Here is a 71,593-nt window from a genome sequence, read left to right as displayed (position 1 = left end):
CCTTCTTCCTTCCTTCTCTCCTTTCCTCTACCCCTCCCCCATTTTTGAGGCAAGCTCTGGCTGCCCTGCCACTTGTTCTGTAGACCAGGCTAGCCTTCAACTCAGAGACCCACCTGCCTCTGTCACCTGAGTGCTGGGATTAAAAGCAAATGCCATCACTACCTGGTTGATAAACTCTCTTTCAAAGCTTGTGTCTCATCACTGGCTTAATGCCCCGGGCCTGGACTCTGAGTGTACTGGCTGGTTTTGTGTCAACTTGACACAAGCTGGAGTTATCACAGAGAAAGGAGCCTCAGTTGGGGAAATGCCTCCTTGAAATCCAGCTGTAAGGCATTTTCTCAACTAGTGATCAAGAGGGGAGGGCCCAGCCCATTGGGGGTGGTGCCATCCCTGGGCTGGTAGACCTGGGTTCTATAAGAAAGAAGGCTGAGCAAGCCAGGGGAAGCAAGCTAGTAAGTAACATCCCTCCATGGCCTCTGCATCAGCTCCTGCTTCCTGACCTGCTTGAGTTCCAGTCCTGAGTTCCTCTGGTGATGAACAGCAATGTGGAAATGTAAGCTGAATAAACCTTTTCCTCCCCAACTTGCTTCTTGGTCATGATGTTTGTGCAGGAATAGAAACCCTGACTATGACTCTGAGCTAGCAAAGGGTACCTGAGGCTGTGACCACAGTACCTTGCTGATAAGTTCCTGCAGGCTGCTGGCCATCACCCCACGCCGGCTGCTTCGGTCATGGTTTGAAACTCGAAAAGGACGAGATGGATGTATGAGGGGTGTGAGCAGGACCTTCTTAGTCTGCAATCCCATGAACGTCAGGGGCCTGTGAGGGAGGCACAGAGGAGAACCAATTTTCAGACAAGGGTTTGGTTTTTGCTCCCCGCACCCCCTCACCTCCAGGATTTCTCTGTGTAACAGCCCTGGCTGTCCTGGAACTCGATCTGAAGACCAGGCTGTGTGACTCTGCATGCCACCACCTCTGGGATTTTAAAGAAGAGGTTTGAGACACACACACACAAATGATGCAGTTCTAATGTTCGTGTCTAAAAGAAACACACCACATAGGAATTACTAAAGGTTACATATATCCACACCTCCGAAGAGCAAGCTAGTAGCTGATTAGCTTAGCACATCCAAGGGCTGGCCTCAGTTTGGTTCCCAGCCCCTTTCCAAACTATATTCATCAAATATTGATTGAAAAATGTTAGATTTATTTATTTTATGCACATGAATTTTTGCTTGTACTATATACGCATACCACACATGTGCCTGGTACCTGTGGAGCTTAGAAGAGAGCATCGAATTCCCTGGAACTTACGGGAGTTACAGGTGGCTGTGAGGCACCGTGTGGGTGCTGAGACTAGAACCTGAGTCTCTGCAAGAACAGTATGTGCTCTCAACCTCCGGCCCATCTCTGCAGCCCCCAAATATAAACATATTTATTGTCATTATTCTTGTGCACATCTGCATGTATATGATGTGTACCTGTAAGCACACATGCAGACGTGCATGAGCGGTAGTCAGAGAATCAGTTTGTGGGGGATGGTCCTCACCTTTTATGTGGGTTTGGGGGGTCAAGCACAGGTTGTCAGTCTTGTGAATCAAGAGCCTTTACCCACTGAGCCACTTCCACTAAAGCTAAACATTTAAGGGGATGATTTCTAGTGACTACAAATTTAGAGAGTTGGTGTATCTAGATAGGTAAATAGGTGCATATTTATACAATTCTGGTGCAGGAATCATTTCAAAGCCAAATGCTGTTCAATATATGAGTCAGTTCACGGCTGTTTTATTTTAGTGTAGGGTTAGAACTCAGGGTTCTGTGCCTGCAAGGCCAGTACTCTGTTGCTGAGCTGATTCCCAGCCAAGGTTCTAAGATTAGCCTAGAAGGGTATTTGAGTATAGTTAAAAATCTGTAACACCTATAACAAAAAGTTGCCTTAAAGCAAGTAATATTGAAGTTAAAGCCATTCTGGACAACAACACAAGACATGAGCTGACCAAAGAAACAGGCCTCTAATACTTCTGAACTGGAATATGCAAATTTTGTCCTGTCTTAAAACCATACTTGAAAAGATAGGGTTTAAAACAATGTTGCTTTAACGGGGTATTAAGATTACACCTCCATATATTTTTTTAAATATATATTTTTAAAGATTTTATTTATTTATTATATGTGAGTACACTGCAGCTGTCTTCAGACACACCAGAAGAGGGCATCAGATCTCATTACAGATGGTTGTGAACCACCATGTGGTTGCTGAGAATTGAACTCAGAACCTCTGGAAGAGCAGTCGGTGCTCTTAACCACTGAGCCATCTCTCCAGCCTACCTCCATATATTTGTATACGAAAACTTTTCTTGTTGACAACCAGATTTTGTAACATGAAAATAAACCACTCGATATAGATTTTGCACTGTTAAGACTTGGTTTTGCCTTCTAAAAATTTTGGAAGTGTACATTAAAGAGGTTAAAATCACTGGCTCTTGGAATTTCCCCCATTCCACCCCACCCCCCTTTCAGTCTTCCTGAGCTCTGGCAAAAGGTTCTCTCAGCTAAGGTCTGGACAATCCCTAGTCTCTGTAAAATATGTTTATAGGTTAAAAAGTTTTATTTTGATACTAAAAGAGCTTCAATTCAAAACTGTAATTTTTAAGGCTCAAATTTAATAGGAATTGATAGTGAATAACCCTGTAAATGATCAGATACCTTAAACATGATAAAAACTCATTTAAAGTCAGGGTGAAAACTGATGCAGTTAATTATAAGATTAAAGCTTTATTTAGCCTCCTATTGTATGTTTGCAAGGTACACCTTAAAACAGATAACTAAAAACAGACGAAGATTGTTTAACTCAGATATACTAGGTAAATACTGGCCCTCAAACCTGTCAGAGATCAGCTGAATATGGCATTTAACATGTTTAAACGTACCATGACAGTGACTTCCAATTCCTGATAGTGACCCCCTCAAGGTCTCCAAGAAGATATGAGCACAAAAGACGCTACCTGGAGTGTGGCACAATAACCACAGGACATAAATGCCCCAGTGTCTCCAGGGCCTGGCCTGTGGACAAACAGAGGACACTACCTGGAGTGTGGCACAATAACCACAGGACATAAACGCCCCAGTGTCTCCAGGGCCTGGCCTGTGGACAAACAGAGGACGCTGGAGAATTGATTGCCACCTTTTACCAAGACAAGGTGAGGTCAGTCTCTCCCATGTTTCTCCTCCTCCACTGGACAAAGCCTCTTCATCTTCTGGGCCTGATAGCCAGAGTCTGCCTCTGTCCTCGGTGCCACAGAGATGTAGGAGCCTGGGGCAACTGCCTGGGTAACAAAATATGGACTAGTCTCTGGCAGTTTAATGTATCCTTCTCAGGTCTCTGATCACGTTGGCAGCTAGAGAACAGACCTAGCTCTTTACCCCAAGGTAAAGAGTTTGCCTATTAGTCAGTTTATTAATTAATTTAAACTACTAATCTCTTATTAAGAAGGACAAGCAGATTTGCTTTGCTCACAGGTTTTATGTTATCACTGATGACTCATGATTAATAATTAAATATAAATTACAAAATTTTAAATTATATTTATTATATATTAACTTCATATATATTATATATAAAAAATCTAAGGATATTAAAAACTTCTAAAAATGTGCAAAGGTTCAATATGTTTATAAAGATTAGAGGGCCTAAAAGGATGTTTTAAAATATATAAATACAAGTTATAAAGATATTAAAAATAATATAATATATATAATATAAAAAAGATGTTTTTATAGTTCTCCCTCCATGCTATTGTTATTTTAACATTGATCAGTGAAGTTCTGATTAGCAGATGGAATACTGACTGACTACAATTCAGTCACAGGCTGGAGGTCTTGTATTCTCTTTGGTTGTCTTCTGAATAAACTTAAAGAAACTTCTCATCATTTTAAAACCATCTCTGTTCAATCTGTATATCTAGACCTTTGGACTAAATGTTTCATGCCTTTTAACTAAAATGCACATACACACATACATATATACATATGATACACACATATATATGTATATATACATACACACACACACACACACATATATATATATATATATATATACATATATATATATATCTTTTACTAGGTCTCAGTAGGTATGCAGTCTTACAGATACCTGTTAATTGCTTTTCAGAGAGTCATAAGACTTGGATCCCCTTGCCACAGATCAAACAGATCCCAAGTAAGTATACCTGCCTGTTCTTAAAAATAGGATTTTTCTCCTTGGTCTTGGGAAAAAACTTAAGCTTTCCTGGATCATTACTCAAAATGGAAGTCTTATTTCAAATAGTTTCTTATATTGGTGTCTCTTTTATTGGGGTCTATCCCAGGGGCAACTTATACCATGAAAGCTTATACTCAGGTACAGGAAGGGCTGTTGGGTGGTTTGTTTGGGTCCAAGCTCATTGTGGGTAACTATACAAAGCAGTATAGCTTTGTATTGACTTTTATCATGATTGGTTTCTAAGGGCACAAAACATAACCAAGTATGTAATCAATCTTGGCATTAGAAAGTTTCCTAGTAACAGCAAAGACATTTTTTAAAAAGTCCATATAATGCCAGGGTAGCCAAGTAACGGTTACTAAGGCCTTAACATCTTACCTAGGCCTTATCAAGAACCCACATCATAAATGTCATCAGAAGAACAGAAGGGGCAAACTCTAGATCCTGAGTCATATGAACCTTTGTATTTAGTTTTAATTCTTTGGAAAGTGTGAAATTTTACACCTTCTGCAAAGCCAGGTTACAACACGGGGAGCAGCAATGCACTCTCAGAGATCATAAATATCATTTAATATTCTCTTTTCTAAGCAAAGACTAAGTCATAGACTTTAGCTAAGGCGGATCTTTACTAGTGACTTTTAAAACAATGTACCCCCTCAAGTCACACCAACGTGGACCAGGGAAATAATTACAGCAGCATCACAACATTTTTCTGAGAAAAACCACCCACTCCTCCATTATTCAGTTTTTATTAACGGGAAACTACAAAGAAGTAGTGTGGTAAATTAGTGAAAAGGAACAAAGACGGGTGGGTACTCTTCTAGTAGTTAGGAAAACAAAATCTGTTTTATTTGGGCTTACTATTTAATTAAATTTCCAAGTTTGATGGGATTGTTCCTGTTGCTGTTGTAAGTCAAGGTTCTCATGTAACCCAGGTTAGCCTTCAATTCCCTATGTAGCAGAGGATGACCTTGAACTTCAGATTCAGCCCCAGACACTCAACATCACCATCCGAAGGTCAGCTAAGCCACTTAGGTACCCTAAGTAGCAAGGGCACAAACAAAGGACATGCTATAAAATGCAAGGAATTTTGGTCGCCATGGGAGAATACCTCACTGCCTCCAACGTACTATTTCGTGTTCTCAAACAACACACAAGGCTGTATGTAACAAAGGAGAGAAATAATCCCGGAAGGAGAACATTAGGACATTCCCCAAACACAACTCCATCAGGTGACAGGTTTGCCGTTAAGCCTCCTCGGTGGCTAAACCTCTGTGGAAACCAGGAGAGCAACACACAAGGAGCTTTAACCCAGGCCTGTGGGCTCTTTCTCATTTAGGAACGCCCATAAAGATATTATTCCAAGGAGCTAGAGAGATGGCTCAGCAGGTAAGAGCTCTGGCTGTCTTTCAGAGGACCTGGTTTTGATTCTGAGCACCCACTCTGTGGTTCCAGGTCTAAGGCATCTGATGCCCTCTTTTGGCATCTTTGGATACTACATGCATGGGGCACACATGCACACATGCAGATAAAACACTCATGCACATACAATGAAAGTCAAGCAAGGTCAGGTTGCTATCTGCGCTGACACGTCTCAGGAAGTTCAGAAGAGGGACTGACAGTCAACATTTGCCACTTGTAACTTCTTATTCTCTTCTCTTCCCTTCTGTAGTTCTACCAGCAAGGTCATGCTCTGAAATTAGACCTAGATTGTCAGCAACAGTTTGATCTGAAGTACACAAAACCAGCATCACCAGGCCCTCACACTGCTCGCCTCTGAGCACCTGTCCTGGTAATTCTTCAAACAGACCACGGTCACCACAGCATCACACCCCATGTCTCAGATGGAAAGACTGAGAACCAGCATGGTTTCTCAAGGTCATCCAAAGTGATAAAGGTAAGTGATGGAATTGGGATGTAGTATCTCTCCTAAGTGAAAAGTTTCTATTGGGTGGAAGAGCTAGATCACGAACAATCTACAATATCCTGGAGCAACCAGGTTGAAAGCCCAGCAGCTCAAATTATGATTATTTCATTTATTATTATTACAATAATAATTCTTTTGTCTTGGGGGGAGGCAAAAAAATCTCTATTTGGCTGGCCTGGAACTTGTGTTGCAGACCAGGCTGGATTTGAACTCATGAAGACCTGCCTGCCTCTGCCTCCTGAGTGCTATGATTAAAGTCTTGCACCACCATGTCCATCCTATTTTTTTAAATAATTTTTAATTAGGTATAGGTGTGTATGTTTGCTTTTGGGTATATGCAAGTGAAGGCAGGTGCCTTAGAGGTCAGACGCTCAAAAGTCCTGAAGCCAAAATTACAAATGTCTGTGAGCCTCCTGATGTCAGTACTGGGAACTAAACTCAGGTCCTTTATAAGAGCAGCAAGTGCTCTAAACCACAGAGCGAGCTCTCTCTAGTCTCAAGCACAGCAGGTTTGTGTTTATATACTTGATTCCTTCCCTTTCCAGATGTAGAAAATGGCTGCCCAATTTGCTTCCCATGAGGCTGTGTGGAGAGACTGGGATAGACCCAGGGGTCCTTGACCCAGTCCTCCTATCCGAACACCCTTGGAACCTTGACCATAGGCCTAGACATAGCAGCAGCTCTGGCATATGTCTCCTGAACTTCTGCCTTGATTCGGAGGAGTTGTACCAGGTCTCTGTTGCACAACCCAAGGTACAAGATGTCCACATAGGGCTGAGCTAACACTAGAGCAGAATTCACGCAGTGCCACCACACCTGGTGACTTGGAAGGCAGCAGTTGGGGACCAGCTATGTTTCTGCTTCCCAGTCAGAACTTTGTTCTCAACCCACTCAGACCGTGAAGCTTTAACCAGCAGGTCAAGTCCTCGAGAGGAAGAGAGGAAGACAGAATTCTACACCTGTGCACATTAACAGACTAGCAAGAAACTTATAAGTCACAGTTATGAATTAGACAGTAGCCCAGGGACAGCAGGCAGTGGAGAAGGTCATTAAACAGTGCCAGGTTTGGGGTTCTGAATATACACACAACTCTTTTTGAGGTGCGTGTATGAAGGGGTATTTTGAAACAGGGTCTCACTATGTATTTCAGTCTGACGAAGAACACCTGATTCCCTGCCTCTATCCTGAGAGGTACAACCCTCTGTCAGCACACCTGGCTCTCTAACCAGAACTTTTTTACCTTGGTGTCAGTCCCACCAAATTATGTCCTTCCCACAGGAGACTCAGAACCCCCTGTAGAGAGTCTATCTCCTACTCCTGAGTAAGAGGTCTTTGTTCCCACAAGTAAGAGGTCTGGAAGCTGCTCAGTGAGCTCAGGGTCTGCCTGAGCATCCTCCCCACCCCCACTACATGCATTTATTTGCTAAGTTAAAAGTGTGGCAGGATAAAGTAGGAGACACAGAGAATAGGGTCCTGTATTGATTGAAAAGCCAAAGATGTCAAGTCTAGCCACAAGCAGCAGAAGGCACATCTTTGACCTAGTTACCTGGGCCCCAGGTCTCCTAATTGGAAAAAGATACATATGTCTTCCCAAGTAACTCCAGTAACCTGGCCCAGCTGAAGAGTTCAAAAGTCCCCATTGTCTTTTCCCACCTGACAAGATAAGGGCCCGGCCTCTACCTGACCTTAGGGCAGCCTTCCTGGCTAGGAAGGACAGTGGATCTATTGTTCTTAGCCTTCTATTTCCTAAGCAAGAACTGGCTCACTCTTGGAGATAAGACTCTTGGAACACACACACACACACACACACACACACACACACACACACACACACACAGAGAGAGAGAGAGAGAGAGAGAGAGAGAGAGAGAGAGAGAGAGAGATCAAATCCAACCTTTTTTTTTTTAAATCAAGGATGAGTGCCTTAAGGTGTCAAACAATTTTTTAAAAAAAATCAGGTTCAGATGGAAAAAACAAACCTAAAAACTTTTGGATCCTTTGGGCTCACTGTGACCTAGTCTAATCTGTGAGCTCCAAGTCCTAAATAGAAACTCTATTTCAACAGCCTCTCTTTCAAATTAAGACTATCTTCTGTTGGGCAGTGGGGGCTCATGTCTTTAACCCTAGTACTGGGGAGGCAGAGGCAGATGGATCTCTGTGAGTTCAAGAACAGCCTGGTCTACAGAGCAAGTTCCAGGACAGCCAGGGCTATGCAGAAGATCCTGTATTGGAAAAATCAAACCAAAACAACAACAACAACAGCAACAACAACAGACTGTCTTCTAAAACATGGAGGGGTTAATTGACCTTCTATACACACTATAACTGACAAACACAGATGAACACTGACTGCTCCAACTAAATGATCAATTGGTCCAAGCTGCTAAGTGCACAGGGCAAGGTGTTAACGAGAACAGGAATTGAGTTGCCCCCCACTTACTCTGTCTCATGAGAAAGACAGAACTCTTTATCTCTGGCCACTGGCACACTGCCGAAAGTAGGGTTTCTATTTCCATGGACCCCCAATATCCTGACTTGCCAAAGTTAAGGACAGGGTACCCGAAGAATTGAGGCTTAGTAGTTAGCAGAACATAAGGTCCTAGGTTCAGTCCTTCTTCGATAGCTCCCCAAAATCAAAACAGCAAGACTGCTGAGGAGCCTCCCAATTCTGCCTTTCACCTTGTCAGTAGTGAGAGCGGTTGCTCCCTAATTCCTTGGAAAATGGGTGCAGACAGTTCTATGAAATTGGAAGGGAAGTAACTCATTGAGGAAAACGAATAAGGAAACAGGGCGTTTAAGGAAGGTAGATTGTTCAGAGGAAATCAAAACAATAATAGAAAATCAGACTTCATAGAATATTCTCGAGAATTGTCATACACCAGATCTCCCAGAAGAGGGGGTAATGGGGGGGGAGCTTTTCATTCTTTTCTAAAGGAACTTATAAAAATTTATGTGACACAAAGCAAGAAGCCACAGACTGACAGTCCACTTGGACTTTTCTCCAATAAGATGACTGCCCCTCCCTACAGACATACACTTACACACCAGAGAAAAAGGCCAAAAACAAGATCAAAATCCCTGCACATTCACAGCAAGACCATGACTGTGTGGAACCTCTTCTTATGGACTTATGTGTCTTACACGGAAGACTAATTCCCATGATTCAGTGTACCTGAGCAAGACCAGTCTCAAGAGGGAAATAAAACATGTTCTGTAAAATGTATTGTTTTATAAGATAGAGAAATGCTCACTAGATTTGGGCCACACACCAAGGGCCCATCAGACAAGACCACGTAACTCCTCTTCAACTGCTGTGCAAGGCTTTTAATCCATCTCAGGCTCTAGGAGCTCACTTAGGGTTTTTTGCAATCAATTCTCTGTCCTTTTTGCCTCTGGTAAATTCTTTTACCACCTGCCCCACTGGCCTTGCTCACCATTCTACGTGGAACACCCTCAAAGTCCATAAAAAGCTTTCTTTGTATACTACCCATGGACTGATGTCTATCCTGAAAGCACTAGAGGAAGGGCTCTGGAGCCAGGTCTTGGAGAAGAATACAGCTGTCTCCCAGTATTGCCAGGGGGTGGGTCCCCAGAGTCCCAGTGTCCCCAAATTTACAGATGTTCAAGTCCCTTTATAAGATGTAATATGACATTCTCTTAAATATTTTAACCATCTCTGCATTATTGAGTACACTAAGCACAATGTAAGTAGCTGTTCTACTAGATAGCATAGCAGGACAGGCCATGTCTGCACAGGTGCAATTGAAAAATACAGATATTTTCAAGAGCCAGAGATGGTGGAACCCACCTGCACCCTCAGGTGGCACACACCTGCACCCTCAGGTGGTACCCATTTGCACCCCCAGGTGTTACTCACCTGCAGGTGGTACAAAATGACTGTATTCTCCGTACCTGAAGAGGCAGAAGCAGGCTGATCACAAATCTGAGGCCAACCTGGTTACATGGGAGAATCTAATCTTAGTATCAAGAAAGGCAACCAACCAACCTCGTCTCCAAACAAGATCAATCGATCACCTTTTCACCCCCTACAGTTGGTTGAGGCAGACACTGAGGTTATGGAGGCCAGCTGTACTTTTTGGTGTTATTAGTGATAGAGGCTAATCAGGAATCAGCCATAGCTGCTGTGGATTTCACTGTTATTCAGAACATGATATATGGGAAGTAAAGACCAGAACTTTGTCAGCCAAACACCACAAGAATATGTGAGAACGTTAAGGTAGGCAGTGGTGAGGTCAGAGTAGTAAATGGAGAGGAGATGAGGATCTGGAGGTGCCCATCAGGTTTAGAGAGGGTCTAGTCACTGTAGCGTGGAGTCCAAGGGTACTAGGGCCCAATGGCAAGTGCCAACAACTCAGGCTTCTAATCCCCAAGCTCCCCACATGGCTCCTTGTAGGTAGCGCACACAAGTTGGAACATGCTTGTCCACAGTCTGCACACAGGCCTCGGAACCTTCTACCCTTACGATCTGACTGAATGCTCACTATAAGAACATAGAACACAAGACTAAAGCCCTTGGACACTTTGCATCATTACTGTAAAAGGAGGTTTGGTCCCAGAAACAGAAAGCTGGGAGATTTGTTGGTAGCTAACTTGTTTTTCTAATGCTGCCAGAGAAGCTGGAATAGAGTCCGAGCTAGAAGAACAACTGTACAAAGCCACGTTCTTACACAAAGGGAGCTGTTCTGATTCTTTTCTGAATGGCACTGGAGTGGAGCTCATGGTATCAGACTTGCTAAGCACTCACCATTGGCATCAGGAACTGGCTTCAAGGTCACAGGTCACCTCCAAATTCAGTGATGACGGTGATGGTGACATCACCCTCAGGCAAGTACGAAAGAACCCATGCCTCTGTTGCCATGGCAATCGCCATAGATTCCCAGAGTCCACCTGGCCCACCTGCCCACCTTTTGTGCATGAGGTTACACATTCCAAATAAAAGGCAGAGCACTCTGACCTTTCCTCTCCTTCCTTCTCCTTCTCCCGCCTCCCCCCACAATAAACCTCTCTCCCGTGGAGCTGTACTGGCCAGGCGTGATGTGTCCAGACGAGCCGACAGTCTAACACAACACTCACTGTACCACTGAGCAGCACCCAGCCATAGAGGATTGCCTAAATAGTTACAAGTGCTCATGTTGGCCTTTCAGGGAAAATATCAGCCTTGTAACAGCTTCAGAGTTTGGCCAAAGTAGACCTGGTCTGTGATAATCAACACCTGATAATATGGAGAGTTTCACTAGAAGACTTAAGTCTCTTTCCTTATTACCAAGGTCTCCAGTTGTTGCATGTTTGTCAACAACCTGTTTCAGGACCTGCAGTTAGGGCTGGAGAGACGACTCAGCAGCTGAGAGTTGGGAACCCAGTGCCCACATCAGGGGGCTCACAACTATGTGTAACTCCAGCTCCAGGGGATCCCCAAACCTCATTTGTTCTCGTCAGGATCTCCACACACTTACAGGGTGCACATGGGCACACAAATAAAACATTTAAAAAATCATTAGAGAAGTTTTTGTATCGTGTGTGAATGTGGTGTGTGTACAAGCATCCAGGAGCACACACAGAGGCCGGAGAAGGACACATCGTGCCCTGCTTTATCATCCTCTGCTCCATTCCTTTGAGACAAGGTCTTTGCTGAACCTGGAGCTAGGCTGGTTCGGCAGAACGAACCCCTAAGCGCCCTCCTGTCCTTATCTTCCACAGGTCTGGGGTTCTGATTGCCTGTGACCAGGCCTGGCTTTACATGCATGAGCTGGGAACTGAACTTAGGTCTTCTTGCTTTGGCAGCAAGTTTTCTCACTCCTGAGCTATTCCTCCTGTCCCAAAGAGTTCAAAATTGTTTACAAGTATCCTGTCTCTCCCATCTCAGCCCAGGGCTTCCTCCATGTGGGTTTACTCTACTATTGAGCCACACCCTCAGTACAAGTATCTCTTTCATACTGTGTTTATTGATTAAGTTACCTCCCTGGCAGAATCCAGTTATTAGCTAATGAATGACAATTACGGTGTACCATGCTGGGCTGTTTAGGCAGAACTGTAGCAAGACCACAAGACCACAATGCCTTGCCCAAGGCTCTTTAACCTGGATAGGATTTTAAAGAGGGATGGGAAAGGAGGAAGTTTTTTCTTTACCTTCAGTCAACAAGCATTATACGTTTGCTTCCGGTTTTATTTGGAATCCAGTCATGCCAAAGGATTAGAGCAGGCTGGTTTGGAAGTCAGTAGATTTTTTTTTTTTTTTTTTTTTTTTTTTTTTTTTTTTTTTTTGAGAACTGAAGCAAGTTTGTCACTAACAAAAAGCCATGAGCTCCTGAGACTTATTAGGCTGCAAGGGGAGGGGGTTGTGTCACAGATCTTATATTCCACCGTATTTTGATTTATTGAGTCATTTCCACCTCACACACGACACCACAGAGACCCCACCCAGGTACATTCTGGATTCCAGTAAATGATTTCAGGATCAGACAAAAGAGTAAGCCCAGCCTCCATGCCTCCTACGCCAATGCAAAATGATACCACTTAGTGAATGCATCTGTAAACCCTTGAAGAAGAAGACCCCCTAAACCATGGATCTTGCCTCTGAGCTTTAAAGTGTTGGTGAGGGCAGATGGCATGCTTAGCTGTGAAGACAGCCAAAAGCAGCCCCTGTTCCCTGACCAGTCTGAGCATCAGGGCAAGATGGATGAAACATAAGACTTCCCTGGACAAACACAGACAGGAGCCGAGGGAAGCAGAGGAGCTTAAGAGAAGGCTACAGGAGGAATTAAGAATCAGGAAGAGCTTCTTCTCTCATGCTGTGAGGCTGCCCCATGGTCCTCCCCGTTTAAACACATCTGCTGCTGACAGGTAGGATGCTGTGTTATTTGGAAGCCTTTACAAACCCCCCTTCAACTCCCAGAGTTAAGTCTTTGTTTCAAGAGGAAACAGGAACCATCCAGGAAGACCAGACCTTTCTCTTTTTTGGTGGCTACTTTTCTAAACGTGTGAACTGACACAGTTTCCCTTATGTCCCTGTCCTGTCTCGTAAGCTGTCAGGTCATCCAAGTTTGGTGACCTGATTCTTTCCACATTTCTCTGGATGAGATCCACAGTGAGGTCTGTCAGGGTGGGGCCTGTATTTTTATGCACTCTGGTTTCTACAACCGTTTGCGGTACTTTCACTGTCTTCAAAAGATCAAGAACTCACTGTTCAACCTGTTCTGTGAAGTCGCTGCCCTGCAGCTAGCTGGTCTTGACTGGGAAAACTTGTCATCTAGACTATAGAATCAGAGGCAGGAGGACTGTAAGTTTAAGTCCAGCCTGGACTATATAGTGAGTACCAAGCTAAGCTGGGCTTTATAGGGAGACCCTATATGCCTGTCAGTCTTTCTTTCTCTCTGTTTCCAATTCCTTCTCTGTGTATCTTATTTTTTTGTCCCCGTCTCTCATTCTCAATTGTCTGTCTGCCTCTCATTCCCTGTCTCTGTGTCTCTGTCTCCAAATCTGTGTTTCCAAGTCTCTTGCCTTAGCGTCTCTCTTGTGTCTCTGTCTTTCTTACATAGACATAAACACAGATGCACACCTTCATACTGTATAGGATATCTCCGAGAACTAGAATGTTCTATCAGCATATAGAGATAAATCGAAGGGGAGTGGAACCAGTGGGGTTGGCTGAGAGCCAAAACTACCCCTCCAAAACCTGAGTGAATCTATCCCCGCTCCCGCATAGGCAGAGTCTGCACTCATCCGGAGGGCCGAAGCCTGATTCCTTCCTAGTCCTCCAATTTGATTTGAAACCCCAGAAGCCCTGTCCCGCACAGATACTCCAGGGTTCACAGTACCTCGTCTCCTGTAGGGGCTGCAACACCCCGTTCACCACTGTCATTTGTTTCGCGGACTCCCACGCACCTCGGGAGTGTCCCATCAGGCACCTGTAGCCCTTTTCGGGAGGAACGTCGGGCTGCTGGGCCCGTGGGCGCTGGTTGGAGAGGGTGGGAACAGGCCTGGCTGTGTGGACTGGCAGGGGGACTACGGCCTAGGGTGCAGAGACCAGGGGTGGCGGATGGGGTGTGAGAGGGAGGAGAAGCTCGGGGTTCACGGGAACGCGCAGGGAGATGGTGACTTGGGGCTCAGGAGGAACTGGGGAGCAGAGGAAATGGAGACGCGCAGAGAACTCGGAAAGAAGGGTGACCCGGGCGCAGGGGTACATGGGCAGCACTCGCCTGATGAGGGCTCCCGCGTAGTCCCTGGCGGTCTCCATTGGTGCGGGTCCTCCTGTCCCAAGGCCGAGCCTCTTAAATCACTGCCCTGTTTGCCCCGCCCCACGATGACTTGATCTGACCCAGCCCGGACCTTGGCGACAGGCTGAGCTTCTGCAAGCAGCGAATAGTTCTGGCTACCACGCCTGGGTCCCGGGGCCACGCCCCTTCGTAGACAAACGGTTCCGGAGGGCTCCAGAACCCCAGAGTTGGTGGTGTTGGTGGCTATCGTCAGTTAGTTTTTCTCTTCTGTGGTCTGGGGACACTGATGACATCGCCATTGTCAGAGTTATCGCTTGGCAGTAGAAAAGCAGGTGTGCGTGGGGCGAGCTGGTTGTCAGAACAGGCTGTCTGCATGCTGCAGTCTCCAAAGCTCGACCCAGGGCTGGGCGGCTGGCCAGCGAGTTCCTGGGGGACAGGAGGAAGTTGCTGGGGACACGCGTAAGCGCAGCACTTCGGGTTCTTGGAGGTGCCAGGGCTTCCCTGTGGGTGTAAGTAGAGAGTCGAGGAGGAATGGAGGAAGCATATGGCTGCCACCATTTATTACTGGAGTTGTAGGTTTAGGCAGCTTCTGAGACACAAAAGGAAAGCGCAAGGTTCTTCGGGCTGGGAAGGTTTTCGTACACTCAGTGAACAGCCGCTGCAACCCCCCCCCCCCCCCCGCTCCGAGTTGGGGAGCCTTCATCAGAGCTCTGCTCCAAAGTAGATGACTTTCTTCTCAAGCTTCAAACTCTGGAAGAAGGATTTGTTGGAAACTCTTTTCTGCTCACCATCGCTGTCCAAGAGTTTTTCACTGTGTTCCAGGCTTGGTCACCAGCCCTCTTTTCCAGTACATCTCACAGGAGCAAACACTGCTCCTTCTTCAGGGTCACTGGTGTCAACACACCTCACCTGACCTTCAGGAAAGTAGAAGCCAAAAGCAATTTCCCGGGAACGCCCTGCAAGAGGCTCACAGAGCTGCCTTTCCTGCCCAGAGCTTTGGGGCTGGAAAAAGCCACCTGAGGTCGTTAGCAGACCCTCCCACTTACACCTTACCAGAGGAGGTGAGAAAATGAAACCAATCCATTCAAACCACCTATTCAGAAAATGTCTCACTGTAGAGAAATTCTAACGTCCAGATGCACAGGAGTGAACATCTGCTCAGCCAGGTTTAGAGCCCCCAGCGCTCGGATGGATTTGCTTGTTCATTTAAACACCTTTGATTTAAATCCTCAGTCTCTCCCACCCTTCTAGACCAGCTCACAGATAGAGATCCTCCTGACCTCTTCCTCTTGAGTTCTGTCCTTAAAGGTTTGTGTGACTACTCCAAGCAAATTTGCATTTCTAAAAAAAAAAAATGTCTCAGGGCTCAGTTTGGATCAAATATAAAGCTAGGGGAAGGACCAGGTATAATGGTACATACCTTTTATCTCAGCACTTTGAAGATGGAAGCAGGAGGATCTCTATGAGTTTGAGGCCTGGCCTATGTAGTAAATTCCAGGACAACTAGGGCTTCCTAGAGAGATCCTATCTCCAAAACAAAACTGAAGGAAACAAAGGGTGGGAAGCCTGAGAACCTGAAACCCCAGTGTCCCAGGGGCATGGCTGTAAACACAGGAGGGGTTGCTGTGTCTTGCTGGCCACCAAGCTAGCTGGAGAAAAATAAGGAGAGGATAATGCAAGATACTCCCCTCCTCCCCCATCACACACATTGGCTACAATACATACATCACACAAATACCTTCATATCAGGCATGGATGGAAGAGGGTCTCAGGAGCCCTAGCTTCACTACTGAATGATTTGCTACAGGCGACATCACCTTCAGCACCCACTGATAGCCAGATCAGGGTCTGATGGACAGTTCCAATCTGACTGTCATACAGATGGCCCCACTTAGGCTAAGTGGGTCACAGAACAAAACCAAGACACAAATCTGGAAAAAGAGCTGATGAAAAGTTGGGTTGTGGTTGACAGGTATAAGAGAGAGAGAGAGACAGGAAATGGTAGGGGATAGAGTAACCAGAATAATGTATTATAGAAAGTTTGGCATTCTCAAATACAAAATTAATAAAAGGAGGAGGAAACATTCCCATAGATCAGTGGGCTCATTCCTAACCCTAAAAAAAAAAAAAAAAAAAAAGTAGTCCATATTCTATGCACTAACCATCCAGGCTAGTTGATTTAAATACATAAGGCACTGGGGTGAGAATCTGGAGAGTCAAGGTTAAGGTCATGTGAATTCTCACCTCCCTGACCTAGAGAGCTGCTCCACTCAGAAGTCATGTAGACTTGAAAGCAAATGAATAAATGAGGTCCCATGTAATATCTGAATGCAAATTATAAAGAAACAAAGCAAGAAATTCAGTCCTGAGGGCAGAGAAGCAATGAAGTGATGCTGAGGCTGAAAGAGCTGGAGTGGGGAGGGGAGGAGGGGAGAGGGAAGGGAGGAGGGGGACAAGGGGGAGGAGGAGTTGGAGATGGGGATGAGAAAGAGGAGGAGTTGGAGATGGGGAGGAGGAAGGGGAGGAGCTAGAGATGGGGAGGAGGAAGAGGAGGAGTTGGAGATGGGGAGGAGGAAGGGGAGGAGCTAGAGATGGAGAGGAGGAAGAGGAGGAGCTAGAGATGGGGAGGAGGAAGAGGAGGAGTTGGAGATGGGGAGGAGGAAGAGGAGGAGCTAGAGATGGGGAGGAGGAGCAGGAGAAGAAAGAGGAGGTGGGGAAGCCTACAAGGCTGTTCTACCTTGCTTTTAGGAAGAGCAAACACCCCATGGGACATTAGTTGTCTGGAAAGCTTTGCAGGGTAGGTAGGTGTCGGTCCTTGGAGAACTTCGGGGAGCCTGCAGACATGGGGTTCAGGTTGTTCAGATATGGCTTTGAGAAAGCCAATGGAGTGGGAGCAAGGACACTGGACTAGGTAGGGGAAGTAACTTCAGTGAACCAAAGAAAGATGCCAAGTGTCATCCAGTGGTCATGGGCATTTCAAGGACGTGATGATAACAAAGGAGACTGAGCTGGAGAATCCCCTAGAGAGACAGCTCAACACCCCGACAGAAGAGAGACAATAGGAAGGTCAGTTTGGGGTTGGAGTAGAGAGTAAACTGAATCTACTCTGGTAGGAGGTGTCCCTCACCTCTGCCAACCCACCTCTGTGTGGCCTATGGCTCAGGGGAGGTCTCACTAGACATACGTCATGGCTGGGTGCCTTCTCAGATTTGGGAATTGCTGTGGAGAACGTAGGTGCTTGAGAATCAGAGGAAGCTTAGGAGGCACCTACTCAGATTTGTGTGTGTTTTTTGGAAACCAACAATGATTCCTGCCTTGCTACCTTGAATCCCATGGCTAAATGCACTGGTTAATTAGGTTTTGTTGTTTTAGGGGAGGGTTCAATTTGACACTGGGGTCATCTGGGAAGAGAGAACCTAGATTGAGAAGAGCCTCCATTAGACTGGCCTGTGGGCACGTCTGTGGGGCATTTTCTTGGTTAATGATTGGTGTGGGCCAGCAGCATGTGCCTAGACAGGTGGTCCTGGGTTGTATAAGTATGCAAACCGTATTTGTAATTTTGGGGCTGGAGAGATGGCTCAGTGGTTAAAAGCACTCACTGGCTGCTCTTCCTAGAGGTCAACCACACGGCGGTTCACAACTGTCCATAGTGGGATCTGGTGCCCTCTTCTGGTGTGCAAGCGTACATGCAGATAGAGCACTCAGATAACATAAATAAATAGCTCTTAAAGAGGAAAGCAAGTAGCCCAGTAAGTGGTTCTCCTCCACAGCTTCTCCTTTGACTACTGCCCTGACTTCCCTTCATCCCCTTCATTCTGTAGTGTGAACTGAAATAAACCCTTTCCTCCCCAGGTTGCTTTTGCTCATGATATTTCTCGTTGAAACTGAAAGTAAGTTGAGACACAAAGAGAAAGCTTTCTTTTTTTTTATTTCAGCACACTTTCATTCATTCATTTATTCATCCATCCATCCATTCTTTTCTTTCTTTTTAATTTATGTGTTTTTTTAAAATAGTGTTTCTCTGTGTGGCCCTGGTTCTCCTGAAACTCACTCTACAGACCAGGCTAGCCTTAAACTCAGAGATCTGCCTACTTCTTCCTCCCTGAGTGCTGGGATTAAAGGCTTGCATCCCTACCACCCAGCTTCATTCTTTATTTCTAATTATCTGTGACAAGGGTGAACATAATCAAAATATATTATAAGTACATGTGTAAATGTATCCCAGTGAAAACCCTTCCCCCCTTTTTAGTATAGAATAGAGTTTATTCAAGGCACAAGGAGGGGAGTTAAGAGGGTATATGGGCAGAGAGAGAGAGAGAGAGAGAGAGAGAGAAGAGAGTGGGAAGGGAATGAGGGAGAGGAGAGGCAAAGGGGTAAAAGCAAGAGCGAAACCATTCTTTTGTGTGTAATTAGTGTAAGTTAATAAAAATGACTAATAACCCCTGATGGTATGGGTTCCTTACCAGTCCTCAGGGGGTCCCAGTGTGGTTTGGGTAAGATGTGGTCTGAAGTACAATGTAGATAGTTTAGCACTAGCACAACTTAGATTATGGTATAGCATGTCAGAGCCAAGAACACAAGAGGTGAACTCAAACTCAGCTGGGCACCGAACCAAAACTTCCCTATCAGCATCGTCAAGAAGGGAAACTATTTCAATCTATACTACTATTTGCCATCTCCCCATCTCTCTTAACATTTTGAAAAAAATTATCTTATGTGTAGGTACATGTTGCCTACATTTATGTGTGTGTGTGTGTGTGTGTGTGTGTGTGTGTGTGTGTGTATGCCTACATATATGTGCCACACTTGTGCCTGGTGCCAGTGGAGACCAGAGGAACTAGAGTTAGAGTCTTATTGAGTTGTCAGGTTGACCTCAAACCCATGACTCTCCTGCCTCAGCTTCTCCGAAGCTGGGATTACAGACATGTAATGAGATGCTCTCTTCTGTGTCTGGCTGCTTGTTCCTCACCTTGAGACTCATTCACGTTGATACATTGTTACTGTTGTTGTTGTTATTTCTTGCCAAGTAGAATTCCATTGTGGGACATATCAAATACATCTATACATTGTTACAGCCTGGCTGGTATGGCTAAAGCACAGTTGCAAAAACCCTATATGTATGGAGAGAGAGAGAGAGAGAGAGAGAGAGAGAGAGAGAGAGAGAGAGAGAGAGAGAGAGAGGAGGGAGGGAGAGAGAGGGAGGGAGAGGAGAGGGAGGGTGTGTTTTTTGGGTACACTGTTTCCTCTTGCGCAGAGGGTCCTGGGGATGTGGACACATGTTCTGGAGTGATTCAATTCTGTTATGTGAAGACTCCCTGCTAGGTACTGTGACACTGACCAAAAAGGCAGACAGATCAATTTATTGTGAGACTTACTCATCACAGAAGCATGGACATGGGTCTGACCAGCAGCAAGATCACATGGACTCTTGAATTTTGGATCAAAAAGTGTCTTCTATTACTGTGAAGAGACACCAAGACTGAAGCAACTTATGAAAGAAAGCATTTTAATTGGGGGCTTGCTTACAGTTTTGGAGGTGGGTCCATGATCATCATCATAGTGGGGAACATGGCTGCAGGCCGGCAGGCATGGGGATGGAGCAGTAGCTAAGAGCTTACATCATGCTTTGTAAGGCGGAGGCAGAAAGAGTGAGATTGGGTCTCTTGTGGGCTTTTGAAACCTCATAGTTCACCGCAGTGACATGTTTTCTCTGTCAGGGACACGCCTTCCCCATCAAAGCTATAACACTTAATCCTCCTTAAAGCAGTTCCACCAACTAGGGACCGACTATTCAAATCTATGGGCTTTGAATATGGGCTTGGAAGAGATGGGGGCTGGCTTGGTGGTCCAACCCTGCCACTTGCAGCTTGAGGAGGTTCAGTTTGGATTCAGGTGCCTCTGAGACCAAGTCACGTCATACACATGACACCATGGTTCTAAGCAAGTGACAGCAAAACCTTGAAGAAGTGCATCCCTGAGAGATTGAGAGAAATCTCTCTCTCTCTCTCTCTCTCTCTCTCTCTCTCTCTCTCTCTCTCTGTGTGTGTGTGTGTGTGTGTGTCGGAGGATGATACCCAATGCAGGTGTTTACAGCTAGAAAGCCCAGGGCTGTGTAACTGGAGCACTGACCAATTACACTTTTAAGTTCCAAGGTAGGTGAGCCCTTCTTACCTTCCTTTGGAATTATATCCCATCGCAGGCTTTCTCTGGGTTATGAATAACAACCCTCAGTTCCACTACAGCGTGGACAATACTGAAAGTGGGGACACCATCAGGTTTAGAGGTACTAGAGCTGAATGACTTGCTATTTGCTAGGTTCAAGTCCTCTACTCTTCCTGAGGCCAGCTTCTGAAGAATGTGAAGAAAATCATCTTCACTGTTCTACCTAAATGAGAGCCCTGGCTGGCGGTGAGGGGTAAATGTGGGTGAGTGAGGCTTGGGGGAGGCTGGGTGGGAAGGTGGGAGGGGGTGGTTGGGACACTTGTGCAAGGAGCCCTTGCTCTATGCAGCTATATCTTCAACTAGATTAGAAGCAAATATGCCATGTATTCTAAAATGGGGATTCGTATCTTCACAATTTTGTGTACAGCCTACTCTGAAACTTACTGTATGGGAAGCCAGGTATGGTAGTGCATGCTTTTAATTCCAGCATTCAGGAGACAGGAGGCAGGGGGACCTCTGTGAGTTCGAGGCTAGCCAGGGTGACACAGTGAGACCCTGTGTCAGAAACAAACTAATACAAACGCAACAAAAACAAAACCTTCGTATTGGGACTGGGGATACAGCTCAGTGGTAGAGGACTTGCCTAGTGGGTCTAAGGCAAGTAACGTAAAGTATGAGCCAAACCAAAACCATAAATAAAGCAAAGCCGAAACTCAGTATTAAATTGATAAAGGCACTGGAGATTTTTATTGCCTGCCACATTTCGGGGTTCAAGGTCATATACACCTAACAGAGGCCATGGCCTCTTTTGCCTAAAGGGCTCACATGATGCCACCCCCATGGTGTGCCAACACTCAGAAGTCCTGTGGCTCCAGCTGGAAGCTGTGCTGGAGGAAGGGTTATCCAGGCAGCTGGCAGACCCTCAGCCCGTGCTATTAATAACCCAGTGCCTGGCGCCTCTGCCTGTCGGTGTTGCTGGGTTTTTGCTTTCCTTCCAAGTATAGGAACAACCATGATGTTCTTGCTGTTGAGTTCAGTGTAAGGTGTTTTTGTTTTGTTCTGTCTCTGACATGTCCAGAGAATCCTCTGTGTCAGAGTTAGGGTTAGAGATTCCAGGTCTTCCTTAACCGTGTAGAAGGGCAAAGTGTGCCTTTTGAAGAAATTTCATTTTCCTCCTCCTCCTCCTCCTCCTCTTCTTCTTCTTCCTCTTCATCATCATCATTATTGCTACTATTTATTTATGTGTATGCATGTTCTATCTGTATCTATGCTGCACACCAGAAGAGGGCACCAGATTCTGTTACTGATACTTGTGAACCACCATATGGTTGTCGGGAGTTGAACTCAGAACAGCAGACAGCGCTCTGAATAGTAAGCCATTTCTCCAGCTCCAAGAGATTTCTCTTTAGAGACAGGATCTATTATGGCCCAGGCTGCCCTGAACTTCCCACCTCTACCTCCCAAGTGCTGGGATTACAAGCCTGAGTTGCCATGCCTGGCTGGAACTTTTATCAGTCTGTGTGGCAGAAGCACTGTGCTCTTGCAGGCCACCTTCGTGAAGACATCATGGATAAAGCAAGAATCCCTTGGACCATGTTCAGCAGTGGCTCTGGGCCCTTTCCTGCTCACTCCCTCAGTTCAGATGGACCCCTTTATTTATTTTAGGTACAGAAGAGGGCATCAGATCCCATTACAGATGGTTGTAAGCCACCATGTGGTTGCTAGGATTTGAACTCAGGACCTCTGGAAGAGCAGTCAGTGCTCTTAACCGCTGAGCCATCTCTCCAGACCCCACTGTTCTTCTTGATGGATTATACATATGCACACGCTGTGTGATGTTCTTGTGCTTGTTTATATAACTGGCCTTGTATATCACATTCTGCAGCTTGGCATGACAATATGTAGCTCTTCCTCTGCTGACGCAGGAACTTTCCTCTGCCTCTTAAACTGCTACATACTACTTTCAAAGCATGTGCACAACACAGGGTGTTCAGTATCTCCTGTTTGAACACTGGCGATTTCGTATTGGTCCATAGCATAAGTAGTGCTGTGTGTGGAACACTGCCCACAGCTGGTGATGCTTGTTGGTTTGGAAGGTTGTGGAACCTTTAGGAGGTGGAGCCTCACTGGAGGAAGTATGTCACTGGGTCATACCTGAGCCTTGGTAATCTGGCCCAGCTCCCTTTCTGCTCTCTGCTCTCTGACTCCACAGGCAGTAACACCTGCCACCCCTCCTTCTGGCATGTGTCTTCCTACCAGAACACACTGTATCCCTCAGACTGTGAGCCAAAGGCAACACTCCTTTAGGTCTGAATCTTGTCAGACATTTGGTTGTGGCAGAGAGCAAAGCAATTAATATAATGTTCAACTACAACCCAAGTGATTAGAGAAATAAAAGCCAAAACCACAACAAGGTACAATTCCACTCACTGGGACTTCACTTCTTCTTTTCTTTTCTATTTTTTCTTAAGCCGGGAAAATACAAATCCTGGTGAGTATGTGAAGCTGAAACCCATATCACATTGCTGATGGGAAGGGAGGTGACATCATTGCCTGGAGCAAGGCATGTCTGTTCTTCAAAAAAGATATGGTTGGGATGGGGTGGAGCCCAGTGGTAGCCTGTCATGTGTGGGGCTCTGGGTTCAGTCTCCAAAACATTGCAGCAGACACTCAAATACTTGTGTACTTACATTAATTGTTTAATGTTTATATATTCACAACAGACAAGAGGCAGAAGCAACTCACATGTCCATTAAGTGAATACATGAGCAAAACGTTCTGTGTACATACAGTAGTTAACCTTTAAAAGGTAACAGCAGGGGCTGGAAAGATGGCTCAGTGGTTAGGAGTATTTACTGCTCTTATAGAAGATCAGGTTTTGGGCTGGAGAGATGGTTCAGTGGTTAAGAGCACTGACTGTTCTTCCAGAGGTCCTGAGTTCAACTCCCAGCAGCCACATGGTGGCTCACAACCATCTGTAATGGAATCTGATGCCCTCTTCTGGTGTGTCTGAAGACAGCAACAGTACAGTGTACTCATACATTAAAAAAAAAAAAAAAACAAAAAAACCCCAAAAGATCAGGGTTCAGGGTCCAGACCTTATACTGGGTGACTCACAACCACCTGTAACTCCAGTTCCAGAGGAGTTAATGGTCTCTGGGCTCTGAAGGCACCCACAGTTATAAGTGTGTATAAGAGAGAGAGAGGTATGTGTATATATGTTAAAGATATGAGTGCATGTGTGTGTGAGATGTGTGCATATGTAAATGCACATGTAACACATATGTGTACACACATGAGTGTATATGTATGTGTACCTGTATGTGTGAGAAGTACATGTGTGCATGTGTGAGAGAGAGATGTGTATATGCATGAGTGTGTATGTATACTTGTGTAAATATGCTTATGTGAGATGTGTGTGTGTTTGTGTGTAAAATAGGCACGTGTATGTATGCATATATATGTGTACATGTGTGTATGTGTGAGGGAAAGATGTGTGTTTGTGTGTGTGAAAGAGATGTGTGTGCATTTGTGTGTGCGTGTGTATGAGAGAGATGTGTATATGTGTGCATGAGTATGTATGCATATATATGTGTGTATGTGTGTGTATAATTTAAAAAAACAAACCAACAAACTGACCTAACCCTTCTATAGAAAAGAACCAAGCCAGGCAATCTTAGACAGGACAGAGTGGAAGGGCTCGCTCCACCTAATTTCAAGCTGCAGCAATAGTCTTTGTGGCATTGGTGAAATAAACAGATCGGGATAAAAGAAAGCTGTGAGTTCCGAAACAGAGCCACGCATTGACTTTCAGCAAGGGCAGGGAGGGCAGGTTCAGGGTTTGCAGTAAGGGGCTCTAGAACATGGCCCACACCTTTGTCCATACCTTATGTAAAATGAATTTTTGTTTTTTCACATTTTTATTTTTGAATTTAATTTTTTTTCTTTTTTTGGTGGAGGCCTGAAGGTGGGACTCAGGCACATGCCACAGTGCACTTGTGGAGGTCAGAGGACAACTTGTGGGTCCTGGGGGTGGAACTCAGGTCATCAGGCTTGGTAGCAAGCGGTGTTACCTTCCGAGCCATCTTGCATGCTGACCATATGCAACTTGACTCGCACTGAGTGGTGGATCTAAATGCACAGCATAAAATTGTGTATGTTCTAAGAGCTTAAGTAGGAGATTCTTTTTGTTTTGTTTCTGTGCTCATGGGTGGCCTGAAGCTTGATTTTGACCCTTGAACACACAGCAGAGACGTTGTTTTGTTTATGACAAAGTCTTACTATGTAGCCAGGCTGGCCTCAGTCCTCTTACCTCAGCCTCCTGAAGGCTCACACCCACACCATTGCCTCCTCTTTCATCTACCAGTTCCAGCACCGGAAGTCAGACCTCGAAGGTTAGCCAAGCACCAGAGTGCAGCCACCTCCCAGAGGTAGTAGGAAAACTAAGGGGAAAAAAAATCCTAGTTTAGAAGGAGATTTCTTAGCTCTATCTAAAAGAAAAGTCATAATTCATAGAAGAAAAAAAGGAGGTGGGACTCTGTCTTAGCCAGGGTTTCTATTCCTGCACAAATCATCATGACCAAGAAGCAAGTTGGGGAGGAAAGGATTTATTCAGCGTACACTTCCACATTGCTGTTCATCACCAAAGGAAGTCAGGACTGGAACCCAAGCAGGTCAGGAAGCAGGAGCTGATGCAGAGGCTATGGAGGGATGTTACTTACTGGCTTGCTCAGCTTGTTTTTTTATAACCCAGGTCTACCAGCCCAGGGATGGCACCGCCCACAATGGGCTGGGCCCTCCCCCCTTGGTCACTAGTTGAGAAAATGCCTTACAGCTGGATCTCATGGAGGCATTTCTTCAACTGAGGCTCCTTTCTCTGTGATAACTTCAGCTTGTGCCAAGTTGACACAGAACCGGCCAGTACAGACTCCAAGATTCAGACCATTCACCCTCCAAAAAGAAAATGAAGACAGGCAGTGGGCCTGGAACATAGACTCAAACCCAGAGACCTGCTATTCTGACTTCTGTGCATCATGTGCAAAGATGTCTCTAACTGTGTGATGAGAAATGAGCCATCAGGTAGAGTTAGGAACAGACACTGATTAAAACAGCGGGGAGTTAGCCCCTTAGCCATTAGCTGTGTGAAAGAAACAGTCACCCCCCTCCCCCCCCCTCCGCCAACCTCAAGGAAGCAGCACAGCAAGGTTCTCAGCGTGGCCAAAGGGAGTGTGTGAGGGATGTGGAAGGACAAAGTGTGACGGAGGGCCGAGGTGCCACAGGCTCCTGAGACTCCTCAAAGAGTCCTGATCTGCCATTCGCAGCATTAGTTCTAAGATGGCTCCTGGAACATCAGTGAGAGAGCGGAAAAAAGGAACCGAGGCTGGGTTCCCCATCATAATGGAAGTCCTCACAGGTGGCGATGCTCCCTCCATTAGTCAGGGCTTTCACGGGAGCACATAGATGGCGTGGCGAGATACAACTGGCTGAGGATTTAGGGGCTTGGGATTGGCTCAGATACTGTATATAGGCGTATGTGCTGAGCAATAAACTCAGAGGCCAGTTGGTCTGCAGAGTGAGTTCCAAGACAGATAGGGCTACACAGAGAAACCCTGTCTCAACAAACCAAAGAAACAAAAAGTCAAAAACCCTTTAGTTGGGTTGAAGAGATGGCTCAGTGGTTAGAGTATTGGCTGCTCGTCCAGAGGACCTGGGTTTGATTCCGTGCATCCACACGGCAGTTCACAGCCTCTGTAACTCCAGTCCCAGATGACCCAATGACCTCTTCTAACCTCTGGGACCATGTGGACCATTAGGTCCACATGTAGTGCTTTTTACATACATGCAGGCAAAACACTGATACACAAGAAATTGAAAAGAAATAAATCTTTTTAAAGAAGACTCTTGTATTGTGACAAAAAAAAATTCTAACAGAAAGCCAGCTATCCTGACCTTTTCTTTTCCCACAGTCCTAGGGATCATGTGCAGGGCCTCCTCAGCTGCCTGAGTTTCACCCAGCCCCCCCACAGACCCCAGCCATCTTTGGTATACAGCCTCATGTCCAGTCACATTGTGACCAGAATCTATTATGTTCCCAAGCGAAATTGTTTCATCCACGAGACAGCAGCTGCCACTTCCATACCCATCCTCTGGCTACCACCCCTCCCCTCACTTTCTGTCTCTCTGGGTCTGACTGCCCTGAATACCGCAGGCTGGCTCGTTTCCCTCAGCATATTCCATCGACACTCAACTGTGGCTGTGCCCTTTGTTTTCGGACTGATTCCTCCTCCTCCCCAATATTGGGAACACGGAGGTGACTGCACCGTGACTGCAAATAAGAAATAAGGGAAGTATAAATGTCTTTCGTCGCTTTTCCCATTCTATTGGGCACCGGCCTTGCAGCTGAAGGGATCGCTCTGACAGCACCAGGTTTGACAGTGACCCTGGCCATGCAAAGCCTCGTCCTGTCCAAAGGACGAAGTGAATCCGTGTGAGGTCCTTACACAACACTCACTCCTGGCCTGGTTGGCTCCTTGAGTGGCCCTCTGCCCTTTGGGGAGATGGGGCAGTGGGGACAGAAAGCCCTAGGAAGAGGGTGCTGACTAGACCCATGACTAGTCCCCAGGGAAAAGTAGGTGCAGCCCTTGCCTGCAGCCAACACCCTAACCCTTTCTGGGCATGGGTTGGCAGTGTTAAACACAGTGCCAGTTAATGTTGAACTTTCCCTGGCCTGCTGTCTGTCCTATCGCCTTCATTCACCTCCTCACATTCTGTGCTTCATCACCCCTGCAGCCATAAGCGGCAGCTAGTGACACCCCCAGGGAAATCTGGGGACTTACGAACACCTCTAGTGGGCTGCAAGCTTGTGTTCTCTGATCCGCTCTAGTTATAACTAGCGTAGCCCCATGGGTAAGGCTTTTCGGGGTGGATCGTAACAAAGAGTCGTTTCCTCAGGCCCTGTACACAGGTCCCAGTACAGTGCCCCTCCTCCCACACACCCGGGCAAGGCTGTGGGAACCGGCTGGGGCAGAAGCTCTGCCCTGAGTACATCTGCTCTAGTTGGCTCAGGAAGCTCCAAGCTCAGATCTGTCTTCATTCCTGTACCTTCAGGACCAGATGGAGATCACACACCTCTGTCACACCCACCGGTTAATCTTCTCCCCCACTCTCCAAAGAACAGGAGGCAATACTCAGAGGCCTTATACTCACTCAGACAGGCACAGGAAGGGATCAGTTCCAAAGGCACTGGGTTTCTACAGCACCTCTGGTTTTCAGGTTTTCTGAAATAGGCGTCAAGTCTTTATTTTTAGTGTGTGGGTGTTTTGGCTGCATGTATGTCTGTGCACTGCACTGTGTGTAAAATACCCAAGGAGACCAAAAGCAGATGTTGGGTCTCCTGGGACTGGAGTCACAGTTAGTTGTGGGCTGTTGTGTGGGTGTTGGGAATAGCATCCAGTGCTCTGAACTGCTAAGCTGTCTCTCCACCCAAGCCACAAGTCCTGAACTTGTTCTCACTGTGGCTACTTACCCACCACCTTTGGTCAGCTTTACGACTGTGATTTCTGCTTCACACCCTGCCATAGTTACACGGGACTTGCCCCCGGACATGCTCTGCCAGCACCCAGGACAAATTAAACTCACCAGATGCTTACCCAAAGCCTGTTGTGGCATTTCCCTTCCCAGGCAGCTATCTATCTGCCATTACCCTGAACAGCTTTTCACAGTCTGTGATGAGGGCCTGAGGCGCCATGAGTTCACAGTACTGTGCCTGGTGCTGTAGCTTTCTCTCAGGCTGGTCATAGCAATCCCTCTGGCCACTCTGCGGTCTCTACCCATCACATCGGTGACTCACTGATTGAAGCTTCCTGTATCTGTTCCAGATGATTCTGATGAATACATATATCAGGTGCAGGGCCTCCTCACCTGTGTGTGTGTGTGTTGTGCATTGGTGTTTTGTCTGCATGTATGTCTGTTTGAGGATGTCAGGTCTCCTGGAACTGGAATTACAGATGACTATGAGCTGCCATGTGGGTGCTAGGGTATCGAACCCAAGTTGCCTGGAAAAGCAGCCAGTGCTCTTAACTACTGAGCCATCTTTCCGGTCCATTATTCTGTATTATTTATACTTTTTCTTCTTAGAACTGAATTTCATCCTGTCTAAATGTCATCTACCCTTTTCGATCTAGTGCAAAGGTGATCTTTTATGTAACATGCTGAGCCTTGGAGTGGAGTCTCTTCTCAGCAGCCTGTTTCTCCTCCTTCCAATGTTATTTCTTTCTATACTGATGCCAGTCGATAACTTCCATTGTATGGCTGTGCTTTGTGCTCCCAAAGCTTCATGTCATGTGACCTCAGCCCTCAGGGTGGTGATACTGGGCAAGGGGCTCTTTAAGAGGTAGAACCTTGAGGGAGCTGGTGAGTTAGGAAAATGCTCTAGGAAGGGGAAAGAAGCTCACATCTCTCTGGGTTTCAATCTTGCTTTGTGACCTTGTGGTCCCCTATGTGTTCCCAATGTTTGAGGTAATGAAGCCAAGAGGGCCATTGCCAGTATCTGTGCCATGCTGTTTGGACTTTCAGCTTCCCAAACCGTAAGCTAAATAAAACTCTTAACAAGGAACCTGTCCCACTCTGAAGTATAGCACAAGAAAGATGGTTCAGTAACCTTGTGCATGTGTTTGTATGCACACTGTCTACCTTTGCACAGGACTATAAGCTCTATGAAGAGAGGACTGACGTGTGTTAAAGGTGACGCTGGCACTTAGGTCAGAATCTATTTATAGCTGCGGTTGGCTATGGGCGAAAAGTCAAGTCTTTCCCAGAGGTGAATGCTGTGAGCAACAATGACAACTAACTAAACAAGAATGTGGTATCATAGTGATATGACTATATGCTGGGGTGCCTGAATAGTTTCTAATTGAATTTGAGGCTCACCATGGCAGACCAGTTGTGTCTGGTACTATAAAACCATTCAAAACCCCAAGGATAGGGAAGTCATGGGCCCAAGTGTTGATTTGCTAGATGGTCATGGTGTCTGCCTTAGGGTTTCTATCGCTGAGAGTTGGGGAGAAAAGAGTTTATTTGGCTTACACTTCTACATTGTAGTCCATCAAGCCAGGGAAGGAACTCAAACAGGACAGGAACCTGAAGGCAGAAACCTGGAGGCAGGAACTGATGCAGAGGCCATGAAGGAGTGCTGCTTACTGGATTGCTCCTTATGGCTTGCTTAGTTTGTTTTCTTATAGAACCCAAAACCACCAGCTCAGGGATGGCACCACCCACAATGACGTGGATCCCCTGCCCCCATCAATTACTAATTAAGGAATGTTCTACAGACGGATTTTAAGGAGACATTTTCTCAGTTGAGTTTCACTTTCAGATAACTCTAGCTTATGTCAAGGTCACACAAAACTAAATAGTACAGTGTCACACTGCATTCTAAATACTTAAATTTTTATACCCATTCATCTCTGTTGCATTCAGCCTTGGTTGGAGAAGCTTCTTTTCACAGTGGACTCACAGCTGATCGGACTAAGAATGACCATTGAGCACTCGGCCCTACAGGAGATGTCTACATCATCCCGCTGGAGGCTCAGGAAACATGTGCAAGTGTGCTGTAAAAAGGTATCTTCTATATATGACAAATCTGCTGCACTCATGAAGTCACAGCAGCTGTGGGGACCTGTGCAGGATGGAGCCTGCTAACAAGCCTCCATGGATGAAGGAGGGGCTTATGGTGCCCCCCCTTCATTCGAGACTATTAGCAGTTAATATTCTATTCTTGTTATTTTACTTTTTTTTAAGATTTATTTCTTTCACGTAAGTACACTGTGTCTTCAGACACACCAGAAGAGGGCATCGGATCCCATTACAGGTGCTTATGAGCCATCATATGATTGCTGGGAATTGAACTCAGAACCTTTGGAAGAGCAGTCTTAACCTCTGAGCCATCTTTCTAGCTCCTCATATACCCTTAAAAAAAAACAAAAACAAAAACACCAAGTCCAGTTTGTACTGTTAATACACACATGGCTGCAGGGCCAACCTACCAGGGACCAACCACTAAGGAAAAATGTTCTGCCACAGCAGTTGTCAATGGCTCTTTAGATGGGGGTGGGGGCTCCTTGGTCCGCCCTTGCTTCATGCTAGGATGATGAGTGTCTTGATCTTGTACAGGTGTCTTTTTTTTTCTTTTTGAGACAAACCACAACTGTAGAACCTCTGGATTCCACAACTGGGTTCTTGGTCAGATTTATACTAGTAGGTATGCAGTTTTTCTGTGGCATACACCTTAAATCCAACCACAAAGCCGTTAGTCACCCCTGTGACGTTTATGCCACTATTGCATATCCATGGACACATCTTGCTGGGATACTCATTATTGTGGTTCTCAGGGCTCACAAGCTGGAGAAGACTGTTGGTAACTTCTCCCCTAGCAGCCAACACAGCATGCCCTACTATTATGAACACTAGCCATCAGGGAAGGAGTATCCTGGTCAATACCAGGTTGATTTTTCTAAGTCCTGTGATCAAAGTGTATGGTGTTTTTAGTAATAGAGTCTCACCATCAAGTTCTGGAAAACACCCAAGAGCAATGGCAGTAGCCTGTATTGTTTCGGAGAGTTTCAGGACATCTGTGACCAGCAACTGGAAGGAGATGTCCCACTCCTGGCACTGGGCTTTTTATGTGACAACCTGTGGCTTTTTGCCCACTTCTTTTCTAAGAACAGGACATAAACTTCCCTTTGCAAAGTGACAAAAACTTTTCTTGTGATAGTGTCCCCTTCCTCCATCCTAGGAGGAAAGTGACTCCTGTTACAGGAGAGTCAGACCCAAGTCTCATGGGTGTAGACAAAGCCCCAGGGAAACAACTTCTCTCTGTAGTTCCTAGTTACACTCTATGGTTGCTTTGAAGCTCAGTCTCTCCTTTGCTTTGTTAAATGCTACACATTACCTAATCTAATTGAGTTAACTTTTCTGTGAATTCACACACACACAAGTATGACTAAAATGACACATTTTTTTCTCCTTTTAATCCTTAGAGTATTATTTGTAGGCTTGTATCAGTTGAGCCCAGTGAGGAAATCTTCTCCAGGTCTACCAATTTGCATTTCATTTGATCCCTGCTCTGCAGTGGGCCCTATTATTATGTTGACTTTATGTCCCTGATGATGAAGCAGGCATAGGTAGTAAAGGAAACTATTTCAAGTTTCACTCTGACCAAGACGCAGTGACAGTCACACAGTAGCCATTACTCTGTGGTCCTCACATGTGGTCATTACATCATACAGTGACCATCACACAGTGCCAGTCTCTCAGTGGTCATCACATACAGAATATCACACAGTGGCCGGCGATCGCAGAATGATCTTAAAATGGTTGGCCATTGCACAGTGCCCATTACTCAGTGACCGTCACAAAGTGGCCATCATAAGATGCCCAACACAGAGTGGCCATCCCACATTAGTCATTACACCGTGGCCCCTATATGGTCACTGTTACTCAAGGATCAGTACACTGTGGTTATGCATATACTAATAAACAGTATTGTTAGGATATGGTAAATGTTAGCATGTTTAAGTCAGATAAATTAAGATTTTTTTTTCTAGTACTTTGTAGAGATTTTTGGGAAAAAAATCAAACCCAGGGTCCCTATACCCAGATCACACAGTTCTGTCTCCATCTTACATTTAACAGAGACTGAAGACGTAGGTCTCCCAAGTCATTGTTACAGTCAAGAAAAAAACAATAAAACCAAAACAAACCTAACAGAGCCGGATGTGGGAGGGCATGCCTTTGATCCCAGCACTCATGAGTCAGAGGCAGATGGATCTCTGTGAGTTTGAAGCTAGCCTGGTCTATATAGCAAGTTCCGGTCCAGACAGGGTTACCTGGGAGACTCTGTTTCAGAAAGAAACAACCAAAAAACAACAGTAAAACCAAACTACAACAAAACTTTTTTTTTTAACAGGAAGGTAACATTTTCTTCAGTTCAGCAAATACTTTAAAGAATTCAGGCAAGTAGGTGTCCCTATACTGATGTTAGTATAAATTAGTAAACCAGTATAATTTCTTTTTAAAGTTTTTATTGGATATATTTTATTTACATTTCAAATATTGTCCCCTTTCATGGTTTCCCCTCCATAAACTTCCTATCCCATCCCCCTCCCCCTGCTTCTAGAAAGTGCTTCCCCACCCACCTACTCACCCTTTCCTGCCTCCCCGCCCTGACATTCCAATATACTGGGGCATCAAGCCTTGGCAGGACCAAGGGCTTCTCTTCCCATTGATGCCCAGCAAGGCCATCCTCTGCTACATTGCAGCTGGAGCCATGGGTCTGTTCATGTGTACTCTTTGGATCATGGTTTAGTTCCTGGGAACTCTGGTTGGTTGGTATTGTTGTTCTTATGAGGTTACAAGCCCCTTCAGTTCCTTCAATCCGTTCTCTAGCTCCCCCGTTGGGGATCCCATTCTTAGGTCAATGGTTTCTCCAACACAATACAACAAAACTCTGAAGTGAGCTCTGATCAATCAAGTTTTCCTCACCCACACCCCAAGACAGTGTTTCTCTGTGTGGTCTTGGCTGTCCTGGAACTCTCTGTAGACCAGGCTGGCCTCAAATTCAAGAGATTTGCCTGCTTCTGCCTCCCAAGAGCTGGGATTAAAGCCACGTGTTACCTGTCAAATTTTCTTTTTCTTGTATTTTAAAGAAATATTTATTTTACTTATATGAGTACACTGTAGCTGTCTTCAGACACATCATAATAGGGCATCAGATCCCATACAGATGGTTGTGAGTCACCATGTGGTTGCTGGAAATTGAACTCAGGACCTCTGGAAGCGCAGTTAGTGCTCTTAACCACTGAGCCATCTCTCCAGCCCTTCTTTTTCTTACTAGACTTGAATTTTGATTTCACATTTTTAGCATGGTTCCTGTTGATACATTTTGATTTTTCAGAGACGATCTATCACAGGACACAAAACAGCATTAATTCATCATAATCCTGTCACCTTGTGACCATACTGATCATAGACACAGAGGAGTTAAGATTTCCCAACTTCCAGAAACATAAAACCTCAAACACCCTAAAGCTCTGTCCAGGGAAACATGGTCTGAGGGTGTGGTGCAGTTCACCAGCATAGACAACAGAGGGCGCCTTACCTTAGGAAGACGAGCTCTCAACTAGGCTGTCAGCATGGCCAAGGTCATTCAGGAAGATTTACTGCAGAGATTCGGTGTGTACAGAACTTTCTGGCAATGGCTTGTCCTAGATCCGAGGTTAAGTAGGACCCAGCAATGTAGAACTGCAATCACACTGAAGCTTGAAACTCCATGAGTATTGAGGACAAAGACAACAGGCTGCTTCCCAACTCTCCACCCCAGCCCAGAAGCTTTCGGTGTGGTCCCAGATAGGGACAAAAGAGACACACACCCTGGGGGCACTGGAAACAACATGCTATTATTTATTTGTTTATTTAAGCATTATAGTTCATGGGGTCTTGAGATTGAATTGGCCTTCCTGCTTCTCTCCTTTGGCTTAGGAGACAGAAGTATCTGAAAAACCTGCAGAGAAAAGAGATGGAAGCTGACAACAGACAAGGTAAGTCCATCTGTCTCCCCAACCCCACCCCCTACCTTTAGGTAAGGCCAGTTCCTGTGCCCCTGTAGCCCTTACAGAGACTGCACAGGGGTCGTGGATGGAGTCTTCCATCGGGAACTGCAGGAGTCAGTATGACCTAGCATGGTCCCTAGGTGCACAACCCCTTCAGACTAGTCTACTTATGATCCCTTCTGAATCAGACCTAGTCCACCACCCAGGAGTTATTTTCCCAGAACAGTCCAGACATACCCCTGCCTCCAGGGGAACCAGTGTGCAGACATGAGTCCAAAGCATGCAGACAGAAACACTGGTAAACTTCCCCCTAGGAATGTCAATTTTATTATAATCCCAGGAAGGTCAAATGAAATTACACACTACAGGAACTGGAGACACATTGTAATAGCCGTATCCATCGAAGGCTTTAAGTCAGCCCTTGTTGAAAACTGAAAACCACCTCAAGCTCCAGACTGTGATACTTCATGTGTGCGTGCTACTTGAAACTCAGTTACTGACGTCCTGCTGACACGCTCTAAGGGTGTGTGTTAGGGGTGGTGGTGACTTGCCTCTGTCCAGCAGCCTTTAATAGGACAGCAGTGGGTGTAGCACCTTAACAGCATCTCTCGGGGAGATAAGGACACTCTTGCAGTCATCAGCAGTTGGAGTGGACTCACAGGCGGGTGGAGGGCTTCTCAGCACTCTGACTTTTTTTTTTTTGCCATGGTTCCAGGAAACCATGCACTGGCAGCAGAAGGCTCCCAGCTGATGCTGGACAGAGAGAAGGCATGTCTTAGCTGAGAAAAGCCATGCTCCTTTCTGCTGCTGATTCAGTCTCAGGGCGTGGTTGGAAGATGCTGCACTTAACCCGAGCAGCTCACAGCCTTGCCTCTCCAAACATCCAGGGATCGGCTTACCAATACGGGTTTTCCAATGTTGGACATGTCTATACGTCTGCAGCACACTCAGTCTAACAGCACCAGGAGAATGGGGTTATCCTGAAGGGGGCTGTACTGGCTGGTTTTGTGTCAACTTGACACAAGCTGGAGTTATCACAGAGAAAAGAGTCTTAGTTGAGAAAATGCCTTACAGCTGGATCTCATGGAGGTCCAGCTGTAAGGCATTTTCTCAACTAGTGATCAAGGGGGAGGGCCCAACCCATTGTAGGCGGTGCCATCCCTTGACTGGTAGACCTGGGTTCTATAACAAAGCAGGCTGAGCAAGTCAGGAGAAGCAAGCCAGTGAGCAACATTCCTCCATGGCCTCTGCATCAGCTCCTGCTTCCTGAACTGTGTGAGTTCCAGTCCTGATTTCCTTTGGTGATGAACAGCGATATGGAAGTGTAAGCTGAATAAACCCTTTCCTCCCCAACCTGCTTCTTGGTCATGATGTTTGTGCTGCTGGCATACATGGGTTGAGTGGTGCCAGTGTTAGCCCAGGCAAACAGCTGGACACACCATGGCCCACTCTCTCTCCCCATAAGGGCTACCTCTCATAGCCTCAACAGGTAGCTTTTCCAAGTGATTCTGCAGCACCACTTTTTTTTTTTTAAGTTATTTTATGTATGTGAGCACGCTGTCTTCAGACACACAAGAGGGCATCGAATCCCATTACAGATGGCTGTGAGCCACCATGTGGTTGCTGTTGGGAACTGAACTCAGGACCTTTGGAGAAACAGTGTTCTTAACCCCTGAGCCATCTCTACAGCACCTCCTCCCCCCCCCCCCCACATAGGCTGATGTCTATATGCAGGTGAGGGCTGGGACTAGTTAGGTCAAGGCTATACATGATTGGATGGTAGAGAGTGGGGCAGAGACAAAGTTTTAGTAAGGTGGGAGAGAAGGAAGCAGAATCAAGATGGAGCTGAAGAAGGAGGTTCTAGACCCAGGTGATCTTAATTGGGGATAGGTAGATATGATTATTTCTAAGGGTCTCTATGGGTCGATTTGTTTTATATAGGTAGGTGATTTACATCTTTGTCAAATGGTTGTAAGCTTATTGTATGGATGGATTGTGGATTGAGAGTTTAACATATAAAATCTGTTTGATAAATTACTGATTGCTTAGTTATGACTTTAAACAACTTTAGTCTTATCACAGGCTGTGGAGAATGTGAGCAAAGTCCCTGGCTGGCAGGGAGACAGCTGGGCGAGGGCGACCGGAGGACTGCCTGGGTCTGAGAACACCTGGGGGCAGCCTTGTGGTCTTAATGGTGCTGGTGTCAGATGGGAAAAAAGGTTACCATTTTTATTTACCCCCCTCCCTTCTTTAAAAGATTTATTTATTATATGTAAGTACATTGTAGCTATCTTCAGACACACCAGAAGAGGGCATCAGACCTTATTACAGATGGTTGTGAGCCACCATGTGGTTGCTGGGAATTGAACTTAGGACCTCTAGGAACAATCAGTGCTCTTAACCATTGAGCCATCTCTCCAGCCCGCATCACCATTGTCTTAAGGTACTTTCCCACTGCTGTGATAAGACTCAGTGACCAAGGCATCTTGTTGAAGAGTTTATTTGGGGCTCACAGTTCCAGAGGGTTAGACTCCATGATCATCATGGGGGAAATCATGGCAGCAGGCCTGGCGCTGGAACAGTAACCGAGTTTACATCTTGATCCACAAAACAGTTCACTGGGAATGGCACTGGCTTTCAAAACCCTAAAGCCCACCCCAGTGACACACCTTCTAATCCCTCCCAAACAGTTCCACTAACTGGGGACCAGGCATAGAACTATCCTGATCCCTTCATGGATAGTTGGGAAAGTGATTAGTGGGGATGAATTGGGAGGACAAGAAGCCCCGATTTTGGGGGTAGTTTCCACAGTGCCTGCCCTTCCTAGAAGTCTGCATTGATGCTCACACTTCTCCTGGGCCCTACTGGAGCACCATTTAATCTGCCTATGGAATCTCTACTCTGAAGACTACAACAGCGTAAACTCAGTGGTTAAACTGTGTCCTCTCACACAGCCCTGCCCATCCCATCAGCTCTGAAGGACTGGGGCTGCAGACACTGGATCTTTTGATTGTGCACCCAGTGTGTGTGCACATGGAGGCCAGAGGTTAACATTGGGAGCCTCCCCTCAGTTGCTCTCCATTTTATTTTTTGAGTCAGTCTCTCCCTGAACCGGAAGGTCACCAGTTTGCTAGAGTAGCTTGCCATTAACCCCAAGGATCCTCCTGATGCTCTGCTCCAACTGAGGCAGAAACGTACCAACCCAGCCACCTCCCCATGCTCTGCTTACACTTTTAAACATTTTCTCTAGTTACACTTTGCCTCCATAGGAAAAGATGGAGATTAATGCCATTTCCTGATGAGGAGAGGCACAGGCAGAATATTCTGAGGCTATGCCCAGAACCTGAAGTGCAGACTGTAAATGGTTCTTCAACCAGTCAAAGCCCATCTGAGCTGTGGGGCAGCCCAACAAGACCTTTCTGGTTTCCTCTAATAGGTGAGTCCTGGGAGAGGTTATAATCTTTGAACTTCTAAATAATAATGGCAAAAAAAAACTAGTCATTCATTGTGCATGATAAAGAGCCTATCTACTGATTACTATCATAGAAAGTGCTGGAACAAATCGCTTGAATGTTTTCTCATAGAAGAAATGGCAAATCACTGGGTAGGCTTTACTGACTTAAACATTACATAACGCACACGGAAATATCATGTGTGTCTCATAAATATGTAACTTTTACATTTTTGTGTACTGAATTATTTTTAAAAGAACAGAGTAAACAGCAGCAGGCCATCACCCTGATGAAATGAGACAGGCTGAAAGCACCGTTCTTTACCACGGGGCTAACCAGCTGCTTCCCTCAGCTTCATGGAGGGACCTGTGCAGGACACTGCACTGTGGTTGTTTAAAGAATGTTGGAGATGAATTCACTCAACACAAAGCCAAAGAGCAAATCCACCTGACGCTTTGCACTTTCTGGCTTTCCTATAATGCCCAGCGAGTTTCCTCGAGAGCTCTGATATAAGGGCATGCCGGAAGCAAGAGGCCAGTAGTTTTCCTGAGGACACACACCAGAACACAAACCCACACCTGATTGACACCCTGCTATGGATGGCAGGGTTGTATCATTTGGTTCATTGATAAAGGCAGGTTTTGTCTTTACCACAGTGGTTCTCAGCCTTCTCAGTGCCATGACCCTTTTCTGATGTGTTTTCTGATGGGCTCAGGTAACTCCTCTATAAGGGCTGTTTGACCCCCGAAGGAGCTGCGGCTCACAGGTTGAGAACCACTTGTCTACAGGTTATCAGCAAAACTGCTGCAGTGGGGAGGGGTATGGGAGAGTGTGTGGAAGCTGATCAGAATTCTGAACGGATGGACTCACTGACCACCTGACAAGGTGGACACTGTTTGAAACAGAAATAAGAATGTCCTGAGTGGGAGGGTGGGTGGGGCCTGGAGCAGCACAGAAACAACTGACCAGCTATGTTCCTAGCAGGGCCTTCGGGGAACTCTGTTTCTCTTGGATTAGTACAGACTCAGCTTGCTTGTTAAGTGCTCTGAGGACCCAAGGGCAGCTTGCTCCTGGGGACTTACTTACTTGAAAATAACCCTCATAATCATTCAATCCAGGAGAATTAAGGGTCACATCTCAAAAATGCATGCAGTCTGAGGAATTACTCGTGTATCCGCATAAATGTTAGGTGCTGTTTTGAGTATATTCCGAGAAAAAAGAAAAAGGTACAAATGTAGGCCTCCTTGGGGTAAATCAGAAAACATCTTATTGCCAGGCATGGTCACATGTGTTTGTAATCCCAGCAGAGGGGAGGTGGAGCCTGGAGGTCAAGGCCATTATTGGTTATATAGAAAGTCCCAGGCCAGCCTGGGAGTCATGAAATCCCTTTCGAAGAAACACAACAGTTCACCTATGGAAAAGTGCTACTAGATTATATATTTATAAACATCCATGCAGAGAAATACAGCAGCTTCTGGAGACAGAGCCAACAGCCCTCTCAGAATGGCTTAGCTGCTTTTGGAAGGATTCAGTAGCTTGAAAAGACCAGGGCAACTGATCCCACAAGGACAATGGTCGGAGAGCTCTGTGTTGTGCCAGTGTGGCCACAGGTGACAGACAATAGAAAGGGTACTTGACAAAGCACAGAGCTCAGGTTATAGTCAAAACAAGGGAGACAGGCAAACTCCCCACTAATTAAGAAAAGGGTATTTTCTAGCACCGAAGGGAACCTCCCCGACAGCGCCTGTGCTGTGTCAGGTGTGAACGGAGCAGGGTCAGAAGATGGAAAAGGCCCTGAGGCCTCCTTAGTACAGACTTTTCAGACTCATCTGGGTCTACAGTCACCTGGCTCAACAGTCCAGGGCCACAGCTTAACCTGGAACCAGGATTCTGGTCCCTAGTGCTGCGATCTAGCTCAGAGGCATACAGTCTGTCTAATCTACACGAGGGCCTGTGTTTTACCCCAGCACCCCCCCACAAAGAAACTTCATTGTTTAAAAAGTTGCAACTCCTAAAAGATTTTATGTTTACAAAAAATGTCAGTCACAAAATATTTTAACATTGTTTTACAGTTTCTCTTTTTCCCCCCCTTTCAATACACACGGCTTCAATAAAGGTTCTGTATACAGCATTTTAAATTTATACAGTTACACATACTCCCTGAAGGTCAACTGAAGGCAGAATAAAAAAACGGCTAAAGATTATATGTCGTTAAATACAGTTCAGGAGACCGATGCTTAGGGGAAGTTTTCACCGTTGCCATGGTCGGGATGACAGACGCCCAAGCCGAGCAAAGATGATCTGTGGGGTAATGGCAGTATCAGCCTGAGAACCAAAGAGGCTGGAGAAAGACCCAAAGCAGAATACTAAAATTCTGATTTATTGCATTCTGGATTACCACAGGCAGGGAGGGCCTGAGAGCACGGTCTAAAGCTTTATTACCTGAGATTTGCATTCTGGACAAATAATCAAGATGGCTGTGACTAACACACACCTCACAAGATTTGGGTCTGGCTCTGAAGAGAGAAAATGTACCGACCTGGAAAGGGGCTACATGATTAGAGGGAGAATCAGCTAAGCACCGAGGCCCGGGGAGAGCTATGGTAGACTGTCCCGGAACTCAAGCCACGGGGACAGCTCTTTCCCAGGGGGCTGTTACATCTCAGCCTTGGAGCCAGCCGTGTGCGGCTCACTTCTCATCGTCCCGGCCATAGTTAATAGTTTGTAGGGCTTGAGCTATGAGCACCGCCATCTCCCTGGTGCCAGCAGCCACGACTCTGCAAGACATGAGGTCAAGGGGTCCACCTGTGGACAGAAAGGAGGGCAGGCATCTGAGCTGTGGAAGCCTGTTCCTCAGTCTGGTACAGCAACCTCACATATGTGTGCAGAGGAAAACAGCCCATAGGCAAAGGTGGGGTCCTTACGAGCAGCCAAGGAATAAAGCTGGCGTGTGGGAGGCATGGTAACTCTTGATGCCAACCTTGCCCTAGTGGGAACGAAGCCAGGGCTGCACAGTACTGAAGCTGCCCCGTCTTTGAGTTATGGTTCTGTGAAAGGTAAAACTGGGAGAGACCAGGATGGGAGTGGAATATCCTGTATTTCGTCATACAGAAGGCTGCTGGGGCAGAGAGGGATGAAATGCTTGCCTGACTCAGTAAGTCTGGGAGGGCCAAGCCTGCGTTCCCACATCTCCCATGCACCTTCCTGGGCCCATGACAGAAATGCAGATTCAGGCCTCAGGGTGCTTCTTAGTGTGAGATCATCCTGTTCTGTTCACTGCCAAAGGCCAACACAACCTCACTTTTGTACATGACTAGGAGACTCAAGTCTCACGAAGGATAAACAGGACAGAGGTAGAAGTCAGACTATAGGAGATCCCCTTCCTATAACCAATAGTTAAAAAATGGGACACGGCATTTTCACTAAGACTCTGAAATCAAGAAGGAGAAATGAGTCTCACCACCTTTGTCAGAACTTAGGGGAGGGTTTCGGGTACTAAGTGGATGAGCAGATGCAAGTGGGGCTCAGGTATGCTCTATAAAGGACCAGTGCCCGGGACTCCGAGGCACAATTCCTGCTGGGTACTGGGCTATCCCGGCTCTGGGCTGAGATCATGGGGAAGTGACTGCTCTGTCTCACACACGGGATTGTGGCATGGGCAGCTGTCAGTGGTGGTGAGTGTGACATGTTGCTGCTTTTGTTATTAGCCAAGTGACCCTGACTTATAAGGGCAGGACCAAGGCCCACCATGGCCACTGCTTGCCATGTACGCTGGCGTGGTCTCCATCTGCAGAGGTCACAGGAGGTGGAGGAATCCAATGTGGTTCTGACTTGGGTACATTCTATTCAGTGTCACCTGCTTTAGTGTCTACTGCTGGGTACAGTGAGGGGAGGGTAGCCAAAGGCCATAAAGCTTACCTGAGGTGTCAATCACAATGCCACCTGCTTCTCTAATGATGACTGTGGCAGCTGCCAGGTCCCAGCAGTGGAGGCCAAACTGGTAATAGGCATCAGCAGCACCCGAGGCCAGGTAGCAGAGTGCCAAGGTGGAGCTGCCAATCACTCGGACCCTGGAGAGGAGGACAGATGCTGCTAGTGAGGGGACACCTGACATGGCATGCTTGACCCTTACCCCTTGCTAGAAATGAAGTCACAGGATTCTGCCAGCAGCTCGGGGTACAGAGAGCAGGCCTGGAGTGAGTGGCCCAGGCAGGTGGCTTTTCCACAGTGACATTAGCATGCTGCAGAGGGGCTCCTAAGTGTGGACTGTGGCCAGTGCAGCCAGAGGCCTGAAGATCTTACTCTACTGAACATCATCAGAAGGTTACATGCATGGCCTTCAAGGGGCTGGTGGTTACCACGTAGGTGAGGGGGAGGGGAGGATGAAGTAGTTCTGACTTAAGCACATAGGAAAAAGAAATAACCAACAGTTTATCTAGCAGGCATACTTAACATTTTTGTCCTAGGCCAGGAATGAATGTGACCCAGCCTGTTTATAAATGAGAACACCGTAACACAACATCAAATGGTTGGACACTGTGGTTTAAGTGAGAATGGCTCCCTTAGTAGGCACATCTAGTGGGAGGTGTGGCCTTGTTGGAAGGAGTGTGCCACCGAGGGTGAGCTGTGAGGTTTCAGAAGCCCACCCCATTCTCAGTCTCTCTCTTTGCCCGAGTTCTCAGCTGTAGCTCCAGCACCGTGCCTGCCTGTTGCCATGTTTCTCACCATGGTGGTTGTGGACTCTAACCCTCTGAAATTATAAGTTCCAAATAAACTCTTTATTCTGTAAGTTGCCTTGGTCATGATATCTGCCCATAGCAATAGAAAAGTAACTAAGACAGAAACCCCTGATCCAACACAAGGCCACTGAGAGACTTAAGGACCCATAAGGTTCATTGACTGAGGGACCCAAGCTTTGTTACTTGGCGCACTAGCTGGTTTTGTGTGTCAACTTGATACACACTGGAGTTATCACAGAGAAAGGAGCCTTGGTTGAGGAAATGCCTCCATGAGATCCAGCTGTAAGGCATTTTCTCAACTAGTGATCAAAGGGGAAGAGCCCAACCCATTGTAGGTGGTGCCATCCCTGGGCTGGTAGACCTGGGTTATAAGAAAGCAGGCTGAGCAAGCCAGAGGAAGCAAGCCAGTAAGCAACATCCCTCCATGGCCCCTGCATCAGCTCCTGCTTCCTGACCTACTAGAGTTCCAGTCCTAACTTCCTTTGGTGATAAACAGTAATATGGAAGTGTAAGCTGAATAAACCCTTTCCTCCCCAACTTGCTTCTTGGTCATGATGTTTTTGTGCAGGAATAGAAACCTTGACTAAGACAGTTGGCTTTCAAATACCGACTGGGACACAGGACCCATCCATTTCCTGACACCTGGCAGCCAGAGTGTTCCGTGGGTGATGGTGCATGGCATGCCTCAGCCTGGCGTCAGCAGCCTCCTGTCCTACCTCTCGGTGCCTCCTCTTCACACCCCTTGGGAGTATTTAGCCAAGAGCACATTTGGTTTTCAACCCACTGGCTACGGGACTGAGGACCTGTACCCATGAGCCTTGGCGTGCAGCAGCCTCTCCATGTTGCTCAGGAATACTTTCAGAGTATCGGGGTCACGTTTGGGCCCGATTTCTGTCAGAACCAAGGCCTTTGCGAGATCTGCAAGAAAGAAGTTCCCATCAACACAAAGACCGAGCCCTGGTTCTAATGGAATCATCTTGAGCTCCCTCAAGAGCGGCTGACTCTATGTGGTCTTTCTGCTGTGATGGGCAGAAGGTGAAACTAACCTGCTCTAATTCAAGTTGTACCTTGTGGAGCTGTTTTGGTTCGGGACCCTCTCCAGCCTCCTCTCAGGGACACTCCACCATGCAGAGCAACACAGAGACCTCAGGGGAACCCCGTGGCATATACAAATAGCTGTGAAATGATCCCATACTGGCAATACGCCGTGACTGAAGATGAGAAAACACCTCACCAGATAAATCTTTCTATGAGGGTTTAAAAATGTCTGTCTGTCTGTCTGCTCTGATCACAGGAATGGACATCTTCCCATGGAGAAGGTAAATGTGGTTTGCTGTGATCTGGATGAAGAGGGATCATATACGTGCTCACACCAATGGCTACGAGATATGTGAGGAGGTTGGCAACGCTGGAGCTGAAAGCCTGGCTTGTGGGTCAGGAACATGACTGAGGCTTACTGTGGCAGGGTCAGGAGCAGTTTGTCCTTGCTTTGCTACAGATGCAAAACTGGTCCTGCCTCAGCAGGTCACACCACTGGCAGGGTGGAGCCACAGTAGGCGTGCTCAGGTAAAAACCTCTGCTACCCCATTACTAGGGGGAACCAGCCTCTACTATATTTTACCTGGCAGCCCTTATTTGGTGTAACACCTCCAAAAGGATCGTCCACATTCCAGATCCCCTTACCCCTTTCTATACAAGCAAACTATTTTATACTACAATGAGCCATGGTGAATCCTATACACAACAATACAGCAGCAAACAAACATGGGCAGAACAGCATCTCGACAGTTAGTGGACACTTGAAGACCTGCCCAGTAAACAGAAAGAACATGAAATACAGCAATACTCAAAACCAGAGGGCACAGAGCTTAGAAAAAAACAAATCCTGAAAATATTTCAGATAGTAAATAAAAGGAACATAAACTAGGGGCTGGAGGGAAGGATGGCTCAGTGGTTACACTTCCTGCTCTTCCAGGACTACAGTTTGGTTCCCAGTACCCACAATGGATGGCTGTGGCTTCTTGTGGACTCAGGGTATCTACATATAACAGATTTAAGCAGAGACCAATTTCCAATTATAGATGTCCCAAAGGACAGAACACAAAGCAATGAGCTAGGAAAAAAAAAAAAAAAACTATGGATTATAATTCCAAAATACTTTTCTGAAGTGAGGAAAGATAGGAAATATTCAAAGAACTATGTCCCCAGGAGAACTGACTTGGCTCTGGAGTCTGTAGACAAAAGAAACTAAAAACACCCCACAAACCAAAACCAAAAACCCCTAAAACAAAACACCACAAGGTCCATGTGTATCCAGGAAGAAAAAGAAAGTCCCTTACATGTGGAAGAAAACCAACCTGCCTCAGATATGGCTGCCCTTTTGTAATCCCAGCTCTCAGAAGGGGAGGCAGGAAGACTGGGTTTAAGGCCAGAATGGGTTACACAGTGAGACACAGTCTTAAAAAGAAAATCTGTTTTCAGACTGTTCACCAATCCTGCCAGCACACAACAGGGACATTTTAAGATCCCACACAAGAAGAGGTGGGTCTTCTTACAAATAGCAAGAACAAGGATAAACTGTAGAGAACACAGAAATCGGGGACAAGGTTTCCACCATCCCACCCTGTGCTGCCAACTAAAACTCTACTCTCAAGGTGCCGTCCTCAACACTTCCTGTGGCTGCTCCATTAGGAGCACTTCCCCCATTAAATCAAGATACACTGTATCGGTCTTTACCAAGCTGTCCTGTGCACCCAGATGACAACAGCAACCATGGGAGGTGGTATCTCCAGAGAAGCAGCGCATGGCCTCACCATCCCAGCTGGTGCTAATAGGAATGAAGTTCCTGTTCTAAGTCACACACGGTAGGAATACAGTGGATGTCCTTGGCAATTAAGAAGCCGTGAACATCATCAAATGCATTAAACCTTGATTTTTTTTTTTTTTTTTTTTGTGAGTAAATTTTTTTTTGGAAAAAAAAACCTTACAATAAGGAAAGCAGGTAGCCAGAGGATTTTGATAAACTAAGATTGTTAGGGCTTGAGTATTTGGAAGAGAGGAAGAAAAAGTGAGCCCATCATATCCGTTATCAATGCCACCAGACATAAACTCAAGTGGAGCTTGGAACCTGGGAGAACTTGTATCAGGGGAAATAGTGCCAGTTTGTGATTTAACACGGAAGAGACAGACAGACAGACAGACAGAGAGAGAGAGAGAGAGAGAGAGGCAGGCAGAGAGAAAGACAGAGAAGATGCTGCCAGTTCAAGGCAGGTCTGGTCTATACCAATGAAAGCTCACTTCAAAAATCAAAACAAAAGAGAATTTTGGAAAAACGTGTGTGTTCCCCAATAGTTAGAGACTTGAGGCCTTCTGCTTCCACTTCCCATGTGCTGGGGTTATAGGCATGTGACACCACACCCTTCTACCCACAATCAGAGCTCTTCTGCCCAGCAGAACCCTGACTGTCCCAGACTCACTTTGTAGAACAGGCTGACCTTGAATTCACAGAGAGCCGCCTGCCTCTGCCTCCTGAGTGCTGGGATTAGAGGTCTCTCTATATACTAGAGAGACCACATCTCAAAAACCAATCAGGACTCCCAGCTGATTGGTTTTTGAGACATAGTCTCTCTAGTATATAGCTCTGACAGTCCTGGAATTCACCAAGCAGCCTGGGATGGCCTTGAACTCACAGAAGTCACCTGCTTCCATCTCCCAAGTACTGTCCTACACGACCTATAAGATTACGGTCCTATAAGAGCATGTTCACCTAACTAACTATCTCCCACCAGATGCAGCTTTGGAACATGCCAGCTTGGGTTCTGCTGCCAGCTTGCTCTAGGCACAGCCTCAAGAGTTAGAACCTGAGGCCAGTCTGCACTGCCCGAAACACTCTGATCTCTGTGACCAGAGGTGAAAACAGCTCACTGGACTCCAAGTCACAGTTGGGCTTGGATGAAGACATAGTGTGGTAGTGTGTAGAGGCAGAAGGGAGACAGGTGACCAGTAGGGGCGAGAGCTTTAGAGCTAACGGCTTCTTTCTACCTTGTTCCCTGGATGCTTCCTGGGGCCCTTCTGGAGTTAGAAGGAACCAGAGCAAGGTGGGTGGAGCTATCAGAGCGGACAGTCACCACCTGACTGAACTGTGTAGACAGCCAACCAGGAAGGGGACGTGTGAATAGTTTAGTGTCATATCAAATGAAAACTGGAGCAAAGTTCACCCGAGCATGTTTAATGGTTGGTTTCCTCACGCTTCTTTCCCAGCTAGGCTTGGATGGATGCCTTTTACCAACATGGCTGGAATTACTCCACAGCCAAACTAAACACTCTGGCAGGAAAAATGGGGCAAGGTGCTTTTCCTGGCCCACTCCGGGCTCAGAGCACCGACTCGTCAATCATCCTGCTGGGGTGTCTCACAGGGCTTCTGTGAGCTCTATTCCCCTGATCTGGGTCCAGCAACCTCTTCTCCCCAAAGGCCTATGAGCACATCCACACAGTGCCTTCACACAGTAGGTCAGCTGCTCACAGGCTGGCTCAGCACACCAGCATTAACCAGGGAGGACAACCCAGTAGGGAAACGAGAGGAAGTAACTGTGAAAAGATAAACCAACAACAGGCACAGGAGAGGCCGGTAAGGAAGGTAGACCGGCTGAAGTAACTGTGAAAAGATAAACCAACAACAGGCACAGGAGAGGCCGGTAAAGAAGGTAGACCGGCTGGGAGCCAAGTGCTGACATCTTGGGACTGAAGCCAGTGTCAGCAAACAAAAAGTAGGGACTGAGGTTGGGACACTTTATGATGTGTAGCTTCTGACACGTAAGAGCAGAGGCTACATTTCCCATCTATGTCCTGCCCAGAGCTGGAGAAGGGCACGCGGGGTGAGCATTCCACCGCCAGCTCCATCCCCATCTTCACTGCCTTTCCAGTGCAGGGGCTTCAAAAGTCTTCCTCTTCCACAGCAACTGCTCTTCTAGGGTGCCTTTTCTCCTGATTCTGCACAAAGCCATGTCTCCACCTTGCCGACATACACCAAAATCCTGGCATTTCTCTGTTGCCTACCACACCTATCCCATACACACACACACACACACACACACACACACACACACACAAAACCTACTAGTTTAATCATTGTGGGACGAAGGGCAGAGAAGAGAGAACCCCCAGACAGCACACTGTCAATACTGGGCAGTTCCATGGTCTATTGCCTGCAAATAAACAATGTCTTTAAACCTACATTTAAGGAAAACAAAGGACAGTCATATTCCTGGTGGCAGGCCTGGGGTACGTGCAAGCGCTGCTCCTCTCTACCATGCTTGCCCTTCCAACATCAAGTCAGAGACCAGATACATGGCTGTGGTCATGGGTACCAAGCTGTGCCTGAATGCTCTGGCTGGATTCTCTGCTGGCCCTTGGTCTAAGCTGCTCTCTCAGTTCCGCCAGACCAAACTGTAACCAGTAACTAACATTTTAAAGACAATAGATACAAGAGGATCTCATAATGTATTCAAAGCTCCTGACCACACAGTGGCATTGCCACTACACAGAATAAATGTTGATTTCCACTAGGGACACTGCATCCCTAGAAAGAGCTAGAACTCTCTGAAGAAGATGGTCACCACTGTGTGTAATTGTCACTCTGGGCATCTACCTCTATCTGAAACAACCCTAAAGGAGCTGAATGAACCCCACCTGTCTCCCTGGAGGCTTGGAGCCGCTGGCCATTGCAAAAGGCGCCCTGGCCCCTCCTGCCGGTGTACAGTCGCTCCTCCGTGCAGTGGTGAATCACTCCGAACTCCAGCTATAGGGGGCAGGAAGAGAGCGGGAGACGTCACTCCTTGCCACAGAAGCGAACAGCACTCTAAAGATGGATGCTCCTCGTAGAGCAGGAGCTAGCACCATGGGGCGACATAGCCTTCCAAAGAGGAATGGAAACAAGCGGACTTCAACCCACTCCTGGACATGAGAGCAAGCCCGTTTCTTAAATGAACATATCAAAACTACCTTAGTACTGATAAAACTACTAAAATTATCATACTGAACGCTCTTCCCTCTCTACCCTTCCTCTGTGTAAGAAGGTATCCACAGAGCCAACAGAACCAGGAACCCATGGACATCCCCGGAGAGCATGACCACTGCCCAGCAGGAGGAGGAAGAGGTCAGTGTGGAAGCAAGAAGCCTTATGTCTAGCACTCCTGTCTCTTTCTGCCTGCTTCTCACCACCTGGGGTTAATATGCATCTGTGCTTGGCACCATCTGCCCATCTTCAGGGTGGTCAGGAGGATGCCTTAGCAGAGTCTTAGGCAGCCCTTATAAACTTAGCCACTCAGCCTACAGAACAGGTTTTATTTCGGGAAGAGACTTCCCAACAGTATGTGCCTCTCTAGCGATACTTACCTGCCCCCTCCCCCAACCCTGGCTCATGATATCCAAATCTAGGCATCACTGTATTGTGTATCCACTTGTGATGAGGCCCCAAGATCAAGGGAAATGTCCTGTGGGCTGCAGGGGAGAGAGACTTGCTTCCTAGATGGGGCCATGACTGAAAGAAGTATTCCTGCGCTCTGGAACTAGAAACACAGGACAGAACAGGATGGCCCAATCATGACAAGGACCTGTCTGAGCTTTGTGGCCCCCAGTTCTTTTTCCTTACAGTCCTGACTCCTGTTATAATAGGTGGCTAGGAGAGAATAAATGCTCACTAGTCTCCATGGCGACACTGGAGAGAAACCAATGGAACGTCGATTCCTTACCCAACTGGCAATATTAAAACGTTTTACCAATATACACCAAAAGTGCTTTGGGATATGTGCAAACTTATTCTCACGAGAGGAACATTCGTTGATACGGCTATGCAGTTTTGAATGGGGAAAGTTGTACCCCCATTCAAAGACATGGAAGACATAGTACCCCAACTCTGCTCATACTACAAGAAATGAAGGCTCTTGTCTTCCTGTACAAGGCTTGCCTTCTGCCTTTCCTGTGTGTCTCTTGCCATGGCTTAGCTCAGGAAGTCCCTGGGAATCTTGATAGGGCCACATTCTCATACTAATAGCCAGGAGGAAAAGAAGAATTAATAAAATATCAAGATTAAAAATGTCATCCAAAAATAGGAGTTCCCTTTTGTTTGACTAGATCACACGCTCTAGGGGTCAGATGGAGACTCTTTCGGACCATCTGCTCAGAACATTGCTTCCCACAGCAGCAATGACTACCACAGAAGGAAAGAAAAAAGAGCCAGCTCACCCCAGGAGACATAAGCCCCAACCCCACACCCCTACAAAATGGGTCTGTGGTTCTTTACTTTCTTGGACACACTTGAACATGCTAGTCATGGCTAGGACACATGTCAAAGAGCAGTGCAGACACTGAACCGGGGCAAGGCGAGCCACATTACCTCCTGGTGAACAGCAAACCCGATGCTAACGGCCACAGTAGGGAATCTGCGAGGGAAGACAGAATGGGTTACATATAACACTGACCCTCGAAAGCTCTGTGTGTGTGTGTGTGTGTGTGTGTGAAGCCCCCACCCCCAACAAAGACCTTTCTGCACTCTGGCTGGGTTTGATTTTCAAAATGACTGTCCAGTTTCCCGTACTGCTTCCAATATAAACAGGCTCAGCTAGCCATGCCGTAAAAGAGCTAACTTAAAGCAACAACAGCGCTCTCTGGATGCCCTGGTAAGACTTAACAGCGACCATATAATAATACCAGTCAAGATGATTGTAACCACACTTCGGGTTCTCAGCAACCTAAGCCGAGAATTTGCAAAAGACCAACCCCGAATTCAGAATGTGTGTGGAGGACCCAGTAGATGGTGTCACAGACCCCGACAGACCCCAGACTGTAGCCACCACACAGATCCAACAGGGCTCATGTCCCCATCCCGCCTCCTGCTTGAGCTTCCAGGCAGTGGCAGAGGGATGGTTTTGACGCCACAGTCTGAACTTGGTTTTAGTTTCACCAGTTTGCTGCTGTGTTTCAAAATAGTCTCTCCTTTGTGAGAAGATCACAGGAGCTTAAAAAACAGGAAGGGGCAAGGAAAGACCAAGTACTGTGAACCGGCGGAGGAAAATACCAACCCAGACCACGGGCGGACAAGAGCCCTGTGCAGAAACCCTCAAAGGCCCCAGCTTTCCCTCGGCCGCGTTGGCTATGGCCCAGCACTGCGGGCTTTCTAATGGCTCAGGGCTCAGGCACAGCTGTGGCCTGGACATACTGGAACTGTCAGGTCAACATTAGAGCCTGTTTCTCAGAGGACATTCTTTCCAGCCCTAGATTCCCGAGAGGGCTGCAGAGCAGGAAGTACTGGAGATCCCAAGGACACCAGAGCCATGACACCTTAACAGGCACATGTAGCCTTTGGCTGGAATGTGGTGTAGCCACTGCATCCCCATTATGAGTACCTCGGGTGACAAACGGTCCAGAAGGGAGAGGTGCCTCACTTCAAAGCATACAGAGACAGGGGGTTGTGAGTGAAATGACAGCCCGGTGGCAGCAGATGGCACTACTCCACAGCATCTAAAGGGTCCCCTTGTTCATGCATGCCTGGGTTCTCAAGGTAACGGCCACTACAGTTCTCATGCTTACTGTGCACTACTTAGCATGTAAGCTCAGCATGGAGGCCAGAGAGCCAGGCACCCCATACCTGCCTCTGCTCACACTACTTCCTCAATGGTGTAGACATAACTTCTGAGTATGAGTCTAGGGCTGGGGAAGTGCTCGCACCACAACCATCTGCAGGAACGGCAAGTTAAAATACCAGCCCTCCAGGGAAGCCACGCCTATTGTGGCTCTGGGTCTTTGGTTCATAATATGTGGCTAATGGCAAGTATTCGTAGTTCCCATACCTGTCACTGTCAGGACCCGCCAGCCTTTCAGTCTTACTCCTGTACGCCCTGTCTGCAGTCACAAGGTTAGCTCCTGAGTGACTCTCAAATCTCACTGGCATATCCTGGTTCTGTAGCTTAGCCCCAGGTGTCCTGTCCTGTAAACAATCTCCTAAATTAGTTTCATTCTTAGGCAATTATGTTTTAAGTTTTTAAAGTATGGTAAAATATTTAAGTATTGGGAAAGCTGACCTCAAACTTGTGAAGTACTATAGGTCAGTAGTAACCAAAGACAAAGAAACAAAGAACGGGCTGGAGAGATGGCTCAGTGGTTAAGAGCACTGACTGACTGCTCTCCCAGAGGTCCTGAGTTCAAATCCCAGAAACCACATGGTGGCTCACAACCATCTGAATGGAATCCGATGCCCTCTTCTGGTGTGTCTGAAGACAGCAACAGAGCTACAGTGTACTTATATATAATAAATAAATAAGTCTTGAAAAAAAAATCAAAGAACCCCTCAAAATGTGGCTCAAGCTGGCCTTGAACTTCTGACAATCCATGTGCAAAGATGCCTTGCCAAACATATTTTTTCCTTTTTAAAATTAGATATATTTTATTTACATTTCAAATGTTATCCCCTTTCCCATCCCCCCACCCTGCTTCTATGAGGATGCTTACCTGCCCTCCCCCACCCGCCCTGACATTCCTCTACACTGGGGCATTGAGTTTTGGCTGGACCAAGGGCTTCTCTTCCCATTGATGCCCAACAAGGGCATGATCTGCGACATACGCAGCTGGAGCCATGGGTACTCTTTGGATAGTGGTTTAGTCCCTGGGAGCTCTGGTTGGTTGGTATTGTAATTTTCTTTACATATTCTTTAGAGTCATAAATAGAAAACCTTTAAACAAATATCAAGTTTTGATTTTCTCTTACAAGACTAGAAATCTACCATACACGTATGTTCCCAATGCTTATGCTATTGTAAAGAAAACCTAGGGGTCACACGGAGCTCCATAGCTGCATGCCCCCAACTCCTGCTCACCTGTGCACAAAGTTGCAGGTGCCGTCGATGGGGTCGATGATCCAGGTCGGGCTGTGGGTGAGCACACACTTGGCCCCGGAGGCTGTGGCCTCTTCTGCAATGAACCTGCTGGGGCAGGGGGCTCAGCCTGAGTCAAGTCCAACACTCAGCAGACGATTGTATGTAGCAGGGACAAGGGTCTGGGTTCCAGCCCCAGTACCAAAACACCCCCCAAACCAGACTGACTCTCACTGTTGTGGTTTTGGAGGCACAGAAGGGAAATGGAGCAGGCCAGGCAGAGATGCAGGAGTGCAGAGCACCTGAAAGAGCACAGAGGCAAGCAAAACTTGGTTCCCAATTCAGCACGGAGCTAGAGATGGATGAGAGGCAGCAGAGGCCCGAGAGGTTTAGCTGCAGAGCACAACCTGGACCACAGGAGGGGAACTGTCACCTGCCTCTCCCTTCCCCACCTAGACCCTTTACCCTTCCCTCCTTGGTCTCTGTTCCCCTTTGGGAAAAAATAAGGGTTGGACTAGGGAGCAGTGCAGTTAGCAGAATGTTCCGTGTCCCTCCTGTCCTGAGTGTCAAAGCAGATTCTTGTCTTCACTTTGACATGCTCCTTCAGGGCCAATCTGGCTGTCTCCAGATCAGAGGTTCTTGGTAAGGGGCTCTGGGTTGGCCCCTCCTTTGTAATAAGGCCCTGTATAAATAAGGTTCCCTTAACTTTCCTCAGGAGTGTGTTATCTGTCCTACTAGGAGCCAAAACCTTAAGCTGAACATGTGTGGGTGTCTTAGTTATGGTTTCCGGTGCTGTGAAAAGACACCATGACCAAGGCAACTCTTGTAAAGAACATTTAATTGAGGCTGGCTTAACAGTTTCAGTGGCTCAGTTCATTACCATCATGGCAGCAACCAAGCTGGTATTGGAGGAGCTGAGAGTTCTATATCTTGATCCAAAGGAGCCAGGAGGAGGCTCTCTCATTGGCACTGGGCAGAGCTTGAGCACTAGGAGCCCTCAAAAATCAGCCTACACAGTGACACACTTCCTCCAACAAGGCCACACCTGCTAAGAGTGCCACTTCTCATGGCCAAGCACATTCAAACCACCACAGAAGGGAATGCCATTTGTACAAATGGGGCCAACAAGCACCAGCTGCCCAGGCCAGAGGCAGGGATCCTTCTACTTCTTTTCCACCCACATGTGGGCTCAGAGAGAACGGGACCTCTTAGGTGACACCAAATGGGAGGAACACGCTTAGCCAGTTTTCTAGGGCAAAGACTTAAGGGTCATACGATTCCCAGAACTGTCTTCTCACAGTACCTGATATTCCTAAAGTGTCTTAGAGTTATGTTTTTCAAGGAAAACACACCATACTCTTTTACTTTTTAAAGACTTATTTATTTTATATGCATTAGCGTTTTGCCTACATGTATATCTATGTGAGAGTGTTGGGTCCCCTGGAACTAGAGTTACAAACAGTTGTGAGCTGCCAAGTGGGTTCTGGGAATTGAACTCAGGTCATCTGGAAGAGCAGCCAGTGTTGTTCTTAGCCAATGAACCATCCCCCCCACCCCCAAATACACCGTACTCTTAAAAACACAAGGCTTGGGTGCCAAAGCTTGAATGCAGGACCAGGCAGATTAAAAACGGTGAGAAGATACAGCTCAAGTCAAGAGGTAGCAAGCTCTCCGTGCGATTTTGACCATCAGCTGCTTCTGAGACTTTCTTCTCTTCTGGCTACTGAGTGTGGTGTTAAGTCAGTGGCGATTGTCGCTTCAGTCCATGAAGGAGCTGACAGTTGCCATTAGGTCCTCTCTTCCCAAAATGCAGCTCTGTGTCCACCAGCTAGCCCATAGGGGAGTCCAGGGTCAAACATACTGGGAAGAGACTGGACACAAATGTCCAGTTTTGGTGTCAGGGAAGGGCTTTCCTACGTCGAGGATGCTGCTTTATGTCCTGGTTGACTTAAGCACCCAACAGACATGGCTCTGTACTGAGCAGACCACAGGGCACAGGTTACAATGACTTCAAGGGGGCAGAAGGCAGCAAGGCACACCGAGTGACTTTGATGCATCACCCAGGAAGATATAGATGACTACAAGTCACCAGAGTGAATGAAAGGGACAAAGAGAAAACACAGAATCAAACTAACAGTTCTTTAAAAAGATTAACAAAAGTGACAAGCGCCAACCAAGCAGAGAGAAGAAATGCCAACTCATAAGATTAGAGATGAACATGGAGTTGTTAGAACAGACTCTAGTAAAACTCAGAAGATCACAAAATATTCCAGATTTCGATCTATAAAAAAAAAAATGCACAGATTTTTCTATTATAGACCTGCCCAAGCTAAACCCAGAAGATAGAAACAGTTCACACAGGCAGGCAATGAGATTAAAACAGTAGTGCAGTCTTTCCACAAGTCCAGGATTGGACAAGTTCACTACTGAATACCACCAAACCTTTAAGGAAGACCGAATGTCAACACTTGTCAACTACAGAGCAGACAGAGAGACCACCACCAAATTCATTCTACCAAGTTACTATTATCTAAATAATTAAATACAGTAGCATCTAAATACCCCAACTGGATAAAGACTTAAAAAACAAACAGTACAAGATGCATAAATTTATAACAAAGTATCGGAAAATAGTTCAAGAACACATTAAGAAGATGCTACCTCACCAAGATATTGGTTTCATCCTAAGGATACAAAGTTGGCTCAATACTGCAAGTCATGTAATACTCTATATGGTTAGCCTTTAGGACACAAGCATTATACGTCATAGAGACAGACTTAAGGATGGAGACCATCTTGATTGGTGAAAAAGAGGCATTTGGCAAAATTCAGCATGATTTTATGATAAAAGTCCTGAAGAAAATAGGAATAGATGAACTATCGCCTCAAAAGAATAAAAAGTATACATGATAAACTTATAGGCAGTTACATACAATGCTGAAAACTGAGCTTTTCCTCTAAAACTTGAAATGAGATGAGGACGGTGCCAACATTCTCCATTCTTACCCTGTGAAGTGTTCAGAGTCGTAGGTTGAGGGAAAAAAATGAGAGCAGAATATAAAGGTTAAAAAACAGGAAAGAAATAAAAGTCTGGTTTACGTGACTCATATATTTGAATGCTTGGTCATCAGAGAGCAGCATTACTTAGAAGGACTGGGAGGCGTGGCCTTGTTGGAGGAAGTATGTCACTGGGGGTGGGCTTTGAGGTTCCCAAAGCTCAACCCAGTATCTCCTTGTTGTCTATGGAGCCACAGGTAGACCTCTCAGCTCCTTCTCCAGCCCCATGTCTGCTATGCTCACACCATGATAATGAACTAAGCTTCTTAAACTATAAGCCAGACCTAGCTAAATGCTTTCTTTTATAAGAGTTGTCATGGTCATGGTGTCTCTTCAAGGCTGGACTGGTTGTTTGCTGTATCGCCTTTTTTTTTTTTTTTTTGCTGGAGATTTAGCTCAGTGACTGAAAACTTGCTTAGGCTATGGGTTCAACTTATACCCCCTACCCCCACCACAGAGCGCTAAAAAGCAGTAAAAGAATGTATATATTTTAACCAAAACTTGTTCTTTAATTTATGTATTTATCCATAGGAGGGAAAATGGGTGACACCTCTTATGCTCCAAACTCGGAGGAGACCACCATATGTCACTCATGGCCACACAGATACAAAGCCAGACTAGAATAATCAATGCCCAGAACTCCAGGAACTGCTCTCCCAGTTTTGGAAGTTTAGCATCTTTGAGACTTCACATGAGAAAAGACAGGGAGGCTCTGAATCCAAAGCCTGTTCTTCAAGACCTGCCATATAGAAACTAGGATCCAGGTAGGGGCTGCTCTATAGTCCCATGGGCCCATGGACCTTCTGGAGCTATGTGCAAAATGCTGAGCAAATATTTTAATTTTTCTAAGGAAAAGATGAATGTCTTATATTCAACCTTGCACAAGATGGCCCAAGAAGACAAAAGAGCTCCAGCCTTTGGTGAAAAAGGAGACCCTTGTGAAGGCCTGTGTCTTACCATCCACTTTGTTCCTAGCAAGGGGTGTCTGCGTTACTGAACACTGGCCGTGAACGGAGTCTGGCACAGATCACATTTTACCCTGTGCTCTTTGACATATGACCCTGGGTGGCAAAGGAGGCAGCGCTATGTTTTAGAAGTAGGAGAAACTTTTGCAGATCCCTCTGGAGTTAGAGGCAGGGAGAGTTTCTGAGCATGTGCTATTGAAAGTGGAACCACAATGTGGTGGTTTGAATGTACTTGGCCCACAGGAAGTGACACTATTAGGAGTCACTTGTTGGAGGAAGTGTGTCATTATACAGGCAGGCTTTTGAGGGCTCCTACACAGTGCTTAAGCTTAAGCTCCACCCAGTACAGAAGATAGTCTTCTCCTGGCTGCCTTTAGATCAAGATGTAGACCTCTTGGGTCCTCCAATACCGTGTCTGCCTGGATGCTGTCATGCTTCCCGCCATGATGATACTGGACTGAACCTCTGAACCTGTAAGCCAGTCCCAATTAAATGTTGTCCTTTATAAGAGTTGCCATGGTCATGGTGTTTGTATACAGCAGCAAAACCCTAACTAAGACACACACACATACACACATTTTAAAAAACTAAATAAGATTATTAAATAAAAAAACCAGTGCTGGGATGGGTTACCTTCTTACAACGTGTGGCCAGGGAGGTCCCTGATGCTTCTAAAACAATACAGGCTTTTGCCACTGTTGCTGGTTGCAACAGTGGTTCTCTCCCACCAGAAGGCAAGTCCCTAAACCTGAAGATACCACATGCTTTGGGTGAAGGACTTAAGAGAAACCAAGGTGAAACTAAGGTGGAACTGAGCTGGAAGCTGCCCCGTCGCTATTAGCTTTCATGGAGCTAGAAGGTGCAATGGAGGTTTCTGAGGGGAGAAATGATGTCAGTGGTCTTATTTGGCTGTAGACACTGTAAGCATATTACCAACCTGCCAAACAAGATGCACAAACTTTCTGATAGGATTTGAGGCCCGTTGAATAGGAGGAAAGTCATGTATGGAGTCATTAAAAGTCTATGGCTGGGGACACTGTAGTTCCCAGTAGAGTAGTTACTCTTGTTTCAGTGAATGGATGTGATGTGCCTGTCAAATTGTCTTTTAAATATTTACGCTTAAGTCCATAGGACTTTGAGGAGAGAAACTTCTTGTTGTAGTGGATGACAGTTACTGAGTGTCTTATAACTAGTCTAAGCACTATTCCAAGTGAGAAGTGTCCATAGAATGCTTAGCCCTAAATAAGGTTCATCATCCCCTCTAAGGCTCAGGGAACAGAGGAAGAGGGAGCAGAATGAAGTGAATTTCAAGGTCAGAGAAAGGGGTGGGGTGTTGTGAAATGCCATGTTCCAGGTATGACCTGACTAATATATATATATATATATTCTATATAACAAAAATCTCATATTTACTGATTGTTTATAAAAGTATTCCTGAAAAAGAAACCTACAGAATAGTCTTAAAAAGATTGTAATATACATTATAAAAAAGTGGAGGCTCTCCCATATCCCTAAGGAGACAGAGGGCTGGATGGTTGTTAAATCACAGCAAAGAGACTTAAGCAATCAATTCTCTTCCCTAAAAATGGAAGGATCTGGGCTTGTGCTTGGCAACTTGGGGTTTCCCATCTACCCTTCAGTGATAGGTAGCACTGCCTCTCAGTCGGGCTGTGACCTCCTTCCTGGCCTCCTCCCTGTGGTGAGTTACTGGGGTGTGCTTCCTGAAGAGACAGCTCACCTGTGTGAAGGAAACCGCTTTCGCAACTCAGAAACAATTAAATCTTCTACTCGGTGATCTGTTTCTGTCACAAGATCTGCAGCAGATGTTTTTGTTGAGACATGTTTTTCCTCAGTGAGGGCACTTCTGATGATCTGAAATAAACCATGAGAAGCAGTGAGGCCTGTAGGTCCCCTCACTGATCCCAGCCTTCTTTGGGGACTGGCTGGCCTTGACCAGGGACTGGGGTTTCTCCCCTCCTCCTTCACTGACTCATGACATCTCACCCACTTCCCAAGGTTCTTCTAAGAACCTTGACCACCAGACCTTACTCTGACTCCCCACCTGAAACTCTACATTCAAATCCCACTCAAGGCTCTACCTTTGAAGTAAGTTTTCTCTGGAAGAGAAAAGATTGGGAAAAAGGCTGGGGTGCCGTCGGCAGAAGCTCACCAAAATAAGATGGTAGAACACAGGTTTGCCTCTGAATTTGCAAAATTTGTGCGTAAGAACCTTTCTTTCTGATTCACTTTAGGAGACACACACACACACAAACGCCTGTGAATGCAGGCTACAAACATCCCCATGAGAGCTGAGCTGTGTCATAGGAACTGAGGCGGACGCTTGCTGCAGTATGTGGAAGGGCACCAGCCACCTACAGGGGCACAGCAAAGGTACTGGAGGACTCTCAGGGACCACAAGTGTAGCCTCTACAGCTGGGCAAGCTGCCAGAACATCTGGATTGAACCCACTATGACTAAACAAAAGGCTAAGACCTAGGTTGGCACCATATCTGCTGTCCTGGTGTAGTTCCAGTCCCCAAAAGGAAACCAGAACATAGTCAGGCCATCACTGAATGCTTTAAGAGGAACGATGACAGCTTGTGGAAGAAAATAATACCTCCAGTTCTATCTGGGACTGTTTTCTTCATGTCATAGCTGTCTGTCCGTCTGTCTATCCATCTGCCCAAACCTGGATAAAAGTGGTGAAGTCAGGGTACCTAAATAGACTTGACATATTCCCTCCAGAACCAGCTACCTCCCCAAATCACACATATTTATCTTTAAAGTGACATCAAAGGCTGGCAAAGCTGGCTGGGGGGAGGGGAGAGAATGCTTGCTATGAAGGCTTGATGACTTGAGTCCAGTCTCCAGAATCTTCGTAGCGGTGGAAGGAGAGGAAGTGATACACAAAGTTATCTTTCTGTCTCCACATGTGCATCATGGGACATGTCTGGCCCCCGACACACACATACATACTAAATTCATAAAAAAGTAAGACCCAGACTGGCTACTCAGACGTGACACCCTTTGCCCATTGTGATACTTAGCAGGCATCTGACCAGCACTACTTGGCCCACACCGTGTACTAAGGATGCCAAGGTGAAGAGGTCTTCTTCAGTAGGAGTGAGGGTTATAAACAGAATCCTTTAGGTTGCATTTTAATTCCGTGTTCTGTGTTTGTCTGCCTGTCTATGTGGGCACACTCACAGGAGCCACAGTGTATGTGGGAAAGTCAGAGGACAATTTGTAGGAGTTGGCGTGTCCCAGTTATAAACCCGGGTCCTCAGGCTCGGTGGCGGGTACCTTTACCTGCTGACTCAGCTACCTGGCCCACAAATGGAATCTTAAAAAACAGAAACAAGACATCCAGCGGTCCCTACACTCAACATTCCCTGTAGCAGCTCTCTCCTGCTCTGCCTCAGTGCCCCTCCCAGATGAGCCTACCTAGGAAATGCTGTTTTTAAGCTGGGCTGCAAAAATAACAGATATGCAGGAACAAAGATTTGAAAATGATGGGCAATACAGAAGCCCGAGAGATCACCTACAGGCCATTAACTTCAGCTACTGTTCACGTCCTGCCAGCGTCCTGCCAGCCTCCCGCAGTGCAGGGTTTCCTGTCTAGAATGTGCAATATCCTGCCCGTGACCATCCTGCCAATTCTCTGACGACACCGATTTACACACAGCATTGCTTGCCAAAGCCATCTCCAAAGGTGCTCATGAATTCAACACTCTTCCGTGTCTAGCTAGCTCTCACCAGCTCTCACGAAGCCCGGCGCCCTCCAGGAATTTCAAATTCTGGGCCAGTCCAGGCAGGCTACTTGGCACTAGGTGTCTATCTTATTCAGTGTATGGGTGCAGCAAAGGTAGCTGGGTAATGTGCATGCTGTCGTAGGGGGAAGCAGGGAGAGAGGGGTTCATCTCAAGATTCTAACATGGCTGCAGGGCTTCTGGAATCCTGTTGAAAGAAGACTGGTCTCAAGGTTGGGTTTGGGGTCTGAGGTCAACATATCTGGCAAGCTCCACTGTGGTAAGAAGCCAGGGCAGTTTTTATACCTTGGAGCAAGGAGGGGGGCACCAGGAGGCTGGGGCAGTCTTACACAGTCTTACTTGGCAAATGGTGTGTGTGTGCACAAGTTGTGTGCACATAAAGAAATCTCCGTTTTGAACCAGTGCCTCCTGGGACGTGCTTAAGAGGGAAGAGGCAGACATGAAAGCAGTTGGTTATCCCACTTTCACACCCATGTGGCCTCCATGTAGACTGAGGATTTAAGACAAAGATGAGAAAACTTCTGACACCTCCCCCAGTGACTTCCCACTGCTGCCAAAACCCCCAAATGCTGCACAGCTCACCCTCCACAGCCCAACACACCAAGTTGCTTTTCTTTTCATGTTTCAGACTTCCCCGCTGATCTGTTTCTATTCAGGCCCTCTTCACAGGCTGGCCCTCAATCCATCCCTCCTTCTCACCGGCCGCTTCTTATATGGTCAGTACTTGGCTGTGTTGCTTCATTGCAGTCTGAGCTCCGTGAGAGCAGAGGCTCCCGGACACTCTGGCTGCCTGTGTGGAGCTGTACCTGGCGTACAGTGACCACTAAAGAACATAAGGCACATGGACTGCTGGAGTGCTTCCTGCGACATCTCTTCCAACAGGACTAGCAATGTGAACACTGTGTGAACACTAGCTACCCCGTGTCTGTTCTCTTGGCTTTTCCTCTGGTTGGGCGAGCAAAGGTTCCAATGTGCTCAGAACCTACTATCTGGACTTTCTGAGAACATAGCCTCATCTACTATTCTGCTTTCAAAGCCAATCTCAGCCGGCCTTAAGTTCTCACCCCCACCATAACTGGCTAGCTGTACCTCCATAACCATCCACTTCCCCAGCATGAAGCACAGATGGCCCTCGCTACCCTAGGTGGTCAAGGTCCCGAGGGAGTTGTGTTACATCTTTCAAGACTTGGCCTTAGGCATCTATCTATCTCCCCTTTTCCCTTTTAGGAACAAAGCCCCTGTGTTTCAGGAAGGTCCAGAGCTGCCTTCAGAGATAACCCCGACTTTCCCCTTGCACTCCTGGGATTGGCAAGCTCTGTTTCCAGGGTGTGAATGGAGAACCTCTGCACCTTCGGAGCCATGTCCTCAAAAAGACACTGAACTTTCCTTTCAGTGGGTTTCTTCCTTTCCAGAGTTTGTGATCCTTGCTAATGACAGCCATGGTGGTCACAGGAAGAGGGCTTAGGCATAGGAAAGACAACACTAGCTCCTGGGGTGGGGGGGTTCCACAAGCAGATCCCCTCTCTGGGCCATGTACTAACTGCATATCATCCTGCTCTTGCTATAGGGGTCTGAAGAGCTTCAAAACCAGCAAGAGCCTTGTCTCTCGTGAGGTTTTGTTGCCAGATATTCCTGTTTGTGGTGGTATGAATGAGAATGGCCTCCATAGGCTCATACATTTGAATGCTTGGTCACCAAGGAGTGGCACTGTTTGAAAGGATTAGAAGGACCAGAAGGTGTGGCCTATTTTGAGTGGGTAGGTTTCGAAAGCCCAATAATAGTCCTAGCATTTTTTTTCTGTCTGCAGCTCTCAACTACTGCTCCAGTGCTGCCCAAGCCTATGATACCATAAGCCAGCCCCCAGCTCAATGCTTTCTTTCATAAGAGTTGTTTTGGTCATGGCGTTTCTTCACAGCAATAGGATGTTGACTAAGACATCATTCTCCTCTCTGACTCAGCCAGAAGCACCTCCTCCACAAGGGGCCCCTCACAGAGACCAGGATTTGTTCCACAGCACTGCAGCATGATGCAGCCTGAGGGTTCTCCTCAGCACTTGGTGACTGGTGATGACTCCTTCATTCTATGTCCACCTCCGACAAGCAGGTGTGAGCCTCTGCAGGAGCTGCCCCACCTGAACGTCTCCAAGAACAGTTGCTGATGGAGCAGATAAAGATGTCTCGCTGTTGCATACTGAGCTGCCTACTAACCACGCTGGAAGGCTTTAGCAAGAAGAACTCTCGTGATGCCATGCCTACCTCAGGGATAGCTGACAAGCTCGTTCTTTTCAGTCTAAAAGTCCTGCCACCGAGTGTGGAGCTCAGGGGCCACTTGGGGTTGGTTATTATGACCCAAAAGCCTCTATCCATATGAGGCCTCACCTTACCACAGGTTCTATAAAAAGGGGTACAATGTGGTTTGGGGATGACGTGTTATACTGTGCTCATTAAAAAAAAAAAAGACAAAAAAATAAAAATAAATCACTTTTAGCGTTTGCTGTGTTATTATGGCTGCCACAGTGTCCTCCAATAGTGGGACAGGCATGTCCCCTTACCTAGTACATCCTTTCCATCAGGTCTCATACTAAGCCTTGTATACACCTTCTCCCTGCCCTGCACTTGTTTTTGGAGACAGAGTCTTACTACGCAGGCTGGGCCAGCACTGAAGTGCTCCTTCTGCCTCAACTTCTAGAGTACAGGCATCATAGAAATTCAGTGAGGTAACTGCTGCTTCCTGTGTGGCAGGCCCTTCATACCCAGCCTGAACTGCATTAGGCCATGAAGCCACCCCAGGACCATTCCATCCCAGGCTCAGTCCCTCACTGGTCCCTCCTGCATGCCTCCTCTCCTCTCTGTCTCTCCTGACACAATGTCCCTTTTAGTTATAATGATACCCCTCACTACCCCGACCACAGGCTTCTCTCCCTGTCACACCTCAGCACATCTAGGTCTTGGCTGAGCCTCCTCCTCCTGGGTCAGTGGCTGGTAGCCATAGCATTTGACTACTAGGGGAGGGGACACTGACTGTCTTGTCTCTTCTCTGGACTGTGTGCTTTTCAGGGCAATGAGCCTTTCACCATAGCAGCTTCAGGATGAGCTCATCCTCCTCAGACAAGCAGGTAAGCCTCAGCAGCAGGGGGACGGTGCCAACCCTGTGAAACCACACATGGGAAAGCTACACAAATTCACATACCTCAGCCTGTGAGTTAACAACTGTGGGCTCATCTACCTTCTTGCTCTTGACCAGTTCCTATCACTTACAGAATAGGGATAAGCTACGTTTTATAACCAGAGCTCTGAGTTCGATAGCCACTTGGGACCCAGAGCCATGGTGTCCTTGTCTACAGCAAAGTGGCATCTGAGACACAGAGATGTTTTAAGAATACAGGCCAGGTGCCCATGCTGACGGATAACACTCTTAGACTTCTACTGCTTTGGCTCTTGTGAGAACATAAATCTGACAAAATTTAATGGCTTATGACCAGACATTTCACATACACCATATGCAAATGTTGAACAGAAACCTAAAATCCAAGGTTGAGAAAAATTGAATATATACAAATAATTTATAAATTTACAAATATAGAAATAGATTAAATATATAAAAATAATACAGAGAGATAGCTGGGACTAGCTCTTTATATTAAAAGAAAAAGGAAGCAGAAGAATTTCAACTCTTAATCTTCACACACTGAGAAGTGATAAAATGTTTTCAACCAAGCGGTAAGATTTAAAAACCTGCCACCCTGCTCAGCAGCCATAGCTAAGCTGTAGTGAGAGATGGGGGTGCATGCTGACTACCAGCTAAAGCCCTTTCCCATGACTCATTCCCCCTTAATCTTAGAGATTTTAATCATCCTGCCAACAACAAGTTAGTGTGTACTGTTATTTTTTAAGCCCTTTTCCCTTTACTCTTAAGAGATTTTAATAACTCTACCAGCAACAAGTTAGTGTGTGCTTAAAAAAAAAATTACAGGTACTATCTACAGCACGTGCTTTAGAGACCTTCTGGCATGACTTTCTCCCCCTCCAAAGAGCCCTCAGTTAATATTTAATATATAAAATGTGTACCTAAGTCAGTGAAGCCTAAATTCTAAACTCCAAAAAGAAAGGTTTGCATCTGCTCTAATGTCAGACAACCTAAGCCAAGGGCCCATTCTAGCTGTGATCTCCCTTTCTCATGCCCGGTGGCTGACTGACACCCCTCCCCCACCCCAGTCTCATCTCAGGCTTAGGCTAAGGCTCTTGCAGCTCCTGGATTCTGTACTTATTTCAGCCACGCCATCTTCGAATGCACCTTCGCCTGACCTTTCATTGTCTTCTCCTCCACCCCCCCCCCCCACCATCACTTCACTCTTGAAGATACAAAGTAACCGACAGTCTTTCAGGAAGCTGCCCCCACCTCTCAGGCTCTCTTATGTCCTTTGTGGTCTTATGGCATGCTTCTGTGACTAGTCTCCATCCACTGCAGAGGGACATGGGGCAGTGCTCACCAGAGACTAGGAGCAAGCAGAGACAGCAACATTGGGATTGCTGGGATCCTGAGAATGACTCAGCCTGGGCAAACCAAAGCCTCCCCAAAGCTGAAGTCTCCCCTTGACTTCCAGAAACCAGGAGCAACTGGGGCTAACTTAAAACTCAGGCCAGCTGAGGCTGGGAGTGAGGGTTGGGCAGGATCCCCTCTTCTGCACTCCACTTTGTTCCACTGTTGGGGTGGACTTGGAAGGGGAATGCCGGGAACTGGTTATCAACTTTTCATGATTCCAGCTACACAGCCACACCCTCCCCGGACCCCAAGGACTGATCATCAACCCAAGGCAGAGCTTTCCCTGGCTCAGCAAAGGACCACCTCAGGGACTCAGATATCAGAACCAGCTCTCCACCAGCTTTTCCTCAGGTAACACCAAAGAGGAATTCCACTAGACTCCCTACTTGCCAGACACACATGCAAAGTCTTTCTCTCCTTAAAGACACTCCATTCCCATTTTTCTCAGACAGCTTTTGTTAGCAAAAAAAGCGTGAGGAATGCAAAGAGGGGCATCCAAAGTTCCTGAGCCCCTTCCCCACTGTGTGTGTGGCGGGGAACAAAACTAAAGTTAAATAAAAATTGGAGCTGGGGTGAAGGCTCAGTCAATGAAGTGTTTGTCACTTGAGTATGATAACCTGAGTCTGGGTTCCCACCAACATAAAAGCCAAGCACAATGACACACGCCTGTGATCCAAGAACCAGGGAGATAAAGACGGGGATGGTGATGGTGGTGGTTCCTGAGGCTTGCTGACCAGTCAGTCTAGCTTAGATACTGTGAGAAATTTTGTCTCAAAAAATATGAGGATGGAGAGATGGCTCAGTGGTTTATAGCACTAACTGTTATTCTTGCTCAGGACCCAGCTTTGATTCCCAGCATCAGCTTGCAGTTCACCCCTGTAACTCCAGGTCCAGGGGATCCAGCGCCCTCTCCTGGCCTTCTTCAGAGCTGCACTCATGTGGTGCACACACATAACACTCAGGCAAGACACCCACATACAGAAACAGAAAAATCTCAAATCAATCACAGTGGGAGGCAGCAGAGGTGTAGATTGTCCTGAAGCTGTTTGTATTTTGATGTTGATTCCACTTCCCCAAGAAGAGCTGCCTAGTCATGTACTCAAGAGGTGACTTCATCTGAACCTGCCCATTTTAATTAGTAAAATAAAGGAAAGCCAGTGACTGAGGAGGGCAAGGGAGAGAGGAGGGGGTCTGAGGAGGTCAGAGTAAGAGGAGAGATCGGGCAACATGGAGGTTCCCAAGGACCAGCTAGATCTAGGTGGGATTGATTGGCGTTAAATAGTTATAAACATCAAGGATTTTACAGGTCCAATATCTCATATAGAAGGGCAGTTTGTATCTTTGTCTCTTTGGTGTAATCTTGTGTAGAGAGTTTGTGGATTGAGAGTTGGATATATAAACCTGTATGAAAAGCTAAGGGAAGGGAGTTGTGTGAACGGAGTGAGATCCGGGTGGTGGCTTGGCCAGGAGTGAGACCTCAGGGCCGATAAAGAGATAAACCATTTTTTATTTTTTAATATTTACTGCAACACAGAGGAAGACACCTGTCATCAGCTAATAGGTGCACACATCACTTGTTTTTTTCATTTAAAGAAAAACCTGAATAAAGGAAATGAACGAGGAGGAAGATAAAGTTTAGCACTCGGGACACCAAGAGAGGAGGATCCTGAGGTCAAGACCAGCTATTGATGGCTGTGTGTGGCACTGTGGTAGGGTGGCAGGGAGGGAAGGATTAAATGCTGGTAAAAGTTTCAGAGTTTCTGCATTCCCTTCACAGGCTGGCTCCTGAGAAAACAGAGCTGTAGGTAACTCAGGCACTGACTGTGAAGTGTGACATCAATACCCTCTTTCTCCACACTTTCCTTCAGTGGTAGACATCTCAGTCCAGCCCGGGCAGGAGAAAGGAGTCATCAGAAGACTTCATTACAGGGGCATTTGGGTCTCTCCCAAAGAGTAGAGCAGAAGCCCAGGCTGGGGTGATGGCATCCTGTGGGCAGCCAACTGACCATCCCTCCCCCACTCCCCCGCACCCCGTGCGGGGGCGCGCGCGCACACACACATTCTACCTCTCCTGCAAGTCAGTCAGTCTCTCGGCTGGGAAATCCATTGGCTGTCAGAACACGCCCACCGCTCACTTTCACAGGACACTGTCTGTCCCGTGTGACACCTGACTTTCAGTCCCAAATCCCTGATGTCACCCTAGTACCTTTCGAGACCCACATCCAACTCAAACTGTCACCCCAGCCTTTGAAATCCTTTTTCATCACCTCCTTCTTCACCCAGCTCTGTCACGGAATCTACGTAGCAGCCAGGCGGGCTGTGGCTGTTGAGTCTCACACAGAACTCTACATAACACCTCACATTCCGAGCGGAGACCACACACAGACCCTGAACTGTGGAACACATATTGCCCGGTGAACCGATTTCACTGTTATAAACCACAGTTTAAAAACAAATAGTACCAAAGAAGCAAAGAAATACACAAAAGACATTTTAAACCAGTGAGATAGTCTCACCCCCCCATCACTTTTTTTTTCAAGTGGGCAGAAGTCAGCTGTAGATCTGACCTTGTCTCCTGGATTCGAAACCAACCCATCAGACCCGGCATCAGCTGGTACTGAAGTGGGTATGAACAATTTGGGCAAGAATCTGAGTAGACATATTTAGGTTACATGAGACCTAACTGTGGGGTGTGCAGGCATAGCTGTCTCTAAGTTATTGTTAGCTAACCTATAAAGGGATGGCTCTCAGAAGTGTTCCTCCTGTCCCCCACACCATTTGGCCTAGCCTGCTGCCACCGGCACTTGGTACAGAGAAAGGAAAATACCTGTATAGGAGAGCTGGTACAAGAAAGGTACTGATAGGCTAGAAGAGAGGTTTTTAAATGCATGCAGCTGGAATCAAAGCCTGCTCAACATTCTTCATGTTACAAGTCATTTCTAAGATATGGCAGCACTAAAGAAAATTTAAAGGTCTCAGTCGATGACAACTGCAAAAATTTAAATTGTAGTAGCACAATTTTTCTAAATAGTCAATAATAAATTTCAGTTCTGCAATAGGAAAAACTATTTACCTTGCTCTTCCCTCACGGGTAGCACTACAGTTTGCTGATATACTATAATCCCAGCACTTGGGAGGCGGAGCCAACGGGACCATAAGGCCAACCTGGGCTAAATATGGGGACCCTGTCAGGAGGGAGAGAAGAAAAGAACAGAAGGAAAGACGGAGAAAATAATGTAAGGATCAAGGGTGTAGCTCTGTGGTAGAGGATGTGCTAGAGGCCCTGGCTGCGGTCCCCTGCAACACAGACAGACAGACAGACAGACAGACAGACAGACAGACAGACAGACAGACAGAATGGCTCCAGCAGGCTGGGAGGCTGCAAGGCAAGGAGGCATTCCCGAAACAGGAAGCTCTCAGGATGGAGCAAAGAACACGGGAGCCGATGGTATGAACTGGGAACACTGGGCGTGTCCTGGAAGTTCCCTGACTTTTTATCACTCACCCAGACCTCAACTAGCAATTGTGAGCAGCCCACAGTGAAATAGTAGGGCACTGGCACAGGTGGAGGCTGTGGCTAAGGAGGATGTAGAGAGGCCACTAGCTGTCTTTCGGTCCTGCAGGCTGCCTTGCTAAATGCTGTTTTCTCCAGTCAGAACTGGTTTACTAAAGATCATCATTTAAAGACTCTTTCCCTCTTTTCACAGGTTACCATGACCTTGTGCGCCTCAGCTCTCCCTCAGCCTTTCCCTCTCTCAATGCCAGGCCGGCAGGAAGCTGCATAATTCCCTAGAGGGAGCCCAGAGTCCAGAGCTTCCTGACCAGACTCCTAATGTCAGAATCTTTATTTGACTGCCTCTTTTGTTTGTTTGTTTGTTTGTTTTTCTAAGCTTTTTTGTTGTTGGGAAATTGCAAAAACAATCTCTTTAAGTTAAAAGGTAGAAAGCTGTAGAAACTGTGCCAGTGGCACATTGAGCTTCCAATGAGTGTCACCGAATACGAAGTATCGCTTAAGCCTCTATTTCTTTAAAGATTTAAATCTGAGAGGCCACGGGACCCGAAACTTCACTCACAACCTTTTACACAGTAGTGCCTGAGTCCTAAATGTGCTTCTCAAAGACACCAGGAAAACAACAACAAGAACAAAACATGGTAGTGGAACCTTAAAGTTCCTGCACACACTGACAAAGCTCTCTGAAAGGATGCTCCTGAGACTCAGAGATGGCAAAGAGGGTTGTCAGTTCCGGCTTATAGAGGATCTACTTTCCAGGAAGACTGTCTGCCCTGAGCTACAAGCTTTATCAGCTGTCAGGGAAGGGCCTCTTTTTTTAACTGCACATTGCACAGGGTAGTTTCAAAGCATCTGTTTTTCTGCTTTTGCTGTGTTGGGGATGTGCACATCTTCATGCAAGCTCGCTACCACGATACCCCTGGGCTCCAAGCCCAGCACCGTGTCAATATATTTTTTTTAATACAGGCATCCCTTTAGAGTCTTTTTAGATACACTTGAATATAATGCTTCTTGGATATAAGCCTTTCTGTTCGATGCACTACGGTTAACTCCTGCCCCCTCCCCCAAGTCAGCAGAGCACGGCCACATGTTCAAAGGAGCAGAGCATGGAACAAGCCCTCACTTAAACGGGGCCTGCTCTGACGTCTTGGGGACCGTTGCACATTTACTCCACCAATATTGTAAACTCGACGCTGCTTTAGAGACCGAGGAACAGTTAGGGAGCAAACACAAGAATGAAGAAGAGAAACAGAGGCGCCACAGTTAGTTTGCAAACCCGGTCTGGTTTTTTTCAGCTTTGCGCTGGTTTCCATCCTTCCGGCAGTCTAACGAGTTCCTCCTGAACTCGGGTCTGTGCCAGTCACTCCCTGGAGGCATTCTCAGGCTAAGATCCTAGGCTGTCTGGGCTCAGGATGTCTGAAGAAGGACAACCAGCTGCAACCCAGCTAGAGCTCCACGCGCCTGAGGTTGAAACAGGGAGCACCCACAACTTGGCTGCAGGATTGATCCTTAAAAAGAAACTGTGGCATTCTAACCTCGCAGGGACGTTTACGATCCAAGTGACTCAAACGCCAAGGTCAAGTACCTAGCGCTTGACCATCCATCGCCCAATGAGGAGCACGTCCCTCGTGCTTTCCCCGATGGCTGTGCCCTTCTCCCCATGGGGCTGACTCCCATGATCCCCAATGTAAGCCTCCTCTCGCTGCAGGGAGGGGGTGAAGGGCCAGAGAAAGGTGAGCCCAGAAACAACACAGGCCCTGTCCTTGCAACTCACTCCGCTCCCGCCCACGTGCCCGCAGCACGCCCACGCCGCCCATCTCGGGTGTTCCTTGGAGCTCTGAGGGGCTGGACGCTGCCACCGCACTCACTTGTCCCGCACGCAGCGCCAACTGCACGGCCACCTCGAAGCACTCGTCCCAGGGGCCCACGCCCTGCACCAGCTCCTCCTCTTCCTCGCTGCTCGGCTCCATCCTGGCTTCGCCAGGCCCTGCCACTTTCTGCTCTGTTCCGCGTGCTGCAGCCGGACCCCGGCTCCCACTCGTTGCCGCCGCCAGCACCAGAAGCTCCGCACAGTCCCCTCGCCTTCCCGCCAAGCCGTGCGTCCTCCAGCGCGCCTTGCAGCAGGAAGGCCCGCAAGGGGCTGCAGCCCAAGTAGGCGCGCCTCGCGCCCCGCCCCGCCCCCGTCTCCCAATTCAATCCCTGGCTCCGCCTTCCCTTTCCCCAACCACGCCCTTCACCATTAGTCCCGCCTTCCATAACAGGCCCCGCCCTGCGCTCTTTGTCCCACCCCCACGGCCTTCCTAGCCTAGGCCCCGCCCCACCTCTGCGTCCAGTGCAGTGCTCGCTCCGCCCTCTCCCGCCCCCACCTCTCGCCCCTCCCCGCCTCTCCCCCCCACCATGCTCGCCCCGCCCATCCACGCGCCAATCCAGGCCCACTTTCCAGCTTGTCCTGGCCAGGTGGTTGTTGGGAATGTAAGGTGGGCACTTTCAGCCCTCGGTGGCTGGTGACGGGCGGGCCTCGGAACTCATTCCCTCGGGCATGTAGAACTGCTGTGTCCCCAGGTGTGAGGTGGGTGGGAACTGCAAGCCAAACAAGACAGTCCCTGGGTTTTGTAAACTGTTTAAACTCAAAACTTGTTTGGAGCCCTAGCTATGACTGTGATTAGAATTTCTATAGCGAAGAGTGACCCTTTTAACCTTGAAGACTATTCCACGACTACTGTGAAAGTGCAGATACTAGGAAGGCATTTCCCGAGTGCTGTTTAACTTCATGAGTTCCTTTATCCACAGCTTTTATAAAAATCGACCCATATAAAATTACTCCGGAGTGTCACTTCTCAGTCTCGGAGGACTTTTGTGTATAATAAACCTTGACGGGACTTTATTTTTTTCCCCCTAAGTTAGCCTAATGATGGAAGTGAGCCCTTTTAGCTAGGGTCAGCTTTCAGGACTCTGCTGCACCGATCTCATCCTTTGACACAGAAAGGGGGACCCAGGATTGCTGAGTGTGCATGTACACAGGTGTCTACAGAATAATGATATGTGATTTAAAAACTGAATAAAAAATGATAACATGACCACTACAAAGTATGGTTGAGGAGGTCTATTGTAAAAATGAGGGAGAGCATGGCCACACATCTAAAAGAATCCAGATTGAAAAAGGCCAGCAGACTGAACCAGGACTTGGTGACTGAGATAGGGAGAGAGAGCAAGAAAATACCAGAAGAGCCAGCCAGGAGCAAAAGAACCAAAAAGGGCATATAGGCAAAATGACTGAATTATATAGGGAAGAGAAAGAAGCTGGGGGTGGGGAAGCAGAACCCCGGGCCCTGGGAAGGAGAGGTTTAGGGTAGATGGTAGAGGTTTAGGGTAGGTTTAGGTAGAGGAGTGCTGGGAGGAGCCACAGGTACTAAGTGAGACTAAAACAAATTTAAAAAGTGGTAGGCGTTTCATTGCTAATTTTCATTGGAGATTAAAAGGAGGGATGATAAGATTTG

The 71,593-nt window shown here is 46.8% G+C and overlaps 2 protein-coding genes across 4 annotated transcripts in view; both read right to left on the bottom strand.

Annotated features, from left to right (window-relative positions):
• The window catches only part of CIDEA (cell death inducing DFFA like effector a), a 21,440-nt gene extending 6,896 nt beyond the window's left edge, over positions 1–14,544 (bottom strand). The window contains exons 1-3 of one of the 3 annotated variants that reach the window (XM_080919820.1): positions 14,408–14,535; positions 5,814–5,957; positions 675–819 (exon numbers count right to left, since the gene is read on the bottom strand). In XM_080919820.1, coding sequence (XP_080775946.1) covers positions 675–806 — 132 coding nt within the window. In that variant the 5' untranslated portion in view covers positions 807–819; positions 5,814–5,957; positions 14,408–14,535. Of the gene's footprint in view, positions 1–674; positions 820–5,813; positions 5,958–14,407 lie in introns of all 3 variants that reach the window. The other 2 variants (XM_080919821.1, XM_080919819.1) reach the window with 2 other exon arrangements.
• Positions 14,545–39,690: 25,146 nt separating this feature from the next.
• On the bottom strand, positions 39,691–70,205 carry IMPA2 (inositol monophosphatase 2). The gene is made up of 8 exons (XM_080919725.1): positions 69,965–70,205; positions 58,012–58,145; positions 52,255–52,359; positions 49,779–49,824; positions 48,074–48,182; positions 43,195–43,303; positions 41,565–41,716; positions 39,691–40,451 (listed from the first exon to the last, which is right to left on the bottom strand). Exons 1-8 carry the CDS (start codon positions 70,064–70,066, stop codon positions 40,336–40,338), a joined length of 873 nt encoding a protein of 290 aa, XP_080775851.1. The 5' UTR covers positions 70,067–70,205; the 3' UTR covers positions 39,691–40,335.
• Between the last annotated feature and the right edge of the window lie 1,388 nt (positions 70,206–71,593).

Source organism: Micromys minutus (assembly GCF_963924665.1).
Source record: "Micromys minutus genome assembly, chromosome: 8".
Lineage (NCBI taxonomy): Eukaryota > Metazoa > Chordata > Mammalia > Rodentia > Muridae > Micromys > Micromys minutus.
Note: the sequence above shows the minus strand (reverse complement) of the source record. Positions and strands in the feature narration are given on the sequence as shown.

Bases quoted from the DNA above. Each gene is read 5' to 3' on its own strand.
- IMPA2 (XM_080919725.1), bottom strand. From the start codon at position 70,066: ATGGAGCCGAGCAGCGAGGAAGAGGAGGAGCTGGTGCAGGGCGTGGGC. The intron at 58,146-69,964 runs GTGAGTGCGGTG...GGTTTATTTCAG, and splicing joins TGGCGCTGCGTGCGGGACAA to ATCATCAGAAGTGCCCTCAC. The intron at 41,717-43,194 runs GTACAGGTCCTC...CCTCCTCTCCAG, and splicing joins CTGCACGCCAAGGCTCATGG to GGTCCGAGTGATTGGCAGCT.